General features: G+C 42.3%; 1 protein-coding gene across 1 annotated transcript; it reads right to left on the minus strand.

Annotated features, from left to right (window-relative positions):
• Positions 1 to 21,281: 21,281 nt before the first annotated feature.
• LOC124798429 (cuticle protein 19.8-like) lies at positions 21,282 to 55,052 on the minus strand. The gene is made up of 3 exons (XM_047261837.1): positions 54,946 to 55,052; positions 45,128 to 45,463; positions 21,282 to 22,191 (listed from the first exon to the last, which is right to left on the minus strand). The coding sequence occupies exons 1-3, from the start codon at positions 54,958 to 54,960 to the stop codon at positions 21,520 to 21,522; spliced, it is 1,023 nt and encodes a 340-aa protein (XP_047117793.1). The 5' UTR covers positions 54,961 to 55,052; the 3' UTR covers positions 21,282 to 21,519.
• Positions 55,053 to 72,089: the final 17,037 nt, after the last annotated feature.

The following is a 72,089-nucleotide window of genomic DNA, read 5'->3' on the forward strand; positions in this document are numbered from 1 at the left end:
TTTAAATCTATACTCGCTGTTAACAAATTTCTCTTCTTCAGAAACGCTTTCCTTGCCATTGCCAGTCTACATTTTATATCCTCTCTACTTCGACCATCATCACTTATTTTGCTCCCCAAATAGCAAAACTCCTTTACTACTTTAAGTGCCTCATTTCCTAATCTAATTCCCTCAGCATCACCCGACTTAATTCGACTACATTCTATTATCTTTGTTTTGCTTTTGTTGATGTTCATCTCATACCCTCCTTTCAAGACACTGTCCATTCCGTTCAACTGCTCTTCCAAGTCCTTTGCTGTCTCTGACAGAATTACAATACCAAAGGCGAACCTCAAAGTTTTTATTTCTTCTCCATGGATTTTAATACCTACTACGAACTTTTCTTTTGTTTCCTTTATTGCTTGCTCAATACACAGATTGAATAATATCTGGGATAGGCTACAACCCTGCCTCACTCCCTTCCCAACCACTGCTTCCCTTTCATACCCCTCGACTCTTATAACTGCCATCTGATTTCTGTACAAATTGTAAATAGCCTTTCGCTCCCCGTATTTTATTGCTGCCACCTTCAGAATTTGCAAGAGAGTATTCCAATCAACATTGTCAAAAGGTTTCTCTAAGTCTACAAGTGCTAAAACGTAAGTTTACCTTTCCTTAATCTTTCTTTTAAGACAAGTCGTAGGGTCAGTGTTGCCTCACGATTTCCAACATTTCTACGGAATCCAAACTGATCTTCCCCGAGGTCGGCTTCTACCAGTTTTTCCATTCGTATTTAAAGAATTCGTGTTAGTATTTTGCAGCCGTTGCTTTTTAAACTGATTGTTCGGTAATTTTCACATCTGTCAACACCTGCTTTCTTTGGGATTGGAATTATTATATTCTTCTTGAAGTCTGAAGATATTTCGCCTGTCTCATACATCTTGCTCACCAGATGGTAGAGTTTTCTCAGGACTGGCTCTCCCAAGGCTGTCAGTAGTTCTAATGAAATGTTGTCTACTCCGGGGGCCTTGTTTCGACTCAGGTCTTTCAGTGCTCTGTCAAACTCTTCACGCAGTATCATATTCCCATTTCATCTTCATCTACATCCTCTTTCCATAATATCGTTCTCAAGTACATCGCCCTTGTATAGACCCTCTAGGTGATTCTTACCCCCACAGAAATTATTGCCTGACAGTAAGAAATATGTGTTTGGCTGAAATCGATTAAGGGCTTAGGAGGAGATGTGGAACACACACACGCTTTTACGCGCATACATCCATCCGCTTTTGTAACCTGTATTGATTGTGTTGACTATTTATTTGCTGCATTCATAGAAGCCAATGGTCACGTTGGTTTTAACCATCCGCGAAAGTGCACATATACCAAGAGTTTCCGGGGTAGTACAAACACGGGAACTTATTGCGTCTGGACGTTTCACGTAGGAGAAAGTGAACTGTGTCTGACCTTGTCGAGACACGGAAAAGGGGGAGATTGTGACGAAGCGGAATGAATGCGCATTGTAAGCCGGTAATGAGCTGTCCACGCACGGTCAACCAGTTCCGTAGCATCACTCTGCGTCTACAATAGTATCACGTCTTCTCTCCGAAGCCCATCCAACTGCAAACATCTCTGTGAGCAGCGATTACGCATTCAGAATTCCGGCGCAGCTCCTCCTTTTACATACAGGCGGAAATGTGGAGCGCCGGCCCCGTGTCTCGACCCCGCCTTCTTCTCCGGTCCTCCCCCAGCCAAGGTCGCTTTATGTAAGAAGTGAGAGGGCTGCCGCGGAACACAATACGCCCGTTCCGGAGTGTGAAGACGCTCCGTGGCCGCGAAAGTGAAAGGCTAATAAGGCACAGCGCGAGGGAAGCGAAGCGCTCCATTACGGGATGGAGCGGTGGACGCGCGCTCAAAAATTTTAATGGAATGCGGCGCCATTGTGTGCCTGGGAGCGCCGGGCGATAACCTTGGGACGATTAACCTTAATTGGTGGCCAGAAGAATGCTCTTTGATTACGATGATACAGCCAAAATGCTTTCCTATTCCGCCCGAGAAATGCTCGGCCCGCAACGCGCTGGAATCGAAGGGATTGTCGAAAGCCGTGACGATGGAGAAACTCGTACCTGAGGAAGTACTTTCTTACATTCAGGGCCTATTCAGATTCCTCCCGGCACACCATCCACGGCACTGATATTGAAGGACAGCAACTTTGTAATTTCTAGGCTGCCGCTTAAAATAGACCTTCGGTGCAGCTACATTTCATTATGTTGTTTAGCAAAGCGACGATCAGACTGTATTACTTTTCCATGAGTGCAAACGGTGTATTAGCTGGATAGTTGTAATCTGCCAGCATTATGGCACCGGCTAATCGGATTTAAATTCCAGTATATTTGTAAAATATCAATCTTTTGACCTACAACGATCGTATGGCATTATTTGATAGCTCCATCAAGAGACGTGCAGCCGCCGAAATTCTACATCTAAACTACCTCTATTTTCAGCGAGCCACCTTGCGGCGCGTGGCGGAAGGTACTTTGTGTACCACTGCCATTTCCCCTCTTTCCTGCTCGAATCACATAGAGTTCGGGAGAACAACGATTGCCGATGAGCCTCGGTGTGGCCTCGGAATTCTTTAATTTTATCTTCATGCTTTTTTCGCGAGTTATACATAGGAAGCAGCTATATATGATTCACTCTTTAAGAATGTACACTCCCTGAACTTTAACAGTAAACCGCACCATGATGCGGAACTCACCTCTTGGAACTGAAACGTCTGCTAGTGGACTTGACTGAGCATCGCCAGTAAGCTTTCGCGCGGTTACTAAATGAACTTGTAATAAAACGCGCTGCTCTTCTTTGGATCCCCTCTATTTCTTCTACCTATCCTATCTCCTACGGATTCCATACTCCCGAGCAATGTTAAAGTATTGACCGAACGACGGCTTTGTAAGCTACCTCCTTTGTTGATGGACTACATTTCCTAAAGATTTTTCCGATGAATCTGTCTGACATCTGCCTTACCCGTGATTAGTTTCATGAGATCGTTCTGCTTTAAATAGCTTCGTATGCATACTCACAGATGTTTTATGGAAGGAATTGTTTGCAGTGATTGTTCTGAAGTCGTGTAATCATAAAATAATGGGTCTTCCTGTCTGTGTATACGGAATACGATACATTTGTTTATGTTGAGGGTAAGTTGCCACTTCCTGCGTCAAGTTTCGATCCTGTACAGGTCTTCCTGCATTTTGCTGCAATTTTCTAGCGTTGTGGCGCCTCAGAATGAAATAACATTATCCGCGAACAGCCTCATGGAACTTCTCATGTTTTCTACTATGTCACTCATACATATTCTGAAAAATAATGGACCTGTAACATTATCTTGGGGTACGTCCGATGTCACTTTTATATCTGAAAACTTGTCTCCGTTGAAAATGACATGCTGTGTTCTGTTTGCTTAACTCTTTAGTCCAGTCACACTGCTGGGCTGATATTCCGTACGCTCGTATTTTGTTCACTAGGTGGTAGTGCTGCTGTGTAACGAGAGCCTTATGGAATTGATGGGAACACCGCCTTTTCTGTCTCGTGGACCAACGGAACGACCTGGATTTCAGACGATCGTTGATTTCGGAGCCCGTGCTGATTCCAACAGGGGAGACTCTATTCTGTTGCGACCACAAACAGAGTGTCTGAATAGCTTCACAAGCTAATTGCTACAACAGCAGAGGAGCGCAGAGGGCACCGAGGAGCTTCAGGCGTACAGGGAACAACACTAGCTTACGTTTGATGCACTAGGGCGGATGTGGGACCGCTTCACCTGATGGTGGGACAACGGTTTGTGGTTCCGTTACCTTATTTCTGTTTAATCAACTTCCACACATGCTATGTCTGTGAAGTTCTTTCAGAAGGATCTTCTCAGTGCCACAGAAAAGGTGTGTAAGGTGAACTAGAATTCGACCGACAAAGTTCCAGAGGTTGTTCAATGGTACGTTGTGAGTATTTTCGTACAAGGGACCCAAGGTCTCCAGCGACTCGTTATACAGATATTCCATATTGGTTAGCTCCTTACCCTAACTACATTCGTATCTGAACTGCACTAAAAGTAATGTTCAGCATTACGAATACCGATGGTGTTATTATAGATAGGTTTACTGATGAAAAGTAAGCAGCTTTGCATTTTGTGTATGGTTCCACTCAATACAGTGGAATAGCGGTACAACGGCGCTATGTTGAACCGTTCTCGCATCGACGACTGTGACATCACCATAGCTTTGCATGTGTCTCATGACTGTTGCATTGTTATGTGTTGTACGTCTTGGTTATTGCGTATTACAGGCTTCCTCGCTGTTGTAAAGATATTTTCACAAAAACAATGGTGATTGCGGTAACTTACCGAATAAAGCAGAATTACATTTTTACTTAAGAGCGTGCCGGCAACGCGCTAAGATAGCTGTGCGAGTTAAAGCGCAGCTATCCGGACGGGGAACTGTGTAAAGAGTCAGATAAAAAATACCAATAGAATTTCTTTTTCTATGTAAAAATACGTTTTGTAATTAAAATCATAATAAAATCTTTTGGTCAGCGACTTTGTAAAAGAGGTCAAAAGCAAACTAAATCTACCATCTTCTGCTGTGTACAAATGACATGGCATTTCATTTCGTCTCGCCATTCTGTGGCGTCTTTTCTTTTCTTGCTGTAACAGAGTAATCACACGTTTCTATGTACCTTTTCTTTGGATAAAATACAAGATTTTTTTGAAATTTGTAGGTGGAATTTAATTATAACATACAACCTGATAACATCTCAGCATAATAACCACAACACTGTATGAATATTTGCATCTTTCTTTTCAGAGGTGTGAGGAAAGAATTGGCGACAAATTGCTCGAGGGTAGAACGGCCGAAAGCATTGCGCGCTCTTTCGTTACCTATTCAGTATCACTAATCAAAGACACCCCGTGATCTAGTTGCTGATAATTTCTTTCCATTCCTCTCGTATATTTCGAACGTAAGAATCATGTTAGGCTGATCGCTCAATTACCTTCGAACTATGACGTCGGCAGTTGCTTCAGTGAATTGGTGTAGTATAGTGCCTCACGATATTAATAGACTGTAAATTCATAATTAAGTGAATACGCATCATTAATTTCATTTATCTATGTTTTTTGCTCAGGTTTACCGTCTCTGAGCGTTTCTCTCGCCCGTCACAGGATTGCACATTAATCAGTATGTTTTATTTCCGTGACGTACTGAGAAAAGTTCTCCAACACTGATATCCCAGACCTTTCTCTTTTACTATAAATTCCAGAGGGAAACATTTCGTACCCCACTCCGGCCTCATTTACACGATTCGCAATCATTTAGAAATTTTCACTCACTTTCACATGAACAACACCACAAACAGACAGTTGGAATACACTTATAACGTCCAGAGGGCAAACGGGGTGGCATCAACAAAGTATACTGCCAACTCCTTAAATTAACCACGACAAATTCGTTAAAAATCATACCGAACCTCAGCCGACGCAACGCAAAAAAGAAATAAGAGGAAGACGAGCTGTCGGACACCGTGCGTCCCTTATACCAAAATGTTAAACAGATATCCCTGAACAACCTCTGAAAGTTTGTCGGTAGCGTTCTCTTTCACCTTGTATAACTTCATTAAAAAAGTGTCGACGTTATTATTCGGCAGCTATAAACGTTCTGTATGTCGGGGGAAAAAATGGTTCAAATGGCTCTGAGCACTATGCGTCCTAACTTCTGGGGTCATCAGTCCCCTAGAACTTAGAACTGCTTAAACCTAAGTAACCTACGGACATCACACACATCCATGCCCGAGGCAGGATTCGAACCTGCGACCGTAGCGGTCGCGCGGTTCCAGACTGTAGTGCCTAGAACCGCATGGCCACATCGGCCGGCACGTCTGGGAAATTCACCCCATTGTTCGCTGTAACATGACAAAAACAGCAGCTCGATATCTTCACTCTTTCTAGTTATATTTGAAATGATCGGTCATAACTACCTCAGCGTGTGCGGCGGAAAACGCGAACCGACTGCTTTCCGCAAAAGAGTGCAGCTGTAGTTCTGGAATTAAGGAAACAGATCCATTTACCGCATCTCTTGATAAAAACACTATAAATAAGGAAACGTTTACCGCAGGAAATCCGAACGTGCAGAAACTGGAAGTAGCCTATCTGAAATGTTGTTCTACCGAAGAAATTCAAAAATGGATAGGGTGCGAAACGAAGAAATGTCCAAAAGGATACGTAAGGAAAGAAGTCTAAGAAAGTAAGGAATAGGTCAGTGGGGCATCTGCTGTAACATCCTGTGTTAGTTACCTTGGCGCAGGAAGGAGCAGTAGGTGCAGACAAAGACTGAATGTTGCGCGTAGTAGCTATGTAGACTGGGTGACATACTTCGCGAGACCCCTCTCCTTTTCGTTATGCTGAACTGCCAAGATTTACTACCTGCTACTCAGCACAATAGGCAAGCAGATGCATTGCTACCAATATATTACCAATTCTCATGTGTCCCTACTGTACCTTACACAAAACAAAAATTGGGATACTAACTGGACTGAAGTTTGGAGTTACCAAAAGTTGAATTTCAAGCAAAACTGGTTTAACAAAAAGGTCCATTTTTTTCTGCCACACAACAAGGGAGGAAAATAGTCATCTAAGAGCGTTACAGCTAGTAATAACAACGTTCTGTGTGACGCGCACGTTTTTATATGACATGATGTGGAGTTCGAGTAAAGTTAGTAACCGATCTACAATTTTATTTCTTCCATAGCGTTTATAGATCTTCACGGCTGGCTAATGCTTTACTACATTCTTCTCATCGCAGGGTCAGTAAATGGAGACACCAATTAGACTTGAGAGCTACAGTTCGAATGTATGAGTCAGACGTTTGTGATGGACGTTCGGTGGATCAAAGGAGCCGATAATCACAATTTCAGAGAAGAATCACATAAAAGCGGTGAACATATTTTTTTATCAGTATTAACATGATTTGATGTCTAAGGCGAATCATCTTATGTGTTAATGTAGTTCTCGTAGTTATACTAAGATCCACATAAATTTTTCCTGTTGTTACTGGCTGAAAAACGAAAACTGCTAACAATCTGGAATAGTATTGCATCGGAGGGACAGGCTACAGAAATCCTTCTATACACCGTCTGTTACGAAGCACTATAGCAGTGCATTCCCTCGCTTTTTTGAGCTAATACCTCTCGAAGTATTGCTATATAAACTAAAACTCCCAACAGATTTTAGTGACTAACTGAAATTTACGTTGGAAAAAAGCTGTTGCGAAAAATACTTGAATGATCTTATTTTTTAAATAACAGAAAAATATGTAATAATTTATTAAGGTTCAACAAATATAGCTCACATGTTTATTGCGTTATATTAAATCAAGAAATAATGAAAGTCAATGAGATGATTGTTACTGCTTATTTATAATAATCATTTTTTATATTCGGTTTGGTCTCGGCGAATGCACATCATAAATTGTATTCCAAGTACAATCGGTTTCTCGCTTTTGTTTCAACTCCACCATAGCCGTAAATCCACTTTCACATCCGTAAGTTGTGTAAAATGAAATTAGTGTTCTTAAGCCTTTTTCTTATAAACATGGATATATGACAGTAATCTTCCTCCAAAGCGTTGCTAATTCTATTTTGGGGAAATCTGTTTCCAGTTTATTGTCTTCGCATAGTCCAAGAAATTCTGCTTTCGCTTGAAATTAAGAATCTTAAACATTCCCTCATGCTCTGAAAAGTTCTTAAAAGCAAGGCATTTGCTTGTCGATTCTCCAGTTCAATAAGACAGTTACTGACAGGCTTTATTACTGATGGCTTATTTTGTGTCTGAAGCAGCATTATCACACTACTGTTTCAGTTCTGGGAACATCGAAATGTCCTGAACTTCAACCCTGCCTTTATAAAGCTCCCACCTGCGAAGAAATCTGGCAACTTTATTTTGTGCTCTCACAAGCCTCACCAATTTCCTTGTAAGACAAGCATTTCCTGAGGACATTTTTGTTCCGTTGTTAAACCAACAAAAAATGCATGTTTTTCTCACCAGACGCATTTCTCCTTATTGAAGTAAGAAAGATATTCACAATGTGATTTATTTTCTAGCTAGAAAAACAGTTCATGAACAAGTTGTTGGTTTTTGCTTACGGCTGTATCTGCTTGGTTTTTCGCCTGCATCAGAAAATGCCATCTGCTACCACGTCTTTTGTTTCTTTCTTCGTTAGACACTGATACTCGTGGTCTAATTTTACGCTACATTGCAGAACTATGTGTTTTCTTACATTTAATACAGCTCATTTTTCGTACACCACTGTTTACTATTCATTTGTATACTTCTAAGCATGTACTGTGTTTTGCAGTGTCACCAACGTTGCCACTAGTTTTCTTTGATTTTTTTCCTTCATTGTACGTGTGTCGTTCCATTTAATTATGTTGCTGTGCATTTACATCTATGTAAGCGTAATGAAGGAATAGTGATGGAGTTTTTTGATGAATCGCTGGGTGAGCGAGGAGGAAAGATGAGTGGAAATCAGTGTACGGTAGTGTGATGGACAGTGAGCTGGAGCAGAAAGGTGAGGGGCAAGAAATGAAATGAAATTGGGGAGGAGGGGGTGCGGAAGAGGTTGAGTGGGAGGGGATGAAGAATGGAAAAGGCCCTTTTCTTTTTCACCTGATTTCTTCAATTATTTTACATAGTGTATGGTTTCCAGAATTTATTTGATGATTGAGCAACTGTTTATTTTGTTTTAACGCTTGGTGTAAACGGGAATGTTCTTGAAAACGGATGAGGTGTCTGGCTTTAGTATTCCTTTCAGTGATGGTCGGTCTATGGTATTCCGGATTTAGATGGTCTGAAAACGTTGAACTGTTTGTACCGTATTTTAGTGTTCTGATGTGTTCTTTATGTCTTTTGTCAAATGTCCTGCCAGTCAGCCAAATGTACATTTTTTTCATAGTCTCTGCAGCTGAACTAACAGATGCCAGATTGTTGTTATCATCCTGGTCTTGATTTTAGTCTTGGGATGCGGTTTGTACTGAGTTGTTTGTTATGTTAGCAACGTTTATGCCTTGTTTTTTTTAAATATGTTACCTATTTTATGTGTAACTTTATGGTAGGACATTGCATGACTTCGTTTGTGTAGCTGTATGTGCCGATGTGGTTTGATTAATTTTTTCATAATTTGTCTCTTTACTTTTCCGTTTAGTTTGTCTACCAGTGTTTCTTTGTGTCCATTTTAATACTGTCTTTTTTTATAATGACTAACTCTTTTTGGTCATCAGGAGTGTTTTGGGGGAACCTGTTCATTTTGTTTAATATGTATCTTATTGCAGCCTGTTTCTGACTGTGCAGGTGGTTTGAAGTTGCAACTAAGACAGTGCCAATTGTTGGGGGTTTTCTATATGTGTCAAATGTGTGTCTGTGGCTTTCATTTCTTATGGCTATGTGTAGAAAGTTGTGTGCGTTTTCTTATTCTTCGTCTACTCTGAACTTTATGTTCTTGGTTGTAGTATTTGTGACTACGTATATTTGTTGTATTATACATCTAGGTTCATCTAACGTGCATATTACGTCATCCATCGACATGTACCAGCAGATGATGTTGTAACTATTCCTTGTTATTATGTCCTCAAACATTAATTTTCTATATGATTCTTGAAAATGTTGCCTAGTGTTTCTGAAATAGGTGAATCAATGGGTCAACCTTCTCCTTGTTTGTAGTAATCTGGATTCAATTCAAAATAATTTTTCTGTGTTATTAAATGCAACAAATTTTATAGTTTCATCTGTGTGCTGATGAAGTACCTGGTTGCGTATTTTCGGGTTTTCTTCAGTTAATCCTATGGATTCATTAACAGGGATGCAACTGTACATACTTTCTACATCATTCTGCCTAGAACTGTCGGCTGCGACACACACAGTTGTGCAGCTGTGATCAAATAGCATCTCTGAGGTGCAGTTCGCCTCTCTTTTAAATCCCGGTGTTCTCACCATAAACGTTTACAACAAAAGCGGTGTAACTGGTTAAAAATAATATCTCAACAATCTTCCTTCTTTCGTCTATAACATCAGCTATGCTCCTGTGCCTGAGAACAATGGAGAGACGAAGCGGAAGGTGGGGGGGGGGGATGCTATATCATCTGCAGCAGTGCGTTTTTTAACGCTGCACTGGTATGTACATACCGCAGTGGCAAGAGTGTACTTAATGTGCTATGTAGTGTATTTGATATGCTACTATTGGTTTGTGTATACTCTGTGCGGTATTTGAATTCCAGTCGTTTTTACAATGGATCCATGTCCACTGTGACGATAACCCAACAATAATTGTTTTATGTCACGTAGAGATCGTGTGTAGGTGGATGTAGGTGGTGTGGTATTGGAATTCCAGTCGTTTTTACACTGGATTCTTGTGTCTGACAGCTTTTGTGGCCACTTTATTTAAAACCCGTGGGCTATCTTACAAGTTTTTCAATGCCATTTTAATCTAGGAATAACTATTTATGGATTGAGTAAGCGTAATTTGGGATAATACAGGTTATATGTCTGATGATGACAATTGTAGATGCAACAAACAAATTAGTCCTTCCAACTGAGGAATAGAGGATGATCTTTTCTGCTGACGCTTCATGTTGTTCTCTATGGTGTAAAAAAGCTGAGTGGTTGTTAGCATGCCCAGATAAGTGGAGGAGAGAGAAAATGGAGGAGATCAGGCAACGATGCATTCGAGGTACCTTCCTGCCATTTTTCTGGTAACTATTCAGTGTGAGGAACTTTTCCCACAATTTTCACTTATTGAATTGGCCTAAGGTAAGTGGGTGGGGGGCAGAGGGGGAGAAGAGATGGAGAGGGTGGAAACCTGCAACAATGTGGAGTGGGTACTATGCAGTAAAGATCTGCCAGCAAGGTGGGGTTAATCTCCACAGCTGCAACATTTTCCTACAGTAGTCTGTCTTCTTCTGGAGTATTGCTGGACGGTTGGGATCCTTAATAGATAGAATTGACGGAGGACATGGAAAAAGTTCAATGAAGCGGAACTTGTTAAGTATTATAGCGAAATAAAGGAGGATGTCCTGGATTTGATACGCAAGTTGAGACGCCAGTCATTAAAACAAAGGCGATTATCGTTGCGGCAGGATCTTTTCAATCACCGACTTTCTCCTCCAAATGAAATGTTTTCTTGAGGTCCACTTACATAGGCAGAAATTATTGTAGTAATAAAATAAGAGAAATCAGAGCTCACCCGGGAAGACTTAGGTGTTCGTTTTTCCCGCACGTTGTTCGAGAGACGAATGGTAGAGAATGACGATAGTTCGATGAACCCTCTGCCAGGCATTTAAGTGTCAATTGCAGAATACTCATGTATGAGGTCTGTTCGGGTTGTAAGGTCCGATCGTGCGCGTAATGGAAACCACAGTGAAAAGCAGATGAAGCTATGCAGAAATGTCAGGAAGTGTCTCTAGTATACCCGTCAACGCGTCACGTCTCTCTTTTCAGATCTGAGCGCTCAGAGAGCTGTAAATATGCGTAGATAAATAGTGTCTCCCCGGAAATCTGAGGGCCGGATCAGATATTTCGCCTGATGTCATGCAGCCCACACAACGTAACAGTCATGCCCTTCCTTCTCCATGACTTTTCTCGGCTGCACTCTGCAGGGGCAATAAAGTTGAGCCTACAGCGTTTTCCATGGGAAGTGTTTGATCACCCACAATACAGCCCGTAATTGGCTCCCCCTGCGTTTCACCTCTGCTCACATGAACCGCTGGCTATGAAGAAAACATTTTGGCACAGACAGCGAGCTGTAGACCAGCGAAGAGAATTGGCGCAGAACACAGGCAGCTGCCTTCTATGGCGAGGATACTACTACAAATGTCTAAATCGGAGCGGCGACGATGTAGAAAAATAGCTGGAAGGGGTAGCTAGCTTTTGCAAATAAAACATTTTTGATTTAAACAATGGTTTCCATTTCGCGACCGTCTGGACCTTAATTTCGAAATAGCCCTCGTAGATGTAGATGTAGGTGTAGAAGTGTCTATCATAATAGTTCAGTCAGACTTGATGCCTAGCTGCTGATAGAAGTAGCAGCTATGCTTTTCAAATTTCATATTTAGCATTTTATTCGTACATTCTCCTTATGTATGTGTAAAATACGTGGAATTTCTTATTTGTATCCTTTCTGCTGTTGCCATTTTAATCGCTAGGGGATATTATAGTATGAACACTTGTGTTTTGGTCTGCGAGGACCTGTAATTACATTGTGGACAAACAGATTCCAGGAACTTGGACAAGTTTTCCAAGCCAATTAAACTGTCACTGAGGAACTCTTGAGCGTGTGTTTCAATGCGCTACAGAAAGCCGACGAAGAACGCTGAATATTTAGCACTTAAGGGATTTAATTTTAAGCCCCGAGAACATAGGGCTTAGAAAACGTCGCTGAAAGAAACCTCAGAGGTATTGTAGTATTGTGTCTCACTGTTTAGAGGCACAAAAAGCGTGGGTGTTTTCAGCTCGTTACTAAATGCAAATAAGTAGGAGGCCGAGTTGATAGCAGCTGAAGGAGTCCAGGTTGCAATAATATGAGGTACGGCACACTGTTAGAGAGAAGGATTATTATTCCAGAAACACGTAGTACAATGAAATTACTTATCTTCAGTAGTTTGTATGAGTGCGGCTGCATCTATGAACTGTTGTTGTTGTGGTCTTCAGTCCTGAAACTGGTTTGGTGCAGCAGTCCATGCTACTCTATCCTGTGCAAGCTTCTTCATTTCCCAGTACTTACTGCAACCTACATCCTTCTGAATCTGCTTACTATATTCATCTCTTGGTCTCCCTCTACGATTTTTACCCTCCACGCTGCCCTCCAGTGCTAAATTTGTGATCCCTTGATGCCTCAGAACATGTTCTACCAACCGGTCCCTTCTTCTTGTCAAGTTGTGCCACAAACTCCTCTTCTCCCCAATTCTATTCAATACCTCCTCATTGGTTATGTGATCTACCCATCTAATCTTCAGCATTCTTCTGTAGGACCACATTTCTAAACCTTCTATTCTCTTCTTGTCTAAACTATTTATCGTCCATGTTTCACTTCCGTACATGGCTACACTCCATACAAATACTTTCAGAAACGACTTCCTGACACTTAAATCAATACTCGATGTTAACAAATTTCTCTTCTTCAGAAACGATTTCCTTGCCATTGCCAGTCTACATTTCATACCCTCTCTACTTCGACCATCATCAGTTATTTTGATTCCCAAATAGCAAAACTCCTTTACTACTTTTAGTGTCTCATTTCCTAATCTAATTCCCTCAGCATCACCCGATTTAATTCGACTACATTCCGTTATCCTCATTTTGCTTTAGTTGATGTTCATCTTACACCCTCCTTTCAAGACACTATCCAATCCGTTCAACTGCTCTTCCAAGTCCTTTGCTGTCTCTGACAGAATTACAATGTCATCGGCGAACCTCAAAATTTTTATTTCTTCTCCATGGATTTTAATTCCTACTCCGAACTTTTCTCTTGTTTCCTTTACTGCTTGCTCAATATACAGATTGAATAACATCGGGGAGAGGCTACAACCCTGTCTCACTCCCTTCCCAACCACTGCTTCCCTTTCATGACCCTCGACTCTTATAACTGCCATCTGGTTTCTGTACAAATTGTAAATAGCCTTTCGCTCCCTGTATTTTATTCCTGCCATCTTTAGAATTTCAAAGAGAGTATTCTAATCAACATTGACAAAAGCTTTCTCTAAGTCTACAAATACTAGAAACGTAGGTTTGCCTTTTCTTAATCTTTCTTCTAAGATAAGTCGTAGGGTCAGTATTGCCTCACATGTTCCAACATTTCTACGGAATTCAAACTGATCTTCCCCGAGGTCGTCTTCTACCGGTTTTTCCATTCGTCTGTAAAGAATTCGGGTTAGTATTTTGCAGCTGTGACTTCCAAACTTTACCGGGCGTGAGTCGTGCTTCGGTAGCTCAGATGGTAGAGCACTTGCTCGCGAAAGACAAAGGTCCCGAGTTCGAGTCTCGGTCGGGCACACAGTTTTCATCTGCCAGGTAGTTTCATATCAGCGCACACTCCGCTGCAGAGTGAAAATCTCATTCTGGAATTTATTGATTACTTAAATTATTTAATGAAGCAACATGTTCCCTGTTACAATCTTCATCTTCAGGCTACAATGGCAATACAAAAACATTTAACAAAAGTACACGTAGTGGGCGGATGACGGGGACCGTGTAGCGAGGATAAGCACAAGATGGCGTCGCACTAGTTTCAGAAATAGGTCTTTGGTTTGGCTCATATAACGTTTGTTGAATTCCAGTTTTGTACCACGAAGAATTCAAGAAAATAACTGACAGAACCCAGGTACGTAGTTTTTTGTTACTGGTGGACGAAATTTCGGCTAATGGTGCGTAACTATGAGGCCTTGTCAGGTGGGAAAAGTTCCACTCTATAAAATTTATTTCAGTTAATTCTCAAATGAATTGTTGAATTGCTACACCGGTTTTGACTCGCCAGTCAGTATCTGCGAGGTACGATCGAAAAATATGGTGAATAATTCTATTAGAAACAGAGTATTAAGCTTACATAAAATTTGATTTAATTGGTTTCAAAGTACTGTCATTGGCTATCAGTGCACTCATCACAGCATTGAATCCATGACTGAAAGCATTCCCGGAAGCCTTGTTGTAGAATGGCGTTCAGCTGCCCTGTCGTGGTCCTCTCTGTATCAGGAATGGTGCCAAAAGTTTTCCTTCAAGTACGGTTATAATTTTTGAGGAAAGCCAGAAGTAAGGCGGATGTCGGCAGACAGGAATATTTTACCCAACCAGAAACCCTCGATTAAAAGCGAGTTGAGGCATAGCGTATTGTCGTGATGAAGGAGGAAGCCAGTGCACATTTTTCTGGTCTCTTTCTTCGTACATTGTTTTTCACACGTTGCAGTACACCCTTGTGAGATTTAGCATTTGTAGTTGTTCCTCTTGCAACGAACTTTGGTCGCACTTGCCCTCAATATCGAAAAAACAATGAGCATGACTTTGATACTCGACGTGACTTTTTAGGACGATTCACTGATTTTCCATTGGAAACAGTGAATTTTCGTCTCAGGGTCCAAGTTTCATCTACAGTTACAAATCTGGACCCAAATTCCGGATCTGAATAAAGTCGATCTTTCAGGTCCGTCAAACTGACACATGATTTTCCTTCTGTTCATCACTCAAATGTCTGCTAACAAATTTTGTACTCACCCGTCTCATTTACAAAATATCGGTTGAAATAATTTTCATTGACTCGTACAAGTTGCTAAGTTCTTCAATACGCACTCGAATAGATGTTTAACTGTTTGAACAAACAATTTTTGCCACTTTTTTGCACGATTTCTTCTGTTTTTAAGGGCAATGGACGTCCAGAATGTTGATTGTCACCTACCGACTCATTTCTGCTTGCTCATACCACCTGTAAATAGTCTTCTATGTTACATCATTGTCACCATAAGCCTATTCCAACGTTTCAAGAGTTTATTTAGCACTTTTTTGCAACCTGAAGCGTAACGTAATGTTCACCCGTTGCTCTACACCCCTGATGCTAGACAGACATGACACAACACTCTAAGGTCTCTGGATACTGGCTGACATGTCAGAACATGTTCCATCTTGACGCCGCCTGTCTCAGCGGATCAGGCTATCGGACAAATTACAACAAATGTGTGTAGCGACAGAAGTTATTGGTAAAAGACCCAGTCATCGTATTTTTTGATCACACCTCGTATATGCCATAAATATTTTTTGGCCGATGGTTGCATCATAGCATGCTCCGAGTCAACATGATCATGAGGATTCTACTAGAGGACTCACAGAAAGGTTTGACACAGTCGTTGTCTAAGAAATGTTAGTGCGTAGTAGGTAATAAGTGGTCATTCGAAACCCGTATAGCAGTTATACCGTTTATACGAGGTATGTAGTTCACGGGTCCACCGCCAGATCACGTTTCCTAAATCCCACAATATTTCCTCGAGGCTGCTGCATGATATCGTCAAATGGTGACTGTTTGTTACTGCTGAGAATCAGCAATTGATAGTGTCCACCTGCGATGATCTGTTATGGAGCGCTCATTTTAAAGTTGCACATCCGCGATCCAGTTGCTCGCAGACAGATGACTAGCGTGTTCAGAGCCCACTTAAGCTGTCGCTTTCCGCTCATAGCCTAGTTATCGTGCTGCTGTCGATTGTCGCTTTGGCCGGGAACCAAACCAGAATTGGTGGCCATGTTTGCCCCGCTACGTTACGTTGTAACTGTCATCGGAAATCCTTCTTTGGTTTTTTATCTAATGGCGACAAGCGCAGCGTTCCAGGCCGTACATAGTTGGAATCTTGACTTCCTATTTATTTCGCCATCCGCCGTGCGAATATGTATTTCCTCCGTTACCACCAGCCGCAGAAAGATGAAGTTGAGCATATAATCTTCGTTTTCGCGTCCATCATGCGGTATTCTGTACTAGTGTAATTTTCAGTTTCTACAGATTTTATCCACCAGTTGTCTGAGACGTGTATTATCGTGCACGTGCAACCTAATCGCACTTCTAAAGTTTATGATGACGAGCATTATTTAGAGCAGACCAGATCGGCTATAGCCACGGGTGATGTCCGTCTCAGTCTTGTCTGTGTATTTCATAACATTGCCGAATGTAAGTGGCAGTTAGTTTCTTGTTAGCTTCGGTCGCGGATCAACTGAAAGAATAACGTAGGTGTTTTTATGCATTCTTCGTTTAAATTCTTAACACAGACATAGGTCAGCTAAATGAGCTCAAGTGCAATGATTGTTTCATATATTAAAAATTGTTATATCAAACCTACTTTTTCTCTTGAAGCAGCTTCAGGATCTCCTCAGTTTCCAGTCGAGTTCCTATCATCTCAAAATTCTAGCTTTAGCCATGTGTATTAGCTCCTGCTACACGATGTCAACTCTGCATGTTGACGTCTTGAAACCGCTCGCAGGACGCAAGCAGAAGTAAGTGTCATGTTGTTTGATCGAGGGTGGCTCAGCGATGCGATAGTATGAAGCTGGAAGTAATATCGAGTACACCTCCCTTCCTGAAACCGAAATCGTTTTAACTGGACCTGACCGATTGCTCAGTTTCACTAGGAGAAGAAAGATACCTTTAATGTTGTGTCTGTTGATGAATATTCAGATACTGACAAAATACCGCAAAAGTATGACAAGAAATCTGTGACCGTGTCTGCTTCCTTTCATTTATTTTGTTCCCTCAAACGGGCTTGTTTTGTTTCGAATTCTAAATAAATTTGTCTTTCAGAAGAACTATTCTGCTGGAAAACCGTCGCAAGGTGTTGAAGATTGTGTGATTTACAAAGCATGATCCGACGGCAGACCCGATAGCTATATATCGAACATATCCGCCGGAAAAATGGTACGTAAGCGTTGACTGAAATAAACTTTATAGTTAAAAGTAAGAAACCGATTCTCTCCGACAATGACACGATGAGAAGTAACAAGTTGCAGTCTGATTGAAAGAAATGTAGCTCATTAATGGTATGCGGCATTTTCCATGAGGTAACAGCCATCATCTTTTGTGTCCAGTTGCAGATCACCACGACATCCCGCCACAAGGAGCGCTGCATGACTGTCTTAGAGATTAATAGCGACCACGGAGTCGAGTTCGGGCCCAACTGACGGGTCTCCTACCTTCCAAACTTTTCATAAGCTCTCCTGTGAACCTTGCAGAACCTGGAAAGGTAGGAGACGAGGTACTGGCAGAAGTAAGGCTGTGAGGACGGGGCGTGAGTCGTGTTTGGGTAGCTTGCGTGCTGGATACGGACGACCATCGGTTGGTCTGCGGCGAGGCATTGGCTGTCTGGACTCCCGCAAGAAAGATAATAGCGTTCATGCGGCGCACTATCTATACCGCAGTCTGTTCTGACATAGTATTTTTTCCAGAGGAAACGTATTTTCCACGTCATAAGACGAACGCAGTGGCGTGGATCACAGGTATGACGGTCCATTACATCTATAGAGACACACGTACGAACTTACTGAACGTCCTGGATTACTGGCAATACTTGCAAGATGGACACACAAAACTATTACGGCTACAAAAGTACAAGGATTGGTATGCCAGTTTCCTGGTAACGGTTTTTGCGGACCCGCCATATACTTGGGGTGTGTCGGGTGCGCAAAGATGAGGGGCGGTGCTTTCGTTGTGAAACCGACCAAGTAATGTGATCGACTAAGAACACTATGCGAGTATGCGACCTACGAAAAACACAGACTTGAACAGTTAGCAAATGGATGTACTTCAAATTTTGTTCTTATATCCAAAATACTTTTCTTTAGGGTGCCGGAGGTGGCCCCACTTCGATTTTGTTGTTCTTTCATGCTGCATGGCAGGACGGCAGCGAGGTTCCTTCCAGAACAGTTATCATGTGTCAGGACGTACCATGTTTATTCTGTGAATAATAAAGGTTTCTGTTTCTCCTAAAAAAGAAAAAAGAAAAAAAAGAAAAGAAAAAGGTGGTAGAGCACTTGCCCGCGAAAGGCAAAAGTCCCGAGTTCGAGTCTCGGTCCGGCGCACAGTTTTAATCTGCCAGGAAGTTTCATATCAGCGCACACTCCGCTACAGAGTGAAAATTTTCGGACTTTGGAATCCCGGAAGATTGTGTGTGGAATTATGTCATTCTAAACCCGTTACCGATCGCATTTCGTACACTTTGAGCTTCCTGCGCTGGATATCAGTACAACAGCATGCCATTTCGAAGCCTGTATATCAGCCTGAAATGTGAACAGCTGTACTGCAAATGCGTGCTTACTATGTGAGACAACGCTGCAAGATTACTTAAATAAAAGTAAGGTTCATGTGTAAACTGAGGTGAGTAGTTCTTCGTAGTTGCTTTTATTCATACTAATATTAATTTTGATAAAATATAAATAAAGTACACTTGTAATATTCTTCTACAATGCAAAATATGATTGGTATTTAGCAGTCCCGTCAGGTGCAGGGCAATGACTTCACAAAAGTTCAGGCCACATTGATTTTTGGCTGCTTCCCTTTGACGTTTACAGCTTTTTCTGCTTTCAAGACCTTTTACATATAAAAACATATACATAATAAGGCATTGCATTTTATAAAAAAACAATAGAAATAATCCATGACTTGTAATACATTAATGAACTTAGAAACATTTTGTTTTGTTTCAAGCCCCGGCTGCCTAGTACAGAAGAGGTCTTACAGACGAAGAAATTCATACTCAAATAGAAAATTCTCAAGATGATATGACACACCATCTAATATAGTGATGTAGCGAAGATGAAATTCTGATATTACTCTGCGGGATAATAATGCAAAAACTTTTCAGGCGTGTGCTAGTACTTCACAAAATATTACAGAACCTGAACTAAGTACTAATAACGAAGAGGCAGACAATGAAGAAAATTTTCAAACTGTATCTCATGAGGTACGTGCAAGAATTACTCAGAACGCGGATGGGCCACTGTGCAACTCACTATCTTTAAAACAATTTTGGAAATTAAATATGCAGTGTACCCAAAACCCAGAAATATAGAACAAAGATTGAAGTGGTGGGACAGTTGTGCAAGATTATAATGTACACATGAGTGGCGTGGATAAAGCTGACATGCTGACATAGTTAGGTCCCCTTAGGAAACGGATAGAGAGTCAAAAAGTATTAAAACAGACTGATTTTTGCAATGGTTGGAATGACCCCTGTGAATTCCTATATTTCATACTGTGACTTAAAAGGGATATTTCGATTGATTGATTTCAAACCTGGGACTACACTTGGTCTACCCACACTTGGAAAGCAAATCTTCAGAAAACTGCGATCAAAATTCTCCTTTCTCCACTCCAGGGAGAACAAAGACAGCATTTTCGGTACCAAACGACATACGTTTCCAGAATACAGGATCTTACTGGCTAACTTCTCTCTATTCAAAAGGTAGATGCGAACTTTTCTCAACTACAAAGCTGTAATCAAGAACAAATTCGAATTGTTCGTATAGCAATGTTAATGAAAAAAAGAACTGTTTTTAAATGTATCACGGGAAGCAGTAATAGTAGCTGTATGGTTCTTTCCGGACTTCACATTCTCTTAATGTAGTTGACTTGTATAATCCTAAAGGGACTTACAAATTCTCTGAACATTTTACGTATTTTAATGTCTCTGTATCATGTTTTAAATAATTTGCTATTAATTCAACAAGCGGTCATAAAGCATTAAAGCAAGCATTTTGAACCCTGATTTTATATTTTTACAATCACAGTAAATAACGGTTAAGTTTGTCAGTCACATGTGAATGATAAGAAACAATAATTGTCATATACAGTGTTTCGGCCAAATTTTGACGATTTTCGGGGGCAACAATCTAGAATGGCGCTAACCGTAGTGAAAATGGTATTGTACCAGTACTGGAGAGTGCAGCTGGGAGCAGCGACTGACAGGGGTTAAATGCTTGTGAAATGAACTGTGAAATTTTTTATGTATTTTGCTCGTTATGACTGACCGAATATAGACCATTCTCCGACTATTGACTAATTAAATTAAAATTAATAATGATCTAATAATAATCAAATTGTGTTCAAATCGAAATAGGAACAAAGAAGGGGTACTGAAACTTCCTGGCAGATTAAAACTGTGCGGCGGACCGAGACTCGAACTCGGGACTTTGCCTTTCGCGGGCAAGTGCTCTACCAACTGAGCTACCCAAGCACGACTCACGGCCTGTCCTCACAGCTTTACTTCCGCCAGTACCTCGTCTCCTACCTTCCAAGCGGGCAAGTGCTCTACCAACTGAGCTACCCAAGCACGACTCACGCCCTGTCCTCACAGCTTTACTTCCGCCAGTACCTCGTCTCCTACCTTCCAAGCTGTGAGGACGGGGCGTGAGTCGTGCTTGGGTAGCTCAGGTGGTAGAGCACTTGCCCGCGAAAGGCAAAGGTCCCGAGTTCGAGTCTCAGTCCGGCACACAGTTTTAATCTGCCAGGAAGTTTCATATCAGCGCACACTCCGCTGCAGAGTGAAAATCTCATTCATTCAAAGAAAGGGTACTAGTCACATGATCACCTTCATGTTCTTACTTGCATCTTAGTTCTATCCCTAACTAAATAAATTCCACTTGCATGAGTTAAACTTGCGATCCATAATATTATCGAAATATGAACCAGAGTGGCATTGTAAGCTAACACATAATAATGGAATATGAGAGGAGAATCAAATGCTGAACAAACTAAAAGTAGAATTGTAGTGAAAAATTTATTAAAAGTGAAATTTATTTTCGTGAAAACAAAGTCCTTTCATCGAGTTTACACTCACGTTTGTACATTCTCTGTATGTATGTAAAACAACGAATGAAGATTCTCTTATTTAAAAATCTTTTGCTAGCGCTTCAGATACGAAGCAATAAGCTTTCAGCGTCTCTCACAGTGAAAAAATTCCGAACAGTTTTGTACTGGCTGCTGCAGACAGAACGCGCTACCCCCTGAAGTTCACCCGACGCCCTCCAACGGCGACAGTGGGCGCAGGCGCTCCGAAAGAGCCGAATGCCGGACCTCCCGGGATGGAGAGGTCGCCGCCGGTAGGGCCGAACGAAGGAGCCTCCAGGGTGTTCCCGAAGGCCGGGCCCGGAGCGCCTCCTCTGCCCGTGGCATCGAAGCCTCCAGCGCCGAACCCTCCGGCCGAGGCGTCGAACTGTTGCCCGCCGCCGCCGAAGGCGCCACCTGCGGTCTGTCCCGGCAGAGCTCCCACCCTGGGGGCAGCCAGGTTGCCGTCTGGACGGACCGAGCCAGATGCGAAAGCGTTACCGGGCGGCGCCAGAGCGAGTCCAGAGGCGGTGGGGGCGGGTGCGGGGGCGGGCCTCGGTGCCAGCGACCGCGGCTGCTGGCTGCCCACCACGCGCCCTCCGCCCCCGCCGCCGCCGCCCCCGGGCGCGGGTGCGGGTGGGAAAACTGGCTCGCCCTCGTAGATGACCTCGGCGTGGAAGCCCGACTCTTCGGTGGCGGAGTACTTGACTATCTGGTTGCGGCCGTCGGGCAGCTGCACGGCGTACTGGCCCTCGATGCCCTTGCCGTCGCTGTTCTCCTGCTGGCGGAAAGCGGCGCCGCTCTCCGCGTCGCTCACCGAGTACTGGAACTGGTACGGCTCCGGCTGCAACAGTGGCGTCGTCTTTTGAGGTTAAACAAGCACACTGCATCACTGTTCGAACATCATTTGGACGGCTCTTGTTTACTGGAAATGGGTGGATAAACGGGCAGGGGAAGAATACACGAATCACCACAGAGAGTTACGGTGTAGGACGCTAAAAGGAAAGAGGAACGATACAAATTTTGTATATTCACATACACCTTTACCTTTAACCCAAATAAATAGAGATTCATTTTGATTAATTTTTCTTTTGCTACGAGTATACAAGACGAGAGGCGATGTTCAGTCATAAGCGTATTTGCCAAAATCTTTACTACCAATTTCAAACATATGATAAGTACGACAGGCAATTACATCTCTATCATTAAAACTTTCAAGACCAGGTACACTCGAAACTCCGCTACCACCTCTTATCTTACTATGGCAACGGTGAACCATCCATTTCCACGTGAGAAAGTGTCGTTAATATCCAAACTAAAATTAAGAGAACATCCAAGAAATACACAAGGTCCATCGACGAGGGCGTGTGCTGCAACACTCTTCACTGGAATGCGATTTTTCTTGTCTCCTGATGTTGTTGTAAGTTCAATGTTTTCTATAGTTTTGTAGAATGTTGTGCGGGTACGACGATGCCTCCTGTAGGGCATGTTGGCGGCGTTCAATGCAGTTGCCTGTAGTTAGTTGGCAATTGCATCCTTGCCTGTAGCGTCAGCCACTAACCGGACAAGGGTACATCTAGAACCGGAGGCTCAAGGATGCAACAGTTTTGTTATGTAAACACTCTTATCGCTTGAAGTTGGCGGCGCGCCAGCGGGGACGCGCACACGATGTGAGTAAATGGCAAAGAAATAAATTGCATTAAAAGGGACGGATGAGGAAGAAAAGTCCAATTAACGAGAGGTTTACAATCTTTTGACTCAAAAAATCGATTTTTTAAACTGTATATATATATATATATATATATACATATATATATATATATATATATATATATATATATATATATATATATATACTCCTGGAAATGTTAAAAAGAACACATTGACACTGGTGTGTCAGACCCACCATACTTGCTCCGGACACTGCGAGAGGGCTGTACAAGCAATGATCACACGCACGGCACAGCGGACACACCAGGAACCGCGGTGTTGGCCGTCGAATGGCGCTAGCTGCGCAGCATTTGTGCACCGCCGCCGTCAGTGTCAGCCAGTTTGCCGTGGCATACGGAGCTCCATCGCAGTCTTTAACACTGGTAGCATGCCGCGACAGCGTGGACGTGAACCGTATGTGCAGTTGACGGACTTTGAGCGAGGGCGTATAGTGGGCATGCGGGAGGCCGGGTGGACGTACCGCCGAATTGCTCAACACGTGGGGCGTGAGGTCTCCACAGTACATCGATGTTGTCGCCAGTGGTCGGCGGAAGGTGCACGTGCCCGTCTACCTGGGACCGGACCGCAGCGACGCACGGATGCACGCCAAGACCGTAGGATCCTACGCAGTGCCGTAGGGGACCGCACCGCCACTTCCCAGCAAATTAGGGACACTGTTGCTCCTGGGGTATCGGTGAGGACCATTCGCAACCGTCTCCATGAAGCTGGGCTACAGTCCCGCACACCGTTAGGCCGTCTTCCGCTCACGCCCCAACATCGTGCAGCCCGCCTCCAGTGGTGTCGCGACAGGCGTGAATGGAGGGACGAATGGAGACGTGTCGTCTTCAGCGATGAGAGTCACTTCTGCCTTGGTGCCAATGATGGTCGTATGCGTGTTTGGCGCCGTGCAGGTGAGCGCCACAATCAGGACTGCATACGACCGAGGCACACAGGGCCAACACCCGGCATCATGGTGTGGGGAGCGATCTCCTACACTGGCCGTACACCACTGGTGATCGTCGAGGGGACACTGAATAGTGCACGGTACATCCAAACCGTCATCGAACCCATCGTTCTACCATTCCTAGACCGGCAAGGGAACTTGCTGTTCCAACAGGACAATGCACGTCCGCATGTATCCCGTGCCACCCAACGTGCTCTAGAAGGTGTAAGTCAACTACCCTGGCCAGCAAGATCTCCGGATCTGTCCCCCATTGAGCATGTTTGGGACTGGATGAAGCGTCGTCTCACGCGGTCTGCACGTCCAGCACGAACGCTGGTCCAACTGAGGCGCCAGGTGGAAATGGCATGGGAAGCCGTTCCACAGGACTACATCCAGCATCTCTACGATCGTCTCCATGGGAGAATAGCAGCCTGCATTGCTGCGAAAGGTGGATATACACTGTACTAGTGCCGACAATTGCCGACATTGTGCATGCTCTGTTGCCTGTGTCTATGTGCCTGTGGTTCTGTCAGTGTGATCATGTGATGTATCTGACCCCAGGAATGTGTCAATAAAGTTTCCCCTTCCTGGGACAATGAATTCACGGTGTTCTTATTTCAATTTCCAGGAGTGTATATCCACCCTGAAACGGTTTTTCCCAATACGGAACGGAAATGTTTGTTACTAGCGGTTGAACAAAAAACGCTCCTGCCTGAAATCGGCCTTTTTCAAACATAAGTTTCTTTCTGTAGGAGAACGAGTTAATGTAGCGGTGCTTGGGAAGAAGCACACAAAATTCAAATGAAAGTTGAACGCGTGTGTTTGGAAGTTAGCCCCCAGGCATTTGCATTCTGGTGCGAAGACAGTGGAGATTGCGACTTTCCTGGCAGTGAGCACCTTCAACGAAGGGTATTCAGCAATTCTGAAGACCATGACAATGATGGACGTCACCCTGGGATTCTATTCGACGCAGTTCGCCAAGCATTCGGACGACCACCGGATTCAAGCGGCCGAACACCGCTTGTCACCGGCCGTACGAGCTGCTCTGGAGCAGCGCAGGATGGCCCAGATCGAGCAGAACGCCCTCTATGGGGAAGAGGAAAGACTAGTTTATGGACCCGCAATAGCAGATTGAACGAAAGTTGCATAATGTTGCATTTATATGTAGTCAAAACTTCAAACGCCTTTTTCTCGAAATGACGTATTCTTATCGCGCGGTATGGTAACTTCAAATCTACAGAACCGATTGGCATGATTCTTTGTTTCCGACGAAGCTAACTAAATTGTCTAGGAGTTGTACCACTGTTATTCCGACCCATCAATTATAAATATTTTTACTTGGCCGACGAAGTCGAAAAATCGATGAAAAAACCCCTATTTTACTTCAAATGTCCGCCATTTTGTTTCCTATGGTCCAAGTAACTTAAGCGAAGTACAACTCCTAAAGAATCTTATACACTTCACTAAAGTCAACTTTGATTTCAGACGAGCCGACTAACCTGTGACATTCCGCGCGTGGTGGTCTACATCGAAATTTTGTTTCGTTCCGACGGCACTTCCGCCTTTGCTCTTCGACATTTCCGGTAAAAAAATTTCCAGTTTGTAAAGGAAATATCAAAACACATTTTGACCAAATTTGACATTGATATCTAAAGCCAAAGATAGTAAACACTTAAGTTTTATGAGGTCCTTTCGGGTGCGCAGACTTGTGTAAGGTCTTGCTTTGTCGTGCAGGAGTAGATCCTTTGCATTTTTGTGACGACGAATACATCGCAGGAGTTACAGCTGTGTGCGGCCGGCCGGCCCATGAAAGATCTGGCAGGTCTGCGCCACATTGTTACGATGATGACAGACGCCTCGCCCAACGACTCACCATGCTTTTGTTCACTCCAGGTCTCCGTTGACATTCTCCAAGCGCATATGAATATCTTCGATATTCTGGTTTTCCGCCGAAAGAAACTCAATAACAGATCTCTGCTTGGAGCGCACCTCCGTTACAGATGCCATATTGAAGGCTACGTAAAGTGCCGCCACCAATCGGAACTTCATGACAGTATAGTGGCTGATGCGGGAATATTTCAGAATGCCCCACGACAAATTTCACGTTCTTTTAACCGCAATTTGCCGAGAAAAAGAATGTATTTCATTACTTATCGAACGCCCTTCATAAAATAATCAAGGAAAAGAAACGAAAAAGAATTTGTTCTGCGCAGCCGGCCGGAGTGGCCGTGCGGTTCTAGGCGCTACAGTCTGGAGCCGAGCGACCGCTACGGTCGCAGGTTCGAATCCTGCCTCGGGCATGGATGTGTGTGATGTCCTTAGATTAGTTAGGTTTAATTAGTTCTAAGTTCTAGGCGACTGATGACCTCAGAAGTCGCATAGTGCTCAGAGCCATTTGAACCATTTGTTCTGCGTAAAAGTAGAACCAACTCTGCGCAGTACCAAGGGTGAAGATGAGGTCTGAGTATAAGACCAGCTGGAGTTATGCGGAAGCAGGAGTTATACCGTGTAATGAAGTTTGTATAGCCGTAAAAGACAATACGAGTAGACTGGAATTGGCTCTTTTTTCAAAGAAGGTTCAAAAAATGGTTCAAACAGTTCTAAGCACTATGGGACTTAATATCTGAGGTCATCAGTCCCCTCGACTTAGAACTATTTATACCTAACTAACATAAGGACATCACACACATCCATGCCCGAGGCAGCATTCGAACCTGCTACCGTAGCAGCCGCGTGGTTCTGGACTCAGCGCCTAGAACCGCTTGACCACAACGGCCGGCCCAAAAAAGGTAACAAGAGAGAATTTAAGAACTATAAAGACGTGATAAGATGTGCCACTGTGAAATGGGAGATAATTCTTGAGAAAAGATTAAGGGACAAAATTGAGATGAAAATGAAGAAACCACATTACGGCTTCAATCTGACGAGATCAACGACTGATTTTATATTTAAAGTAAGGCAGCTCTACAAGAAAACGTTATAAGTATGGGGTTTGACAATATGTGCTACAATAATGTATGGGAAACCCTGGAGAGCATATGCGTGTAAACATGCGCAGTTGACAGGGTGACGAAACTTGCTGATGAGGTTACAGAATAGATAAAGCAGAGGAAGCGGTTTAAAATATTGAAGTGTACTTCCATAAAATGTTGAAGTGTTCTTCCACTTTTTATGGCTTGCATGTTGACAAAATGGTTCAGATAATTGGAAGGATATTTATATGTTGATAGTGTAGCTTTTGATGATGACCGAGCGAGGTGGCGCAGTGGTTAGCACACTGGACTCGCATTCGGGAGGACGACGGTTCAATCCCGTCTCCGGCCATCCTGATTTAGGTTTTCCGTTATTTCCCTAAATCGCTTCAGGCAAATGCCGGGATGGTTCCTTTGAAAGGGCACGGCCGGTTTCCTTCCCCATCCTTCCCTCACCCGAGCTTGCGCTCCGTCTCTAATGACCTCGTTGTCGACGGGACGTTAAACACTAATCTCCTCCTCCTCCTTTTGATGATGAATTAATGAACTGGTAAAATAAGGAAAATGTTCAACAAGAATTAGTTGTATGGACTGACGTGGGTAGGTACATGGTATATAACATGTGGAATAGTGAGTTTGTGACTGTGACCAGGAAGAGAATGGCAGGAAAGAATTTAGAGGTCAACAGCTGCAAATATCTTGAAAGTGCAGTGGAAAAAGTTGGGAAAAAATGTATGAGGAAGTCAATGTGAGATGGAGACAAAAAGTAGCATTTCTTACAAGTCTCAGGACACTGGCGTGGAATAAAGATGTCCTAAGGAAGACCAACTGAGAAATGTATCGACCCTACTACATGAGGTTACACCTATCGCGACATATAGTTCCGAAACCTCGACGAAGCAGTACAGAGGTTTAAGCAAGATATAGGTTTCTGAAATGAAGTTTCACTGAAGCAGAGTGAGAGTACCAAAAATGTTCAGAATGAAAGTGAAGAGATCTGGGAAACATTAAAGTAGATATACCTACAGGAGCGAATATAATCGACAAGGGATAAATGGTACGGAAATAAAGGATGATGTTTGATTTCGAGGTTCCAGTGTAAAAGATCGAGGGATAGTTGGATGAAAGGAGTAAAGAAGGCATTCCGAGGAAAGGCGAGGGCAGTGACGGAGGATAAGGGGATAGAGGAAAATAAATAGGTAAATGTGTAAAACAGCCCCAACTAGCGTGTGGGAGCTGTTCTTGATGAAGATGGTTATGCTGATGATGATGACAACCATTTAGTAGGAAGAAAAGTCGCGAACTGCAGATTGCACTCGCAACAAATTTATAAAATATTCTGTAATACTATTCAGATTTGTGAAGTCTATCTACACTGACGGAAAAAACTCTCACCACCAAGAAATAATTAATACAAAGTAATGAAATTCGGGAATACATTTATCTAGGTAAAATATTTCAGTGATAGGCATTGCAAGATGTTAATGTAAGTTCGAGATAAGTCACTGCAAAAGTGAAATGCTGGTACTTATTAACTTGTGTAAGCGCGCGAATGTTTTGTGCAAGCATGAACACGTGCGTGCATTTTGATGTACATGTATCAGATGTCTGCATACAGGGCCACTTAAAGCTGGTTGTGAATGAGGCTGGAGCTATCATCCGATGATGTCCCATTATTTGCTTGATTGGAGACATATTTGTTGATCGAGCAGGCTAGCCAACATGTCGATACTCTGTAGGGCATGCTGGGTTACAACAGAGGTACGTGGACGAGCTAATGTCCTATTGGAAAATACCCCCTGGAAAGCTGCTCATAAATGACAGCACAATAGATCGAATCATTAGACTAACGTACAATTTTTTTTTTTTTTTTTTTGCATTCAGAGTGTGTGGATAACCACGATAGTGCTCATACTGTCATGCAAAATCCCATCCCGGACCATAACTCCAGGTGTAGGTCCAGAGTGTCCTAGCACGCAGACACGTTAGTTGCAGGCCCACAACTGGCTTCCTAACCAACACACGGCCATCACTGGCACCGAGGCAGAACCGGCTCTCCCAGAAAACGCATCAGACCTTCATCCTGCGCTCCAATGAGCTCTCGCTTGACACCACTGAAGTCGCAAATGACTGTGGCTCGGGGTCCGTGGAAAGCACGCTGCAGGGCGTCTGGCGGCTCGGGACTGTCATTGAAGCAACCGATTTGTAACAGTTCGTTGTGTCACTATGGTGGCAAGTCAGATTGCTGCTGCAGATGCAGTACGACGTCTCAGGGCCATGATGGTCTTCCCTCTCGGTAATGCCATTTTACCGTCCGGACCCCGATCTTCTTGCGACCGTTCATTCTTGTGACCACGGTTGCCAGCAGTCATGTACAGTGACTACATTCCTGCCAAGTCTTTCTGCAGTAACGCAGAAGGAACATCCAGCTTCTCGTAGCCTTATTACACGATCTCGTTCAAATTCAGTAAAGTTTGGATAACGGCTTCATTGTCGGCTTAAAGGCATTCTTGACTAATATCAACTCACCATATCCAATCTCATACGTAACTAACGCTTGTTACTATTATAAAGTGTAGTTAAGGCAAACCTGATATGCAATCTCATATTGGCGCTACTAGCGTCACTCTTATGCGACATCCGTGATGGAATAGACATCATCTTTCAGATGCAGTAACACTTCTGTTTATGTCGCACAACTCCTCAGTGTTGCGATTTTTTTCTGTCAGTTTATAGAAGATCAAAAAGGTAGGAAAAAATAAAAAAGGAGCAAATAAGAGAATACCGTCATTACACTAACATTTATTCAAAAAATGGTTCAAATGGCTCTGAGCACTATGGGACTTAACTTCTGAGGTCATCAGACCCCTAGAACTTAGAACTCCTTAAACTTAAGTAACCTAAGGACATCACACACACCCATGCCCGAGGCAGGATTCGAACCTGCGACAGTAGCGGTTGCGTGGTTCCGGACTGTACCGCCTAGAACCGCTCGGCCACCTCGGCCGGCTTCCTGTGAGGCTTTTGAAGTGGTCCACATCTATACTTTAAACTTGTACGAAGCGGTTTGAACGCTGCACTACACTGCAGCAGGTTTTCAACCTGGATGAAATGGGCTTGTTTGGAAACGGATACCTAATCGCACATTCATTTCTAAATGGTTCAAATGGCTCTCAGCACTATGGGACTCAACATCTGAGGTCATCAGTCCCCTAGACTTGGAACTACTTAAACCTAACTAACCTAAAGACATCACACACATCCATGCCCGAGGCAAGATTCGTACCTGCGACCGTAGCGGTCGCGCGGTTCCAGACTGTAGCGCCTAGAATCGCTCAGCCACTTCGGCCGGCTAACATTTATTTATTTTATTTTATCATTGCTGTACGCCTATTAATGTTTCAATACGGCGGCGTACCAGCGAAACCAGCAGCCGCTCCTAACAATACGAGTCATTTTTATACTATCAATGCTGGCTGCACTGTTCGCGTGCCACAGCGGATCGAGGAGGATTGAGGCTGCGACGTAATTTGGCTCGCTCTGCTCTAATGGTAGAATTTCATATTGTATATTAGCGAAACTATTCAGGTATAGTATTGCATACAGTATTTTTATTTGTTGTTGAAAATAATTTAGATCTTTTAATAAATCGACTTCACCAAGATAGTTTTGCGTTCGCCGTTTCAGGTAGCAAACTTTGACAGCCACAACAAAGGTCCTAGAGCTTCAGTTAATATCGATGGACACAAAAATTTTGCTATAAGATTTACGCTAACCGCAATTATTAGAACATGTAAGTAAATCAGTTAGGTGATTGGGAGCGCCACTTGCTGTGTAATGTATTGTTTTGTTCATTATATGCATTTCCAGTTTAGTACATTAGTCACCATATTAGGTATCCTCCAGGGGCACGTTGCTCAACCTCCTCACAGTAGCAGCTGTTAGGTTGCATAGCTTATGAGGACACCAAACACAACCAGAAGACACCGCCCGCAAACTTCGAAATCACCCTGGATAGGGGTCTCCACTTTAAATATGACCAGTTTTTTGTTGTGCATAGTTTATTGAGCGCGGTCGATATTTTTTTCTACTTGTCATGGATTAGACTTTTACTAAGCACATTTGAAGTTTCTCAATTGTTGTTAGCTTTTTTTATGTCGGTCTGAGTTTGAGTAATATATAATAACACAAAGTATGCTGAACTAGACATGTAGTACGGCTAGGCATTGATATATAAGATGAATTTTTTTTGCATTTACATTATATTAAAACTGTTGATTCTCTTTATTGTTTGGATTAAAATCGAAGAACTAAAACATAAAGATAAGAATAGAACTGTATTTAAAATGCGTTGTAGAAACGGCGATGTCATTTTAGAAAAGAGCATTGAACTTGTACTAAAACGCTGGAGGACCTCGATGGGGGGGGGGGGGGGGGGGGGGGGGAAGTTTTGAAGAGGAAAAAATGTGCTCTGTATAGTTGAAGGTTGTGATAAATATCAGGTCCACTACCATGGAAATGGATAGTTGGTAGAAAGTGGGAAAAAGCCTTGTGGGTAAGCACGACCACAGTGTAACCAGTTGTTGCTGTTTTTGGGGTAGGAGACCAAACAGCGAGGTCATCGGTCTCATCGGATTAGGGAAGGACGGAGAAGGAAGTCGGCCGTGCCCTTTCAAAGGAACCGTCCCGGCATTAGCCTGGGAAAATTTAGGGAAATCACGGAAAACCTAAATCAGGACGGCCGGACGCGGGACTGAACCGTCGTCCTCCCGAATGCGAGTCCAGTGTGCTAACCACTGCGCCACCTCGCTCGCTCGTAGTGTAACCAGGAGGACGGGTGGGGAAGATATAGAAGGAAGACGGAGAGGGAACATTAATTCGAAATCGAACAGGTGAGGAGAAGTTATAGATGATAGGATGATTAAGTATAGAGGCTAATTTCATTGTCTGGAAGAGAGAGCCGTTGAAGTTGCGCTGGGACAGGATATAAAGTGCGTGTAACTGTAAGAACAGTGAGATGTGCTGTTATAGGAGCAGCAACATACCAGGATCAGTGATCAGAGTGGAAACAATGGGGTTAATGGAATCTAGGTTGCGGATAGTGTAGGGCATACGAAAGTTAATGAAAAGGGATGTCAATTTTATGAGACAGTAGAGGATCCATGTGGGGGGAAGGTAAATGGATGTGGAAAGCATGATGGAGTGCAGGGTCTTTGACAGAGATGAAAGAATTTGGAGGAGTGGATTTTCAGGCAACATTGGTGTGCGAGAGGATGGAACAGAAGGAGATTTTGCGGTTGTTGACTACAGTGGAGCGCGATGGTCCTAATTTTCGGCCAGTCAGTAGTTTTATTCCAACGTAGACATTCTGTTGGGTGGTTAGGAGGCGAATTTTCGCTCTTAGTTGTCGCTTGAGGCTTGGTCCAACATATTTTAGTGTATTAGTTAACTGGATAGAAGGTAGTAAATTCAGAGGTAAAAATCATTAATGAAGAAGCTAAAGGTGGTTCGTTCTACAGTTATTGCCCATATTAGAGGAATTTGTCTTCAGGAGCCACTAATTATATCAGGAGGTTCAAATGGCTCTGAGCACTATGGGACTTGACATCTGAGGTCATCAGTCCCCTAGAACTTAGAACTACTTAAACCTAACTAACCTATGGACACCACACATATCCATGCCCGAGGCAGGATTCGAACCTGCGACCGTAGCGGTCGCACGGTTCCAGAGTGAAGCGCCTAGAACCGCTCGGCCACACCGGCCGGCACATCAGGAGCAAACCTGATTGAGATGGAGGGATCGTTGTGATTTCTGGAGTGTTGGATAGAAGGCTAGGAATGCAGGAGCATCGGCATACTGAAGGAGATAGATTGGAAGGATGCTTTTGGCAGATCATCAGTGTAGAGGATATAAAGTAGAGAAGACAGGAATGAGCCTCTGGACACACCTGCAGGATAGAAAGTGCGGGAATTGGTATTACTCGTATTAACTATAAGATGGAGGGTCAGATGGAAAGGAACCAATTAAGCAGACATAGTTAATCTGGAACACGTATGTCTGGAGTTTGAAGAGGAGATTGGAATGTTATTCACAATCATAATCTATATCGAGGGCGAGAGATGCGAAAATTCTAAATACCGAGGTGGGACTAATGGGTAGATATGAGGTATAATGCTCCAGAATGTCTGTCAGTAATGCAGTTGCGACTTGCAGCAGTGTTGTGTGTTTTGCCTAGCACTTGTTTTATATCACATACTGTAACGGATGTGATCAGTTCTCTCTGTGGTACGCCGTCCAAATAACAGAAATTGGGAGAAAGTGGTGTGACAATGATGTCCATACGTTCATAGACTGTGGGGATTAGGGTTTAATCGAGATTAGGGTTTAATCGAGATTAGGGTGATTAGGAACTGTGAAGATGTCGGAGAGACAGGATGTCAGGTGGTTAGCTTTGCCTAGGGAGTCAGTTAGAAAGCTTTGCAGTAACTGGAGAAGCTAATGTAGAGAGTATCAAGCCTGGAGCTCGTTTGCTCCCACTCCCAGGCTATTTTGTCATTGAGCAAGTTTCTGATGTGTCTCAATGACTGCCGGTGGTGTCAGAATGTATACCGGTTCTGAGTCTGCAGGAACGAAAGGCATAAGCGACGGAACTCAGTACAAACAGTTGAATGTGTGGAGGGAAGGGTGGGTGATTGAGATACACTGGTTTACTAGTGATGTGGGTGGATATGACGTTTAACATGGTCTGCTGCTGGAAGAAGGTGACATGAGGTATACCATGACGGTTTTGAAAGGTCTGTGGCTTATTCCTGTTATGGGTGTCTGGATTTCCAGTAGACATTGCAGCTGGATTACGAAGACTCTTGGATAAATTTTGAGCGAATATTGGGATGGGGTACAAGGATGTGAATAAGATGTGTACGTGGTCATTTATTATTGGATCCAGGACGCACGTGGTGAGCCGGCCGGGGTGGACGAGCGGTTCTAGGCGCTACGGTCGCAGGTTCGAATCCTGCCTCGGGCAGGGGTGTGTGTGATGTCCTTAGGTTAGTTAGGTTTAAGTAGTTCTAAGTTCTAGGGTACTGACGACCTCAGAAGTTAAGTCCCATAGTGCTCAGAGCCATTTGAACCATTTTGCACTCACGTGGTGATACGTATATGGCGGTTGAGAGATACTAGAATAAAGTCTGGGACGGCTGTGTTGTGGGACGGGAACTACGACACCTTGGAGGTTGGGAATAAACTGATGCCACGCAGGAGTTCTACCAGAAATTGGCTAGGAATGGTCAGAAGCAGTATTAGAAGTGGAAAAGTTACGGTCTGTGTGGTGAGGACGTCATAGAGGATGTCGGTGTGAGGACGGATTTGGCACTGGTACTGTGGAGGTTTTTCAGGAGAGGATTTGAATAAGGTATTCATTGGGAAAGTCATAAAATGCCTGTGGTCGAACAGAAGTGTTCTCTTGGTGCCCCACTGCAACTCGGCCTTCGGCCAGGTGAATGGGTCGTTTACACTATGTTATAGTGAAACGTTCGGATGGACGAGCGGTCTAAGGCGCTGGAATCATGGACTGTGCGGCAGGTCCCGGCGGAGCTTCGAGTCCTCCCTCGGGTATGGGTGTGTGTGTTTGTCCTTAGGATGATTTAGGTTAAGTAGTGTGTAAGCTTAGGGACTGATGACCTTAGCAGTTAAGTCCCATAAGATTTCACACACATTTGAACATTTTTTTGGTTCGGATGGAGTGCTAGAGTTGGGGGAGGTTCTTGTTTAAAATAAAGGTATGGACATTGTATTGCGACATGGTTTGCGTAAATAACAGTTTATTTGTTGTGTGTGATGGGATGTTGCGGAAGAGGATACCGTATTGCTGTCGTGCCATTGTAAGCTTTTGGAAGTGGTTTATGTGAGTGAGAGCTAGAGAGGGTTTACCCTGGGGTATCGATGCGGTTGAAGACGAAGTGGACTGGACTAAGAGGGTAGGTGGCCTGGGTGTTTGGATGGACACAGAGCAGGCAGCGAAGGAGAATTTCTCGAGGGTGTGTGGTCACTGGACTGCGTGAATGTTTTGATGTACGATCGCCATGAACTTTATAACGTTTATAGCAGTGAGAGGTGGACGGAGATGATTGGATGAATAGGGTTATCGATGGAATGGATTGGCACTGTCAGTTTTTTAACAATCTCCTGTCTCTTTTAATCGCAAAAAAATGGAGGTATGGAATAAGAACTGCTGATGAAGTTCAGTTACATAATATGTTGCACACAATCACACATTTAACTGTGCATGGTACTCACTCTCAGTTGGGCAATTTTTTATTGAAGCTCCATGCCTGCACCGGCTGCTGTGACAGAGTGGTTCTAGGCGCTTCAGTCCGGAACCGCGCTGATGCTACGGTCACAGGTTCGAATCCTGCCTCGGGCATGGATGTGTGTGATGTCCTTAGGTTAGTTAGGTTTACGTAGCTCTACGTCTAGGGGACTGATGACCTCAGATGTTAAGTCCCATAGTGCTCAGAGCCGTTTTAACCATAATGTCCCTATTTCAAACAGATAACAGGTTTCAGAAACAGACACACAATACACTTAGAATTGTAAACGTATTACGGTTTCCGCGCTGGAACAGTGGCACTGCTTTCCGGTGGAACGACTTTTGCACTCAGGAGGCGACCGTTTTTAAGATACCAAAGGAGAAAATACACAGACGGAAAAAAAATCGCAGAGCAATGAAATTTCGGGAGTACATTTTTCTAGGTAACAAAAAAGTCATCAGTATTGCAAGACACGTGTTAATGTAAGGAATTGGAAATTTGAAATGGTGGTACATTAACAACTGGAGTAAATGCCAGAATGTTGAACGCAACCATGCAAACGTGCATGTAGTGTGTTGCACCGGATGTCATTCTGTGGGATGAAGTTACATGCCAGTTGCACTTGGTTGGCCAATACAGGGACGGTTAACGCTGGCTGCGTATGACGCTGGAGTTTTCGTCTGATGGTGTCCCATATGTGATCGATTAGAGACAGACGTAGTTGATCGTGCAGGCCAAGGCAACATGTCGACACTCTGTAGAGCTCGCTGGGTTACAATAGCAGCATTTGGGCGAGCATTGCTCCTTGCAAAACACACCCTGAAATGCTGTTGCTTAATGGCAGCACAACGGGACGAAACACCAGATTGAGGTACAGATTTTCAGTCAGGGTACGTGGGATAGCCATACGAGTACTCTTGATGTCATACGATATCACACCTGGAACCATAACTCCAGGTATAGGTCCAGAATGTCTAGCACCCAGACAGGTTGGCTGTAGGCCCTTGAGTGGCCTCTTTCTAACCAACACGTGGCCATCATTGGCGCCGAGGAAGAACCAGATTTCATCAGGAAACACAACAGACCTGCAACGTGGAATGGTGGCGACTTTTTTCCATCACAACAGACCTGCAATGTGGAATGATGGCGACTTTTTTCCGTCACAACAGACCTGCGATGTGGAATGGTGGTGACTTTTTTCCATCACAACAGACCACCCTGCCCTCCAATGAGCTCTCGCTTGACACCACTGAATTCGCAAATGGCGGTGGTTTGGGGTCAATTGAATGCAAGCTGCAGGGCGTCTGGCTCGGGGCTGTCACTGAAGTAACCGGTTAGTAACTTGTCACTCTGGTTCTGACTGCTGCTCAAATTTCTGATGCAGTACGATGCCCCAGAGCCAAAAGCCGAACGCGATGGGCTCCCCCCCCCCCCCCCTGTAGTGGTCAAGGACTACCGTCAATGGGGTGTATTTAAAGTAAACATAATTTTCATCCTTCTAGTGACGCCACTAATATCACTCTTAGGCGGCTGGCACGAAATTTGAATAGACGTCGTCTTTCAGGTGTAGAAACGTACCTACCAATTTTGTTTATTTCGCACAACTCCTTCTGCGGGTGTCGACTTCTTTCCGTCAGTGTATGTCATATCCGCAAATTGCATTCTGTCCGGGCAGAGCTACTAACGGCTCACTGCGGCAGTGTGGAACGGTTGCGACTGAACGATCGGAAGGAACGAATGCGCTACAGGGAGGCCAATAACACATCACCTTGCCGAGCTACCTCCGCCTAATAATTTGCGAGAGGCAACTCGGGGGCTGACCATTATGGTGACAAGGCACGAGTGGTATTGGGCTATTTAAAAAATTATTGAAATTGTAACAGTGAGAAGAGATACGTAATAAAAACTGAATAGATTTGTCTTTGCTATTCAAAACCGAAGTGCTTGATGGAAAGAAGCTTTTCCATTGGTAAATAGTACACTATTAAAAATGTAATAGGGTCCAGCGAGGAATACTTTTTCTTCATAGATACTACTGATGATATTGTTTCAATACTTAGTTATCTATAATTCCAAAAAAATGCAAGTGACAATTAAGAATATTACCAAAGCACCAGTTTAATCAGTCAAGGTTACAAAATACTGACAGGAATTATTTACAGAAGAATGGAAAGACTGGTAGAAGCTGACCTAGAAGAGTATTTTGTGTTTTGGGGAATAGTAGGATCACAAGAGGCAGTACTGATCCTACGATTTATCTTAGAAGATAGGTTGAAGAAAGGTATATCTATATTTATAGCATTTTTAGATCGAGGGTAAGCTTTTTACAATGCTGACTGGACTAAATTTGAAATTCTGAGGTAACAGGGATATAGCATTATGAGTGCAAGGTCATGTGCAACTTGTATAGAAATCAGTCTGCAGTTTGTAAGAGTGAAATGGCATCAAAGGAAAGCACTAGCTGAGAAGAGAGTGACACAGGGTTGTAGCCTATCCCGATATTATTCACTTCCCACAATGAGCTAGCTATGAAGGAAAAGCAAGGATACATTTGGAAAAAGTTCGGGGAGTAGATAAAAGAATTTGAAGTTGGCTGATGACACTGTAATTCTGTCAGAGACATAAAATAACTTAGAAGAACAGTTGAATGAAATGAATACGACCTTGAAAACATGTTACGAAATGAATGTCAACAAAACTAAGAGAAGGATAATGGAATGAATTCGAATTAAATAAGGCGATGCTGTGGTACTAAGATTAGGATAGGAGGCACTAAATGTAGATATGTTTTGTTACAGGTCATCAAAAGAACTGACGAAGGCTGGAACAGAGAGAAAATAAAATGCAGATTGGCAAGAGGCGGAAGAGCGTTTCTGAGAAAGAGATTTGTTAACATCTAATCCTGGGTGGTTATAATTAAAGTGCAGATACTCACAGACGTTCATTGTGGACTGTTATCATCGTATGACAGCGGAAATTGGTAGAGATTCTAATGCGTTAATGCGGAACCGATGTACACGGAAAAAAATTAGTTCCAACTTTGGCCTCCAGATACAAATCTTGAGCTGTGAATGCAAGAAAGATTTAATAGATATGTTTCCATATGTGTTGGAATAGGAACGGGATGGGGCTCAAGAGGCAAACAGGTGAGAAAGCCATAAAGTTGATTTTATTATTAACCGCCACTAATAGAATTTCTTCAGTCTGATCTACAGAGGCGTCGGCGAGATGTTGTACAGTGTCAAATTGGCACCTGATGGGCAAAATTGGAACTAATTTTTTTCAGCGTAAATCGGCTTCACATTAACGCATTAGCATATCTGCCAATTTTTACTACCATACTAGTTGCAGTCCACACTGGACCTCCGTGAGTAGCTACAATTTAATTATAACCACATGGTATAGGGAGTCTTTTCTGAAGACATTTGTCAGGAGTGTAGCGTTATACGGAAGGGAATGTGGAAATGTAGCGTTGTATGGAAGTGAAACGTGGACAGTAGGTCGGACAAGAACAGAACAGGAGCTTTTGAAATGTAGTGTTACAGAAGAATGCTAAGGTTAGAAGGGTAGATCAAAAAACTATGGAGGGAAAAAAAATTTATGACATAATTTGATTAGAAGAAAGGTTGACGTATCCTGAGCGGACAAGGAACCGCCAGTTTGGTAATGACGGGAAGTGTGGTAGGGGGAGGTGGACGTGAAGAGGGAGACCACGGCTCGAATAGAGGAAACAAGTTCGAATGGATGAAGGTTATAGTGGTTACGCAGAGATTTTATAGGACAGAGTAGCACAGAAAGCTGCATCAGATCAGTCCTTGCACTGAAGAACACAACAACAGTATCACTCATCCCTACTAAGTAATGGGGATGGTAGGTTAATAATTGGCTCCTTTTACCGACCTCCCGACTCAGCAGCATTAGTGGCAGAACAACTGAGAGAAAATTTGGAATACATTTCACATAAATTTTCTCAGCATGTTATAGTCTTAGGTGGAGATTTCAATTTACCAGATATAGACTGGGACACTCAGATGTTTAGGACGGGTGGTAGGGACAGAGCATCGAGTGACATTATACTGAGTGCACTATCCGAAAATTACCTCGAGCAATTAAACAGAGAACCGACTCGTGGAGATAACATATTGGACCTACTGATAACAAACAGACCCGAACTTTTCGACTCTGTATGTACAGAACAGGGAATCAGTGATCATAAGGCCGTTGCAGCATCCCTGAATATGGAAGTTAATAGGAATATAAAAAAAGGGAGGAAGGTTTATCTGTTTAGCAAGAGTAATAGAAGGCAGATTTCAGACTACCTAACAGATCAAAACGAAAATTTCTGTTCCGACACTGACAATGTTGAGTGTTTATGGAAAAAGTTCAAGGCAATCGTAAAATGCGTTTTAGACAGGTACGTGCCGAGTAAAACTGTGAGGGACGGGAAAAACCCACCGTGGTACAACAACAAAGTTAGGAAACTACTGCGAAAGCAAAGAGAGCTCCACTCCAAGTTTAAACGCAGCCAAAACCTCTCAGACAAACAGAAGCTAAACGATGTCAAAGTTAGCGTAAGGAGGGCTATGCGTGAAGCGTTCATTGAATTCGAAAGTAAAATTCTATGTACCGACTTGACAGAAAATCCTAGGAAGTTCTGGTCTTACGTTAAATCAGTAAGTGGCTCGAAACAGCATATCCAGACACTACGGGATGATGATGGCATTGAAACAGAGGATGACACGCGTAAAGCTGAAATACTAAACACCTTTTTCCAAAGCTGTTTCACAGAGGAAGACCGCACTGCAGTTCCTTCTCTAAATCCTCGCACAAACGAAAAAATGGCTGATATTGAAATAAGTGTCCAAGGAATAGAAAAGCAACTGGAATCACTCAATAGAGGAAAGTCCACTGGACCTGACGGGATACCAATTCGATTCTACACAGAGTACGCGAAAGAACTTGCCCCCCTTCTAACAGCCGTGTACCGCAAGTCTCTAAAGGAACGGAGGGTTCCAAATGATTGGAAAAGAGCACAGATAGTCCCAGTCTTCAAGAAGGGTCGTCGAGCAGATGCGCAAAACTATAGACCTATATCTCTTACGTCGATCTCTTGTAGAATTTTAGAACATGTTTTTTGCTCGCGTATCATGTCATTCCTGGAAACCCAGAATCTACTATGTAGGAATCAACATGGATTCCGGAAACAGCGATCGTGTGAGACCCAACTCGCCTTATTTGTTCATGAGACCCAGAAAATATTAGATACAGGCTCCCAGGTAGATGCTATTTTTCTTGACTTCCGGAAGGCGTTCGATACAGTTCCGCACTGTCGCCTGATAAACAAAGTAAGAGCCTACGGAATATCAGACCAGCTGTGTGGCTGGATTGAAGAGTTTTTAGCAAACAGAACACAGCATGTTGTTATCAATGGAGAGACGTCTACAGACGCTAAAGTAACCTCTGGCGTGCCACAGGGGAGTGTTATGGGACCATTGCTTTTCACAATATATATAAATGACTTAGTAGATAGTGTCGGAAGTTCCATGCGGCTTTTCGCGGATGATGCTGTAGTATACAGAGAAGTTGCTGCATTAGAAAATTGTAGCGAAATACAGGAAGATCTGCAGCGGATAGGCACTTGGTGCAGGGAGTGGCAACTGACCCTTAACATAGACAAATGTAATGTATTGCGAATACATAGAAAGAAGGATCCTTTATTGTATGATTATATGATAGCGGAACAAACACTGGTAGCAGTTACTTCTGTAAAATATCTGGGAGTATGCGTACGGAACGATTTGAAGTGGAATGATCATATAAAATTGATTGTTGGTAGGGCGGGTACCAGGTTGAGATTCATTGGGAGAGTGCTTAGAAAATGTAGTCCATCAACAAAGGAGGTGGCTTACAAAACACTCGTTCGACCTATACTTGAGTATTGCTCATCAGTGTGGGATCCGTACCAGGTCGGGTTGACGGAGGAGATAGAAAAGATCCAAAGAAGAGCGGCGCGTTTCGTCACCGGGTTATTTGGTAACCGTGATAGCGTTACGGAGATGTTTAATAAACTCAAGTGGCAGACTCTGCAAGAGAGGCGCTCTGCATCGCGGTGTAGCTTGCTGTCCAGGTTTCGAGAGGGTGCGTTTCTGGATGAGGTATCGAATATATTGCTTCCCCCTACTTATACCTCCCGAGGAGATCACGAATGTAAAATTAGAGAGATTAGAGCGCGCACGGAGGCTTTCAGACAGTCGTTCTTCCCGCGAACCATACGCGACTGGAACAGGAAAGGGAGGTAATGACAGTGGCACGTAAAGTGCCCTCCGCCACACACCGTTGGGTGGCTTGCGGAGTATCAATGTAGATGTAGATGTAGATGTAGATGTAGATGGGGCAAATGGTGCAAATGGCTCAGAGCACTATGAGACTTAACTTCTAAGGTCATCAGTCCCCTAGTACTTAGAACTACTTAAACTTAACTAACCTAAGGACATCACACACATCCATGCCCGAGGCAAGATTCGAACCTGCGACCGTAGCGGTCACGCGGTTCCAGCCTGTAGCGCCTAGAACCGCACGGCCACCCCGGCCGGCGGGATGTCGGATATCGTTGAAACAACTGGTTTTCCGTTGCATCGGTTTTTTCCACGCCAGTTTAACGTGCCTGTTAAAACCGCCGAAAATAACCGGTTTCTGAAATAACCGATTTTCGGTTTTTTATTCCTATTATTTCCTGTAGTATAGGTAGCAATCGAAGTTTCATGATACATAGAATCAAAATATTAAATTGAGAAGACAAATAAAAGAAAACTTAGTCTGTACACCGTTCGCTGCTTTTCTCTGAGTGTGATAATTGGTTGAACACTGTAAAAACTCACCAGTATTCTCCTACTGATTGTAATTTTTTGAAACGCTGCTCAAAAATTATGTTGTAATGGAGAATCATACCACTATTTGGACGTTACGAGTAGTCAGTACTAAATGGTGAAACTACCGTTGAGTAACTTCGTTTTTCATGTTAATTTGTCCGTTTTCAAAGGCTACGGTAAAGGCACATTATGTTGACACAGGCAACAAAAAATGGATCAAATAACTCTGAACACTATGGGACTTAACATCTGAGGTCATCAGTCCCCTAGAACTTAGAACTACTTAAACCTAACTAACCTAAGGACATCACACACATCCATGCCCAAGGCAGGATTGGAACCTGCGACCGTAGGGGTCGCGCGGTTCCAGATTGAAGCGCCTAGAACCGTTCGGCCACACCGGCTGGCTGACACAGGCAGCAGATCAGCTACTTTCAATTTTTATTGTTGTTCAGCTATTAATTTGTTACTTACTGTTAGCACCCTCTTTTCTTACTTCATAGAAATGGTAGACAAATCTTTAATTTTTCAAAGCAAATGAAACTTTGTACTTCATTACTACTTGACTTTGTAAAGATATTTCCAGACTGGTTAGAGCCATAATGCAGTACAACGGATGTCTGGCGACGACAGCGAGAATCTAACGTACAGACCAGGAGTGTCCAACCTTTTAGGTTGGGCCACACATAATATACTTGTCTAACAATAACCACTGACCAAAAAAACAAACAAACAAAAAACAAAAGGGACAACTGAGAGAACAGCATCGCGTGCCTGGAATTTAAAACTGGCTTTTTTTTTCTTTTTTTTTTTCACTGATCGTGTGATAGATGCTCACTTCTCGGGCTGAGACTGAGAAAGAGTCACCAAACGTATCATATCTACCTTATGCTGGCCAAGTATCCAGAAAGATTGATAGTCTTGTATGAAAGCATAGCATCTAAATAAAAAGTATTCTTTGTAAAAGACGATCTAGGTCTCTGTAATCTGGGTGTGTACTGCATTCTATGCAACTGTGACATCCTCTTGTTTATAGCAGACCACAGAAACAATCAAGGAAAGATGTGAGATATATCAGCGACCCACACAACTAAAATATTCAAGCAAATCAAATCAGCTGTCACGCGAGCACTGCCATGAATATAATCATGAAATGTAATACAATGAGACCAATGTTGTGGTGTAAATGTCTAGTTTCTGTGACTGCATGATTAAAAAATCTATCAAAATAAAGTTGTCAGAAAACCTAACAAACAGGGATATAGGTTTCAATTTAAATAACCCTTGGGAATGGCACTCAATTTATTAATAGCCATCGCATCCACTAGAGTAGGGAAATGCTGTGCAAATTTGAGTTTCAAGGAATACATGAGAGATCTGGAAACAAAAGCATGAAAGGGTGTAGGGAATATTGGGAATTGAACTTGGCTATAAATAGCAGCACAAGAGACAACAGTAGTTCAGTCTGGTTGAAGTCCAGCCAGAGAATATACACACTTAACAGCGAAACTCGTAGAACCTGAAGAAGATGACTGGCTCAGTCATCAAAATATTGTGCGTAAAATGGAAACAATAATTTGGCAGAACACCTGGAAGCACACAATTAACCGCAGAAATTATTTTCACCTACCAACAGAATTTACACAGTTGGAATTAAATACCTCATGTCAAAAAGGATTTTTGTTAAACAGAATATTTGCTGAAGCAGTTATATGTAAGAAGTTGAAACTGTGTGCCTAATGAGGATTTGATCCTGGCTCCCAGACTTTTTCTGGCTCTACCCCATTTATAATTACAGAAGGGGTACGCCCTGTGACAAAATTTAACACGGAACTACTTTGTGAGGCTTGCTTGAATGGTGGTAATTGGTAGTGAACTGCCCAGAACAAAGAGTTAGTGAAGGTGTCCTGGAGTCTCCAATACCTGCTTTTTAAATTCAGGGAAAATATTTTCTTTCATTAGAAAGAATTCTTTTGTTTTGGAGGTTTGGAATGTTGAACACCGATTAATTTCAGTACATTGGCGGTTGTTGTTCAGAGAAAATTGTCTCATAGCTGGAAGAAAAAAATTGTTTGACAAGCTTTGGTTGGTGTAAATCTTAGGTGTTTGAAACATTCTGAAAAGGGTATGAATAAATGTGTAAACTGGTATGCCATACAAACCCACAATGATTTAGGTATTTGTTAACAGTAAACAAGAAAAAGTTCCTTATAATTTATAAGATAGCATCCATATTTTCATGGAATGGAGTTTCAACTGTTAATTTCCTTTTTTAGTCCTGGACCATTAGAAGAATATTCTCAGTCACCAGACACTTCACGACCTAATCATATTTTAGAAAATTTTCTTCTTTCCTTAGCTTGCCTCTCTGAATCCCCTTTTTTGCTCTCTGAATACCTCTTTCACTAACCGATGTAGAATGATAATTACGTATTTTTCTTGATAATTTGATTAACTGCAGCACATCATGCTTACTAATACATGCTTATTATGTTTTACTACACAGTGGCCATTCTTCTATAGAACCTGAAATTTTCAGGGAGCTAGGGAGCATTTGTCTGGTATAAACCACACCTGCACACCTACACACGTACCTTAAGCCATGACACACGGGAAACCCGACATTATTGTCTCAGCACTGCTGTACCAGTTCTTATGCCATGTGCTCGATTCTGTCAATATTATCTAAATAGTACAGAGTGCTTTTCCCATTTTCTATAATATTGCAATATTTTAATCCGTTGCAAAGTTGACGAAAAAAGTACTTCTTTCCTAAAAAAAGGTTTATTTAAAAACGAGAAATTTTACTCTGCCGCTATGGCTAATTGGTTTTTCGGCTCTTTTACTCGGTTATTAGCAAAAAATAAAAAAAGAACCTTTTTTTAACCGAGGCCAAATTTAATACCGGAAAATACCGATTAGTCAGAAACGAAATATCGGTATCCACTATAACTGGTAGGTTTTTCCCAGGCTCACCGGTCCGAAGACGTCGTCAGCTAACCGGCCAGAGACGTCGGGCCGGAGTCCGACGGCCGGCGACCGTCGAGGAGGAGGCGGCGGCTGCGGGGGCGGCGGCGCCGGCGCCGCGGCGAGTGGGAGGGTGCCCGGGGGCACGCCGGCCGAGCGCCCGAACGCGTCCAGAGCTCTGCCGGTCGCCTGCGGCTGTCCGAAGCCGGCCAGCGGCCTGCCCTGGGCCTGGGAGAACGCGTCCTGCGGCCTGCCGCCCTGCAGGGGCCCGGAGAAGCCTCCAAACGCCAGCTGCTGCTGCTGCTGCGCCACCGCGCCCCACAGAGCGGACACGCTCACCAACACCTGTTCACAGTAGTTGCAGTTTTCACATTCGATTCGGTGAACTAATGTCAGACAATAAGTCAAGAAGGGTATGGGAAGGTGCGTATTAAATGCGTAAGGCTGCTCACCACTTCCCGTTTGGGCCGTGGAAGGCGCTCAGCCTTCACTGCCACAGCACCAGGATTCTACATCTACATCAACATGTGTTCTCTGCAGAACACAGTGCAGCGCCTGCCAGAGGGAATTTTTCCTTATACCACGCTTTGCAGCTGTTCCTCGTTCCATTCGCGTACAGATCAGTGGTAGAATAATTGCGTAAACGTCTCTACACGCGCTTTAATTAGGCTTATCATTATGATCTCTACGAGAGCGATACATAGCGAGTAGTAGCGTACGCCTAGATTCCTCACCTAAAGATGATTATTGAAATTTTTCAAATAGATTTTCGCGGAATAGTTAGCGTCATTATTCAATCGCTTCTTCAGCATAACCGTGACACTCACCTATGTGTCTTACAAACCTGTGACCATTCGTGCTGCCCTTCTTTGAAGACTACATATATCCCTATATGTCCTACTTATCGCGGATCCCAAATACAGGGTGATTCACGAAGAAATGCAAAGATTATTACACAAGTAAATTTATTTATTTTGTAGGTCTTATAATTATATTTTTCCCTGAGACATTTAAGCCTCTTCTTTATCTACGACATTGATTGAAGCAGAAGAAATGAAATAAAATTTGAGCTGCGGCCGGACCTCGAGGACCGGCGGCACCACAAATTTTATTTCATTTCTTCTGCTTCAAGCATTATCGTACATTTGTTTACTTTCCGTTAAGAACGTAGAAACGTTTATGTCATTCTTGGCAACCGTTAGTGAGTTGTATCAGTCCTTTCCTAACCTTGAAATGGGTTAGTTTTCTGTATTTTTCAGTGAAAGAGCATAATAATACTAGTGTATTTAAGTTCAACATGGATTCACATGTGTTATGGTATTAATAAGCGCCTATTATTTGACACATGCAGTTTTACTTAACGTTATTAGCATCATTTTTCCAAAATTAAATTCTCTACAATTTCTATTGAAAACTTTGTCTGCAATTTAAAAAACAAATTGGGCCAATAGTTAATAAGCTAAAAATTTTACGAAATTGCTTCTTTTCTTCTCTGGATGTTCTGGAAGACTACTGCCGGTACACACTTGGGACATGTTTTATTAGATTCACCAGATCAATAATAACAAAATAAGTGGAAATCGTGCTTTACTTTAACCTCGTACAGTTTTGCAATGGCTTCATATTAGCGAAGCTGCTAAATTTCAGGCAAAATCTTTTATTAGCCGTAACTAAACATTTGCGGACCTATGTTTATATCAACTTTTTCTTTAGTTTTACTTGTAGAATAACATATTAAAATATTTGCATTCCTTCGTGAATCACCCAGTATATGAACAACCTTTTATGGACAGACTTTCAATTTTCCCGTATTCTGCTAATGAACCAAAATCTGCTTTACCTGTTAGTAGAGTTCCGCTCCTACATTTCGGTAATTTTGAGTCAGTACGTAAATGACATAGTACATGGTAGGATTACCGGTAGTATTGGCAGCACTGGTAAGGAAAGAAACATAAATGATTGTATGAGAAAGAAACGGGAAGCTAACGACTTCTCTTTAATTTTTGTTTGCATATTTTCAGCGTAATTATAACTGTTCGTCGTCTAGTGTTAGTCCATTGTACATTTTATATCCTTATAAAACATAAATTTCATTTTATATATACGGAAAATTAGTTGATACAAACAAATCAGTTACATTTGAAGCAAGTACAGTTTATATGCACAAACATAAAAAATTATATACTTACTTGAATAGTACCTAAATTAAACATTCAAATTTTTTCCATGTTCTTATAATACTCGTTATTTTTAAGTAACAGATAGGAGGACATCTACGTAGAGCAAAACTGTTTCGTAGGCTCTGTGACCAAAACGTAATTTAAAATATAAGTAAACCCACTGCATAGCGTGCCCTCCTCCAATGCAAGCGAACCCGGGTTCGATTCCCGGCTGGGTCGAGGATATTCCATGAAGTGGAGATTTTCCCGTCCGACCATTTCACGAGTGTACCGTGAATATCAGGAATTCGGTAAAACATCAAATCTCAGACATCGCTGCGGCCGAAAAAAGATAATGCAAGAACAGGACTAACGACTACTCAAGAGAATCGTTCAGCGTGATAGAATTGCAACCCTTCCGCAAATTCCTGCAGATTTCAGGCTGGGCCATCAACAAGTGTCAGCGTGCGAACCATTCAACGAAGCACATCGACTTGGGCTTTCGGAGTCGAAGGTCCATTGTTGTACCCTTGAAGACTGCATGACAGAGCTTTTCGCCTCGCCCGGGCCCGTCAACACCGATATTGGACTGTTAATGACTTGAAACATGTTGCCTGGTCGGACGAACCTCGTTTCAATTTGTATCGTGTGGATGGAAGTGTACCGGTTTGGAGACAACCTCGTCAATCCATGGACCCTGCACGTCAGCAGGGGACTGTTCAAGCTGGTGGAGGCCCTGTTATGGTATGGGGCGTGAGCTGTTGGCGTGATATGGGATTCCTGATTCGTCTAGATACGATTGTGACAGGTGACATGTACGTAAACATCCTGTCTGATCACCTTCATCCATTCATGTCCATTGTGCACTTTGACGGACTTCGGCAATTCCAGCAGGACAATGCGACACCCCACATATCCAGAATTGCTACAGAGTCGCTCCAGGAATACTCTTCTGAGTATAAACACTTCCCCCGGCCAGCAAATTCCCCAGACATGAACAGTATTGGGCATATCTGGGATGTCTTGCAACGAGCTCTTCAGAAGAAATCTCCACCTCCTCGTACTCTTACTGATTTATGGTGCCAATTTACTCCACCACAACTTCAGTTATTAGTCGGGTGTGGGAGCCCTACACGATATTAGGCAGGTGTACCAGTTTCATTGGCTCTTCAATGTAGTAAGACACTGATCACATATGTAAAGCAAGCTATCTAAATTAAGTAACGCCTGATAGTTATGCCTCAAGGCTAATGTGGAGGAACCGCAGTCATGATCTGAACTGACCAAGGCAACCAGGAAAACTATTCTAGTCTCTGTTAACTTATTACAGTTTATGGTAGCCTACACTTGTTTAACAATTCTACCTATCACTTATGCTATGTGGTCATTCCATTTAATATCCCCATTAAATATTACAACGAGACATTTGTATGAGTTGACTGGTTGCATTTCTGACTCACATTGTAGTCATACGGCACTGCTTTCCTCCGTTTTGTAAAGCTCACAGTTTTATATTACTGAAAATTTAAAGCAGTTCCTCAGACTTGGCATAATTTCAAAACCTTATCAGAATCTAAGAATGTTTTGCAGTTTTTTTCAGATAGTACTTCACTATAGATAACTGCATCTGTAAATAGCCTGAGGATACTACCGATACTGTCTGCCTGACAACGTGGAAAAACGAGGGTTCGCACACACTACCTGTTGCTCTCTTGAAATTACAGTGATGCGCAAAACTTAAAGATAAAAGTAACTTTCACATGTTGCGTCACTGCTCAATAACATAGCTCAATGAAACTTGGACCGTAAATAGAAAGAAGTGCTACAGCATAGTACGGAAGGTAAGCTAAAGGAATAGGTAATGAGATGAATAGAGATCACACTTTTATTCGACGATAGTAATTATAGTGAAGTCAGTGTGATTTATGGTGGTACCATGGTCATCACAAAATAACGGGTCATGGTTCTTGGTACAGTGTGTGATCACCATGGATAGCAAAGCATTCTCTGCAACGTGTTTCCACACTGTCCATAAGGATGGTAAGGAGCTCCTGTTATAGGGTTTTCCACTCCTCCACTAGCGCAGTTGATAATTGCTAATTAATCGTTGGTTTCTGATGTGCTGCCATACGTCTCTGGATCGCACCTCACACGTTCTCGGTAGGACTTAAGCCGAAGAACGTGCAGGCCAGTCCATTGGCCGAATAGCCTCTCATTCTAAGGGCTGCTCTACCTGCACTGTTCGATGCGGTGGCGCATTGACATCTATAAAAATGAAGTCGAGGCCGAATGCACTCATAAAAAGATGCACATGGGGAAGTAGTACAGTGGTTTAACAACGTTTACATGTGAAGTAACGTGTTCAAAGATTTGGAGATCAGTTGTCGCATGCAACATTATTCCCTTCCACACCATAACAAGTGAACCACCAAAGCGATCATGTTCGACACTGTTGCTGGATATATTACGAGCTCAAATATGGGGAGAGTGGTAGCATGGATGCATTGGGGAGGCGTACTGCATCACGCCTACATTCAGTTGTTAACCGCGCTTGTGGAGGAATGAAACTCCGGACCACAAGAACGCGTTATCAACTTTGTGGCCATGTGGCATGTTGCAGAGCATGCATTGCCGTCCGATGTGCCACGGACCCTATTAAGAACCATTTCCCGCCATTTGTAATGTCCAGGGGTCCACCATGAATCGCGGTGACTTCAGAATAATTTTTGTTTTTGAATAAAAGTGTCATTTCTGGCCGACCGGAGTGGCCGAGCGGTTCTAGGCGCTTCAGTCGGGAACCGCGCGACCGCTACGGTCGCAGGTTCGAATCCTGCCTGGGTCATGGATGTGTGTGATGTCCTTAGGTTAGTTACGTTTAAGTAGCTCTTAGTTCTAGGGGACTGATGACCTCCGCTGTTAAGTCCCATAGTGCTCAGAGCCATTTGAACCATTTGTCATTTCTGTTCGTCTCATTGTGTATCTCTCCGAGTTACATTTTGTAGTATAGTGTAGCAGTTCTTTGAATGTATAGTCCAAATTTGTTCGGGCTATTTTATCTGGTAGTGACACAGCATAAGAAGATTACTTTCATCCTCAAGTTCTGCATACCAGTCCGAGTTACATTTTGAACTATAGTGTAGCAGTTCTTTGTGTGTGTGGTCCAAATTTATTCAGGCTATTTTATTTGGTAGTGACACATCATGAGAAAGTTACTTTTATTATTAAGTTCTGCATACCAGCGTACTCTTACATTTACACTTGGCTCTCCATCCAAGATACGCTACGTCTTCCTTACCAAGAACCGAGCTACAAATTTCGTTTGTTACTCCATATGATTGTACTTTCATTAATAAACATTGATTTGGTACTGAGACGAACGCTTTTCGTAGATCGAGGAATGTTGCATCTACCTGACTGCCTTGATTCAGGACTCTCAGGGTGTCGTACGAGAAAACACAAGTTGTATTTCGCATATTGATTTTTTCGGAATTGGCATGGTCGAGGTCATTTTGTTCGAGATACTTAATTACTTTTAATATGAAGCAGAGTAGCCGCGCAGGGAGAAAGGACATGTATGGCTGATGCAAGTGAAAGGCGTTTCGACTACCAGCGTGCACAGTGAAAAATGTTCGCTGCAAATGTTGAGGTGATTTAAACCCTAGAACATTGACAAAACACTCGTGATATGTAGTCGTGAGGGATCGTTACTTTTGATCGATGGCAGTTGTTTATGAAAACGTTTTAAACATTTAGACTAGGTAATCGGACATTTTCTGTATCAGCAAGAGAAAGTCTTGGTGCATAAAGGACGGACCGCTGTACACTACCCAGAGATTAAGTGCTGGAAGTTAGAAGCCATGCATGGAAAGCATCTTGGAACGATCATCAGATTATTATACCGCGATTCAAGCGAAAAAATTTCTGCAAAGGACAATGGGACCAAATGGCTGAGGCCAGGGTTCCCTAGGCTTACGCACTAATTAACCTAACTTAAACTAACTTACGCGAAGGACAACACACACACCCATGCCCGAGGGAGGACTCAAACCTCCGACGAGAGGAGCCGTGCGAACCGCGATTAGGTGCCTCAGACAGCGCGGCTACCCCGCACGGCTGATTCAAGAGACATGGTGACAAATTCGCTGAGTGGCAACTATTTTATTTGTTCGGCACGTAATTCCGCTTTCGGCTGCCGCGAAAGAGGTCGCCGCAAACTCATGACATGGCTATGGTCATTGACCCACCCCACGGTTGGATCGACATTTCGTATCTAGCCATTGAAACATTCGGAACAACTGTCATCTCGATTTCTGGACCTAGAATTTGTCATGGAACTCTGTGATTGTGTGTTGCTTAAGATGATCCTGGCTTTCTGATTTGAGCTCACGGCAGTCTCAACGTTCCCTCTCTACTGGCCATTGACTTAGCATTGATCTTGGTTTACAGACGATAGGTAGTCCACGGAATTTTCCTATCTAGTCTACGTCTAGCTACGACTCCAAACCATGTTAAACAATGTTGCATCGTTGCTGACAACCGTGACAGATTTCGAAGACTTCCGTCATGCGAAGTGGAGCTCGTCTGTTTTTCATATTAAAAAATGGTTCAAATGGCTCTGAGCACTATGGGACTTAACAGCGGAGGTCATCAGTCCCCTAGAACTTAGAAATACTTAAACCTAACCAACCTACGGACATCACACACATCCATGCCCGAGGCAGGATTCGAACCTGCGACCGTAGTGGTCGCGCGGTTCCGCACTGCAGCGCCTAGAACAGCTTGGCCACTCCGGCCGGCTTTCTTCATATTATGTACATATTTTGAATATCTTGAATCAACCTACTAAAGAGATATTGTGGCATGGAAAAATTAGGACTTGGCAAGACGTAAACATCTACTGGAAAAAATTTATTTGTACCATATGGCCGGCAGAACTTTTAACTAAAGTGATACTTCCCCAACAGGCACGTCACTTCTATTAATCCCGGAACCGACACATAGGCACACGCACGAATTTAGGTATTCCCTCAGAAAACCGAACACGGTCCCGGTGTTCATTAAACGTCTTAATGCCAGTGGAATGAAGTGTATGTGACCTCAGATAACGCGTTAACTTGTATAACATTAACGTAGTTAAACCTGCTTAAGCTTATTATGAGATTCTGAGGAAATTTTAAGCTTCATCTATATCTACGTCTACATCGATACTCCGCAAACCTCCTGGCAGTGTGCTATGGAGGGTATTTTGTGTGCCACTACCGCTTACCCCCCTTTTCAGTTCCAGTCACGAATTGATGAACGGGAAGAGCGACTGTTGCCAAGCCTCCGCACGAAATCGAAACCAACTGACTTTACCCTCACACTCTTTTCGCGAAATCTACACAGGAGGAAGCAATATTTTCATTGACTCTTCCAGAAACATATGAACTCGAAATTTTAAGAGCAAGATCTACATCCGTACAACCCGCTCGATTTGAAGCTAGCAATGCTAGAAATATGCAATGTCTTGTATTTTACTGGAGTAACAGTTAAAAATGGAGTGTCGTATAGTACAATTAAAAGGAAGTAGCAATACGTGGATACACGTATTCATTAACTGGTTAACTGAAAATTCTGAAGTTTTTACAGGTAAAAAAAAGAGATTAATAATGTCTTTGTAGGACTGCGCAGGACGCATACGCAGCTGGATAAATACGGATATCCTGTGTAGACAAAGAACAGCATTGTGAATGGTTACCGGTTTGTTTGTCTCAAGGTAGAATTTCACAGAACTATTTAAAAAACTGAATTGGTTACCGGTCAAGGAAAGGCACTGAACAACTCACAATACTCGCCAACTAAATTTGCTTTCATTGTGTAATCAAGAAATAAATTTATTAATATTTTCACGTGTCTATGCTACTTATTAAATGCAGTAGATTAAATTCTTCTTCTGCTAAATTGTGCTTTATCAGTAATGCTACCACTTTCGGGGGATTGTTCCTTTATCTTGACACATTTTGTCCCGAACAGTCACAACTACAGCGAAAAATCTTAACTGCTTCCAATTCTATTTCAGACATGGAACCAGCATCAAGGACGCATAATACAGTATGCCGTGTCCCACTTTCAAAACTTACAAGAGTTGTTAGTTTTGGAAAGGCGATACAACATGTCTAAAACGGGTAGTATTACTAACAAAGGACGTTTTTGCTGAAGCGGTAATTTATTAGCTACTTCCAGAAATATTGTAAAAACCGTGGGGAGAGATTTGTTGCTGTCATCTGACACAAGATCACATAAAACAGCTGTTTCCTCATACCTCCATTCATGAATCTGACTTAGGTAAGACACAGTCTTTCTTACTACACAGCTCGATATTAAAACTACAATAACATCTGCGGTATGCAACAAACGTGGAATCCATATGAGTTGCACTACGCGCTTGGATATGCAAGTGATTGGCATTGCAGTGCAACCCTGTGAAGTGAGTAATTGTGACGCCATGTCCTCTGTATGCAAAGAAATATTACGCAGCAGATTTCCAACTCAGAAATCGAATTTCAGTATGTTTTGTGAGGAGATCGTGTTATGCCTCGTGTGAGAAGCCGATAAAGAAGTAGATAATACGGATATAGGAACTGTTATAGAAATTTGTTGCCTGTCATCAACATGTTTCAATAATTGTGTTGAGAATCTAACAGAAAAAGTTTTTTGAAATGCAGGAGGCGTAGGAGGAGAAAGGATAAAGACAATTCAGCGTGGAAATGATCAAGCAATCTTGATAGAATCATAGGAAGAGGGTTGATAAGTGGGAAAATATTATGGAATGAGGTTAAATGTAGAGACCATCTAAGTGATAAAAATCAGCAAACTTGTAAAATCCGCCAAAATATCATAGGAAGGAAAGATCCAGGAATAAGCAATGTGTTTTAGGTACTTTGGAAGTTTCTTAGAATAAATGCGTATGGTAAAAAGACATTTGAAATGAGAAATATTTTTGGGCCGGCCGTAGTGGCCGAACGGTTCTAGGCACTACAGTCTGGAACCGCGCGACCGCTACGGTCGTAGGTTCGATCCTGCCTCGGGCATGGATGTTTGTGATGTCCTTAGGTTAGTTAGGTTTAAGTAGTTCTAAGTGATATATTTGTTGACATCAGAAATGATTTCAACAAAACTATGAAACAGATCTGAGAAATAGTTTGCCTAGGCTGTAGTGTTAAATGCTAGTGAACACGGGCAACTAAAAAGAAAGAGGAAAAATGGTTTAATAGATCTTAAATGTGATAATGAAAGAAAGTGCTTAATGTAAAATGTGCTGACAGAATGAGGAATAAAGAAGTATTTCTAGGAATAAGAAGGACAAGAAAGCTGATAGAAACGAGATGAATGAGGAAAACATCTTCGATGAGCATGTATTGCAAAAAAGTTGCCCTCAACGGGGTCTCATCGATCGTAAGTTGACAAAGAAGAAACGAAATAGAAGGAGAAGACTCGGAAAACCAGATGACCGTAAAAACTGGAGAAGTTAGAAGTAGGTTAAGGACGGTGCACAGGACAGAGGAAATTAAGGAGCGTCCAGTTGAGATCAGTAGCGACAGAGATGTACCAAAGAAGAGAGGAAAGTTTTAGTTTACCACGCCCCTTCTCGTGTGACTGCTGCCTGTCTCGCGACAGCAGGTACTCTACCTTCAGGCACAGCATCGCCGCTTCAGATGTGCCGCACTCAGCAAATACAGTCCGCAATTACGGAGCGTTTCATTTGGGAGGGCGGTCTGGCAACTGAGACGGAAGAGCGAATGTAGACCGCTTATATAGCGCCATTTCGGCCTGCTCGAGGCGTTACAAAACGGGCCTTTAAGTTAACGGCATAGTGGGCGTGAGTTGACAGGCGGCTGCGGGCAGGATGCGCCGTGAAGGGTCACCGCGAGGCCAGCCAGATGGTATCAGGGCCGCCAGGGAGCCCTGCCCTCTGGCGAAACAACTCCGTCTTCTGCTCCACTCTGCTGACTTACCTTATGAAACTCACTCGCTTTCTGCATATTCGTTGCATCTTTTCGGTTAGGCAGATCATCGTCTCCACTTCCAGAGCTACTCATAACATTTTAATTGTCGTTGGTGTTGTTCTTGTTGCAGTCTTCAGTCTGAAGACTGGTCTCATACAGTTCTCCATGCCACTCTATCCTAAGCAAACCTCTTAATCTCCGAAAAACTACTGCAGCCTGCATCCTTTCGAACCTGTTTACTTCATTCATCGCTTCATCTTTCTCTGTAACTTTAACCCCCCACACTTTTCTCCTGCACAAAATCGTCGAACCCTTGACGTCTCAGAACGTGTCCTATCAACCGATCCCTGTGTTTAGTCCAGCCCTGCCAGTTCTGTTTTACCTCCAAAAAAACTTGATAACACTTAAATCAATATTCGATATTAACAAATTTCTCTTTCCAGAAATGGTTTTTTTTGCCATTGTCAGTGTACATTTTATATCCTCTTTACTTCTGTCGTCATCGGTTATTTTACTGCCGAAATAGCAAAGCTCATCTACGATTCTTAGTATCTCGTTTCCTAATCTAATTTCCCCATCATCGCCTGATTTAATTCCACGAATTTCCATTACCCTCGTTTTGCCTTTGTCGATGTTCATCTTATATCCTTCTTGCAAGACATTGTCAATTCCACCCAACTAACTCCTCACAAATCCTTTTCTGCCTCCCACAGAATAGGAAAGAATAGCAATAATCACAAAGTTCAAAATTTTTATTTCTTCTCCTTGAACTTTAATTCCCTTTCTTTAACTTTTGTCTTTACCTTCCTTTACTGCTTGCTCGGTGTGTAGACTGAATAACATCGGCGATTGGCTAAAACTATGTCTCACTCTCTTCTCAACCACTGCTTTCCATCCACGCCCCTTGACTTTTATATGGATGTCTTAAAATGGAACTGCGACCAAGAAAGTAGATGATGGTTTTAGTCCTTTCCTACGTATTTATTCTGCAGTGCTATACATTCCTCCCAGTGCCAGATTTGGCTGGGACTTTTATCGTTCGAGACTGCGTTTTGGCTGTTCAGAAAACCGCTTCGTAATCATTCAGGAAATTCCGATCACGCAATGATTTCTTCATTCGAGGAAAGAGGAAGGAGTCACTGAGTGTCATGTCAGGATAATAGAGAAGCTGAGGCATAATTTGACAGCCCAAAAATACGCAATTTGTGAGGCTCTGTATAGATTTGTTCGTGGAGTGTCCTAATTAACTGCCTATCAAAATTAATAACAAATTACAAGGATCTTCTACAACAAAAGACCTCGCCCGTTCCCTTGGATTATTAAACTTCAGTGGACAGAACGCGCATAACTACGTGTCACTCATACACACTGCTACAATTCACAAACCAAAGTCCACTTATTTCGAAGCAATCCCAGTCCGTTCACGTTAGTTACTTACAAATGTGATTAAAATTCTAGTAACCTCACTTATAAACAACAGCTAATCAGACGAATCGCGTAAGTCGACACCTGGTCCTCCAAATTAACTTATGTCAACCCGAAACCCTCTCGAAGTCACGTCTTCTCTTTAACATTCATATATCAATTATATACACCCCTCGAAACAAGACTAAACACTTGCGATTCTGACTTCACGCTTTCAGTTCCCGCTACATTTTCATTAGCTGTTAACTCGACCGACTCAGAACCACTACTCACTCCGATCGCTCTCTAATGCTAGCGCACGCAGCTAGGCATATTGCTGGTAAGAATAGCGATAACACTACCGTTATTACACCTAGAGTAAGAACACACCCTTCGACAACTTCTCACGACGCTTCGTCTTGACTTACTACAAAACACGCGAATATGTTCCTTTTTAAAAGACTCGGATATTAAAGTGGGAAACCAGCATTCTTAATCTTCATTCCGCCTACCTTACTAAAAATTTTGTGACTCGACCATATTCGCGCCGTTTTAACGCAGAACGTTATACATCCAATTACCCAGTTTCTCTTTGCAGCTAAGCCTTCACACTCAGCATCTCCCTCTCACTGCCACTATCTATATACGTCTCCCCCCTTCCCTCGCTTTCTCCTTTTTCCTCCATTTGTTTACAGTATAACCCACTACCACTGCCTCCTCTCTCACTTACATTGCCTTCTTTTGTCTTTCTTTCCTACTGCTCATATCCCCACCATAATTCGACAGCTCAAAAATTCCCTCGGGTCTAATCTATGTTTCCCCTAAACTCAAGTGTTTAAAATTTCTGTCCGAAATGCGCCCTCTGCTGTGCTGGGAGGGTCCAGACCCTCTTCCACAAGCCTACATATGGGTTCCACTCATTTGTATGTTTCGTTTCCAGTGTCTTCTCTCTCTTTTATTCGCACTGCTACTATCTCCATCCTTCTTTCTTTCTTTTTTAGTGTCTCCCATTGACCATCAGTATCTCCTGCTTGGCTCCCACTGCTATTTTCAGTCATCTCTCTTTTTGTTTCACTGGTGCTTTTACTCTCACATCATCACTGCCTCTCCTTTATCTCTCTCCTACTGTTACTGTCTTCTTTCTCTTCCACCGTCACTGTCACTCTGCTCCTCTCTAACACTAAAAAGTGCAAATATGTTCGCATGCTAAAATTTTTGGCGAGTAAGGCGGAATGAGGACAGGCAGCTGGTTTCCCAATTTTCTGTCAGTCTTTTAAAGAGGAACAAATGCGTCTTTTTTTTAACTGCATCAGAGGCACTTTTTCGTTGGTTCCCTTCTTTTTCCTGCTACAGCAACGTGTGCTGCTTATGTAAAACGAATTCTACAGGTCAGTAAAGTTTTGACAGTTGTTTTTATATACTTCGACACGTTTGTATACCTTGACACATCTCTCTCTCTAGTCAGCAGCCGTGAGGCTGGTTAGCAGTAGCTCCCCCTTCTTTTATTCTTCTCACTTTCCCGCCTCCCTTTCCGGCTCGTGGTACTGTATGAAGGACAAACCATATCTCCGTTATTTGTTTAATGTACTCTAGACTGGGACTTCCTCTATAATTTCTGCCTTCTACTGCTCCCCCAATTATTCTTTTCAATAGACCATCATGTTGTAATTATGGCCTATCAGCTGAGCCCTTTTTCTTCTTAGGTGTTTCATGAAGTACCTTTTCTCTTTCCATCTATGAAAACTTTCTCGTCCGTGATAATTTCTCTGCAACTGATTTTCACCATTCTTCTGTAGCACCATGTCTCGAATGCAGCGAGTCTCCTCTCTCACTCCTATCACCCAAACTTCGCTGCCGTACGTTGCACTGCTCCAGACATAGGTCTTCAACATTTGTTTCCTCACGTCAAGGCTTATATTCTTTATAGGGAATATGTTTTCCATCTCGTTAAAAGCGTTCTTGGCCTGGGCAACTCTGCATACTATCTCCTTGTATCTTCTTCCATCATTCGTGGTTTTACTTCATAAGTAATTAAACTTGTTTACTTCCTCAATTGTTTCATTTTTCAAGTTTACCGATGTCTTGCTTTCTTTGATTCTACCGCAGACTACAACTTTTGTTTTATATGTGTTTATTGTCATATGGAATTTTATTGCCATATGGAATTCTCCTCCATTATTCTAACCATTGTGTTCAAGATATTTGTAGATCTCCTACACTTACTACAATTAGTGTTCTATCATCAGTAACACTCAGCATGTCTACCTTATCTCCATAAATTGTTACTCCTATGCCTTCAGTATGTACAGATTAAATAAGTATGGGTATAGGGAGCAACCTTGCCGTGCGCCCTTTTGAATTTTAGCTGATTTCACGTACGTAGGTGTTATGGTCTCCTCTTGCTACAGTTTATTTCTGATTGGCGAAGGGTCCTGATTAACACATTTCAGTTGACGTTGTCAAATGCTTTTCAAGATCTACAAATGCTATGAATATACTATAGGCCTTCTTCAGCTATTTCTCTAACCACCTGCCTCAGTGTCAATGTTGCTTCTCTTGCACACATCCCTTTTCTAAAACAGAACTGGTCTTCAGATAATGGTCCGTCTATTTGTTTTTCCTCTTTTCTGAGAATAATTTTGGTGACTACTTTCGATGTATGGCACATCAGGTTGTACGTCCTTGCATCTGGCTTCCTTAGGTAATTGTGCATTTAACAAAGTCTTCTGGTAATTCTGCAGACCTGTAAATACCACATATCAAGTCGTAAAGTGCCATCTTCGCTTTTTTACCAATGTTTTTAAGTATTTCTCATTGTATGACATCATCTCCCGAAGCCTTCCTTTCTCTAAGTTCAAGTAGTGCTTTCTCATACTTCAAAAATGGTTCAAATGGCTCTGAGCACTATGCGACTTAACTTATGAGGTCATCAGTCGCCTAGAACTTAGAACTAATTAAATCTAACTAACCTAAGGACATCATACACATCCATGCCCGAGGCAGGATTCGAACCTGCGACCGCTCGGCTCCAGATTGTAGCGCCTAGAACCGCACGTCCACTCCGGCTGGCATTTCTCATACTCTTCGTACATAAAAATCATGGCATTTCGGCGTTTTCTCAAGAACCGTCCATGAACAAATGGTGTTTTTATACACCGCTTAAGGTCCATTCTAGACCACACATATTGTGGAAGAACCTGCCAGTTTTCTCAGTTTGCCTGAGCTGGACGAAGTGTGTAGTGCTTAAATTTTGACCAAGTACTATAGGGTAGTTACAGTATTCCCGTTCTTCAGACAGATATACACATCCTTGATAGGCCAAGGTCTATAAAAAAAACCTTGACCCGTTTATCTCTTTGGTCAAGAGAATGCGAGATATGGTCCCATGAAAAATAGCATTTTCTCGCGTAGCACCACACCATTACAGTCATTAAAACACTCAGCATCGTCTTCCTCGATGATTGCAGCCTCTTCATCTTTTCCTGTGGTGGTGAATCCACATTTTTGCGTTACTTGCTTTGCTCCTCCGTTTCTGGGGTGATAGTGATATACCCAGCACTGGTCCATGCTGTTTAGGCGGCTAAAGAAGCCATCTGGAGTGAACTGACACAGCTGCGACATCACCGCTTCTGCGTCGATTCGACGAGCTTTTTGGATGACTGGAGCATATAACACTCCCCGTCTGCTAACTACTGTACCATAACCTCAATGCCAGAAGCAGGTTGTAACATAAAACAAATTTGTAAAAGTAACTATGGCACAAAGCAACAGAGCAGTGTTACCCTCTGAGAGGAATTTTGTTAAGTTGACCGTATTGTTCCTAATGGAAGTGGCTTATCGGAAATGAAAGTCAGAATTACGTTAATATTGGAATAGTGACAAAATTTTGCCTAGCTATACTGTTTATAGAATAAGGGAAACGGTCGCCAGCCTAATTAGGCAAGAGAAAGATTAACATTCTCGTTTATGAAAGTAGGTATAAGTAACTATAATGGACAACACAACAGACACAACCTAGACTTAGCAACACGCGAGTGCAATGAACTCTAACACACATATGTTTTAAGATTGAAGCTAACAGTTAGAGCAGCAGGAACTATTTTCAAAATTATAACAGGTACAGAAAAACACCATCACTTTCAGTGTTTACACAAACTGAGTGGTCTTTATACTGTTAATATGCACACAAGAGAGACAAACACTTGACATACATGAGAATGTAACGTCTCACAACTGCAGCTTTCTCACTTTTACTACAACGAAACACAATGTTGACAAAATTGCAAGGAACTGACTCTCCTTTTTAGAATTTACTACAGACAACAACGTGATCATTTACTTTATAAGACTCAGCCTAAAGTTTGAAGTTGGTAACAGCACTTTAAATAACAGTTTCAATAGGAAAATTATTATTGAACAAATAACATTTGCTTTAACTCACTCTGTTACCACATTAGCTTTAACTATCTTTCTAATAAGTTCAAGAGGCATTATTTAACAAAGCTCTAGGCTTCAACGTACTTTCAGTAAGGGCACTCGGTAATCACTTTACTTCAAACGGAGAGGACCCTGAGAGGTGTTATGATGAGGAGTAAAATCAAGGTAGGTAAATAAATTCCGATATGAATTACCTTATATTTCAGCACACTAACACATCCATTAGGCTGATCCTTCACTGTACATCAATATAGTATTACGTTACAGTGATTGCGCAATGTGGTGGCAACTGCATGTTGGTAGGTGGAATTACAGGTAGAATTGCCGGACTTTATCGTATCTTCATGGCGATGATTCATACAAATTCCAGAATAGATCCAGCTATTTATCCACCCATCTGAGGCATTGGAAAGAAGCAGTAAAAGCCTCTCTCTAAATCAGCATGATATGCACCTTTACACTGACAGTGCACAGACTGGTAGCTCCTTTCCGACTGGTGGCTCGTCTCCGACTGACTATCAGTTCCACCTTTTCCACCTATGCCAACCACAATTTGCGCGTGCTACGCATTTCCGTTCCAGAGGGGAACCACTACACCATTTACATACAAACTAACTAAGAACCCTAAGTGAGGATCAGCAATTTACATAACAGCAAACAAATACATTAAATAAAACAGAACATTTTCACATATTGACACTTCTACAAAAAATTATTCACACAAAATTACAATTACATACAATAAGTTCTGTTCCCTCCAAATGGGACAAAGAATACAAATTGCAGATACACTACTTTGCATAGAATCAAATCACGACATCAAAGGTTTGACAAAGAAAAGAATACACAATTTTATGCTATCGATTTGAACACATTCACAGGCGATCAACAATGTAACAATTAATAAAGCAAAATGAATCCATACAGCATAAGAGCTATGGTGTTACACATGCCCCATGTTTCGTTGAAGTTTCCCATCAGGGATACGTCAAGGAAACATCCATAACACCTAAGTGGTGCTGGCTGCAAAAAATTATAACATCCAACATCAGTTGGGACAAAAAAAAATACACATATTACAAATATACAGTATATACACTAAGAAGATTCATACATTTCTTCCAAAACATTCTCAAAGTAAAGCATTTACAGTAATTTTCATTTTCAGACTGGTTTAAGGAAACTAATTTTGCACCATTACACAAGATATCTTTAAGCATGTTCTTTTCATACACACACAGTTCAATTAATAGGCAATCAGTACACAAACTCATCTACATATAAGTAGAATAGGAAAAGCCTTTAAATAATATGAAAAAAAAATTTAAACACATATACAATAATACAGGACATTCTAAGTTAGCAAAACAGAATTTTGTCTCTCAATAATTATAGAGGAATGTAAAATTTCACAGACACACAAGCATATTAATGATCACAGTATATTTTACAAGGTTCAGCAATTAATGAAATATTGAAAATTTCAGTTTGCATCCGGATATGCACAATTATTTATACAAACAACTATGAGAAACCTTTTCAACTGACTCCTTAAATACCAAAGTAACTTTGCAAGGTTGTTTCAAAATAATTAACTTTAAAGCTGCTCTTCATTAATAGCAGTCCAAAATATTTGTTACACATAAACACACTAACATATTCAGAGCCTATCTTTAATCATCACTGCTGTAATTTTAAAACAAGGCAGTCCAAAACAAACATCTACATCCATTTGAATAAGAACACATATATATTGTAAAACAACTTTTCACTGACTTCAATAAGAATAGCCAGTTCATAAGACACTGATCAAAAACCTAACTTACTTCACTGCTTGCCTCAGTGCTAGCAGTCCATGTTACACATTCTGACCATTATTGGTTTGGCAGTCTTTATCCTTAAACATTTATGCACAAAAACACAATTTAAATTAAGAATACTAAAACAAACATTTTTCAATTAGTACACTGCCCCATCCTGGGGGTTTGGCAGTTCATGCCCACTTATCAGCTCCTTGCCCTACAATGGCAAGTCCTTTGGCTACTGCTCAACACAGCATATTTGGTAGCCCTCAACTTCAGGACTACAGTATTTTTAGTGTTTTGTCTTGTTTTGCTGCCCAACAACATACTTTTGAGCAGTTTATTGTCATCATCTTTGTGTTTTTCATCATTATGTCACATCTTTGGTAACATTTGCATTAATGGTACAAAATTATGAAACCTGCAACTTTGAAACAGTAATTAGACACTGGCAACAAAACCATTTCTTTTCAAATGACAACATCAGAAAACATATACATTAATCAAGAAAGAATTAAATGTCATATTCAGGATCAAGTTAGGATAAAGTATTTCTTACTACTCCTTTATCATTGCTTTTCCACACACAGTTAGGTCATTACATACATCAAGATCAGGACAATAATTTCATATCCTATTGCAAGTGATTTCTGCCAACTCTTTTGCTGGCACTAGACACATACCTCACATCTACTTTACACATATCTTAGCCAGGTTCATCTCCTCAGTTTTAAACACATATACAGTTTTTCAACACCATATTTGCCCCTTTCTTTTTCAAAAACATTTACATTTAATTATATTATGGCATTCATTTACCTTTTCTTTTCAATATTCTTACCTTTTCTCACCCATATTTCTCTTTCCAATTACTTTTTAATTTCATTTTTCCTTTACAATACCCGCTATACTTTCATTATTCTTGGTCATTTTCTAGTGTACCCAATTTAATTATTCATTTACTTGTCCACAAACAAACACAGTATCTTACATTACTTCTACACTTTTCAGTTTACTCTGATAGAGAAGAAGGAAAGAAGATAGTAAAAGTTCTGAATGATAAAGAGGAAGGTTGACAGCACAAAAAGAAATGGAAGTAGTGCTGGCAACGACTCGGGTACCTAGTGTTCGTCAGACACTTGACAATGCAAAGAGTGCATGTCCCCTGAGGCTTAAACAACCCTTATCAGAGGACCTGTATCTTTAAGTAAACCACATATTGCAAACATAAGCCCATTCTGATTTTTAAGTATATTAGAAATAAGATATCATCTTGTAGAGTTCTTTGCACTTTCATTAAGTGGCCATAAGCATCATTATTCCTAAAGTTTTAAGGTTTGCCACACTACATGCCCATATCTTCATAATTAGGCTGGCAACAATAAGTATTCAATTAAAATTGAAACAGTTCCTAAGCAGAGTCAAACAGTACACTACAATAAATAAACAACCTGCCCCAGGCCTCAAGGTCAACAAAACAATAATTCACTTTCAGATTACACTCAGATACAATAATAATACTAAAGTCATGCATTATATTAACAAAATATATACATACATCCTGCCCCCAGTCTCTTAATTAACAAGGCAGTCTTTTATGGTTCACAAAACAGTCACTTAAGTCCGGTGGTTTTTTAGGCCTCCTATCTTCTACATCTTTCACTATGCTATTCAGATCTTGCCAACGTTTTGTTTCATCAGGTGGCTTTTTAGGTCTTGGGCTTTCAAAGTCTTTAGCAAGGTACAACATCTCTTGTTCTGCTATTATTTTATCAGGAGGCTCTTTTAGTTCCTGTAATTTAGACTCATTTAAAACATTTGTTAAGGCTTGTCCCAGTATAGTATCATCTGGAGGTTCCTGCAAATTATGCCCCTGTGTTACATTACTTAATAATTCATTCGGTTTTGGCCCAGTTTCACTTTCTGTATCTTGCTTCGGTAAAATGTCACTAATTTTTTCGTACCCTCTTTCAGTAAAAGTATATTCACTTTCGTTTACACCTGAAAATTCATCTTCACTAGAGTCGTCACTACTCTCTTCCTCAGCACCAGATTCACTTAAGTACGCTACTTTTGAACAATAGGGAAAGTTAGTATACTCATTCGTCTCTATATTCATATACCCTTCATCATCTGAACTATCACTGATTTCATTTTCGTCATCAGATTCTAGCAGGAAAGCAACTTTTAGACAGTGGAGCAGATTATCACTAGATGTTTCAGCCACTACGTTTTTCGACTCATTTTCTAAACAATGCACATCGTTTGGACACGCAGGCACTTCAGTAGTAGCACTTGGGACAGTTTCAGACTTAGTTTCGTACATAGTATAATCGTCACATACTTCAATAACTTTCATTTCATTTTCTTCCATGCTGTCATTTTCAGGTAATCGTGCGAAATTCTTACTAGACCCTTCTGCATCAAAACTATTAAACACCTTTCCATCAACAATAATTTCATCTGCACTGCTCATAATGTCATGATTACTAACGTCCTCCTCTATATCACTTTCACCTATCATTAATTGTGCACACGTCTTTTGCGTGGCGTATTCTACCTTCCTCTCTTCCTTATTCATCATAACCTCCCCCACATCTACGTCTTTTACCTCATATACATTATTAACAGTACCAATATTCTCTTTTTCACTCGCGTTTTCTATCTCCCTTTCATTCTTTAATGAAGTCTTTTCGCACGATTCCGATGCTGAGTTATCTTTATCATATGACATATTAACTTTATTTTCATTTCTACATTCATCTACTACTGAAACCGGCCATCGGAAGTGTCCGATCCCGCCTCTTCTGTTTCTCTCTATGGCAGCCATCTTGTTCTGACGTCTGCCATTTGTGTGTGCTGCCAAATGCAATGTACGCTGCTCCAGCAACCGCTGGCCCGAGCACGAACGGTCACGTGACGTAGCACTGGAAACGCCACTATGTATCACTCCGCGCCCGTCTGCTATAGGCGCGTCCTTAACCTTTCTGCCCCGTAGTTTACATTTTTCCTTCTCGAACCTAATATTTGACACCTTTTCTTTGGGCCAAAAACCAGTTTCCGCGTGAATCCGGCCCGTAACACACGCGGTTTTCAGTTTTCCATTTCTTCTCTATTTTGGAAATTCCGCGTCATGTATCCTCTACCGCGCGTAGTGTAATTGCCCCGCCCCTCGCACGACCTCTTTGAATCGTGTTTACACGAAATCTATCGTTTTCAGGTCGTTCGTTTTGGTCATTGCTTTCGCGCGAATTATTGTTGTTATGATGGGGACGGGACTCGCGATTTCTTCGCCAGTGATCTTCATCCTCTACCCTTTCCAAAAACACAGAAAAACTTCTGTGGTTACTCCCAACATATCGTTTAGAATCCTCAGGCAGTTTCTGCCAAAGAACCCAAACGATCTCGGCTTCAGTCCTTCTAGCCTTCAAATGTATCAGTTTTCTGTACCATGATTCGCAAAATTCTTTCATGGTTTGCCTACCTCTGATATCATACACCCTGGCCATTAAAAACTCACGCCACAACTGGTCTTGTTTTCGATCTGACCAGTACTCGTCAATAAATTTTTGTTTAAAGGTTTCAAAAGACATCTGGTTAGTATAAAGATTCAACCCCCACCTTTTTGCTTCTCCCGTTAGTGCACTAATTACAACATTAATTTTTTCCTGGTCAGACAAATATTCAGGAAAATTTCTTTCGCAATTCTTTACAAAATCAAGGGGGTGCCAACCGTTATGTCTCTTTGCAGGGTCGAATTTTTCCTCGCCCTCTAATATTTTACTGAAAGGAATTTTTTCAGTAAAATGTGTAGGTCCTGATTGTATTTTTCTTTCCAAGTCATACACTTTGCCTTGGATTTGTGAAGTGTTATGTTCACACTTCCTTTCGCAGGTAACAATCTGTTTGGTTAATTCTCTACTTGTTTCTGTTACAGATTGTTTGATTTGTGCAAATTCTGCGTTACATTCTGTTTGTATTTCGGATTTAATACCGAATACCTTTTCGTCTACTTTAGTGATGACTAAAGGTTCTAGTTGATCTTGAATTTTAATTACTTCAGTAGCAAATCTTTCGTTAATGTCATCAATTTGTCCCTGTATGTTGGCAATATTGCCATTGACGACAGCAATTTCGCTTTTAATACTTTTGATTTCATTACTCACTATTCCTACCCTTGAGTTAACTTCTTCAATTTGTTTACTAAGATTTTTGCCTTGCTCTTGCATTTGTTTGCTAATATCACTCCCCTCTATTGTAATTAGCTGCCCCTGTGCTGCAATTTGTGCATTAATATTGTCATTTTGTGCAGCAAATTGCTGTCTTTGTTCTACATTTTGTTGTCCCAGTGCTGTAATTTGTGCAGACGACACTTTTAACAAATCTATCATATCTGAATTCTTTTCACTTTTATGTTCTGCTGCATTTCCGTGTGCAGGTTCTACTTTCCTTTCAGTTTTTGGTGATTCAAACATATCCCTCGATTCATCAGCGTAGCCACTGTCTTCGACAACATCGCCTACATTGTCTTGCTTATTACGCTCTACACACATAGCTTCGATCTGTTTATTAACGTCTGCGTGATAACGTACGTAATTTAACTCGCGCGTCATGCCATCTGTTGGTGTGCTGCCTGAACTGCTCACGGTTGCATTCTGATCTCGCGTGTCTACATTTATTTCTAATTTCCTGTACATTTTAGCTATTATTAAGTACTAATACCTTTTATTCTTTATTTAATCTGAACTTTCACTACTAATTCTGTCAAATAATGTACAGGTTCGTGCCGCTGGACGTTTTATGTTCACTCTATATTTGTAAAATGCTTATAATTTTTTTCCGTCTGTATGTGCAGACTGAACAACGTCCTGTCACGCGGCGCCACGTATAACACTCCCCGTCTGCTAACTACTGTACCATAACCTCAATGCCAGAAGCAGGTTGTAACATAAAACAAATTTGTAAAAGTAACTATGGCACAAAGCAACAGAGCAGTGTTACGTTGACCGTATTGTTCCTAATGGAAGTGGCTTATCGGAAATGAAAGTCAGAATTACGTTAATATTGGAATAGTGACAAAATTTTGCCTAGCTATACTGTTTATAGAATAAGGGAAACGGTCGCCAGCCTAATTAGGCAAGAGAAAGATTAACATTCTCGTTTATGAAAGTAGGTATAAGTAACTATAATGGACAACACAACAGACACAACCTAGACTTAGCAACACGCGAGTGCAATGAACTCTAACACACATATGTTTTAAGATTGAAATCACTTTCAGTGTTTACACAAACTGAGTGGTCTTTATACTGTTAATATGCACACAAGAGAGACAAACACTTGACATACATGAGAATGTAACGTTTCACAACTGCAGCTTTCTCACTTTTACTACAACGAAACACAATGTTGACAAAATTGCAAGGAACTGACTCTCCTTTTTAGAATTTACTACAGACAACAACGTGATCATTTACTTTATAAGACTCAGCCTAAAGTTTGAAGTTGGTAACAGCACTTTAAATAACAGTTTCAATAGGAAAATTATTATTGAACAAATAACATTTGCTTTAACTCACTCTGTTACCACATTAGCTTTAACTATCTTTCTAATAAGTTCAAGAGGCATTATTTAACAAAGCTCTAGGCTTCAACGTACTTTCAGTAAGGGCACTCGGTAATCACTTTACTTCAAACGGAGAGGACCCTGAGAGGTGTTATGATGAGGAGTAAAATCAAGGTAGGTAAATAAATTCCGATATGAATTACCTTATATTTCAGCACACTAACACATCCATTAGGCTGATCCTTCACTGTACATCAATATAGTATTACGTTACAGTGATTGCGCAATGTGGTGGCAACTGCATGTTGGTAGGTGGAATTACAGGTAGAATTGCCGGACTTTATCGTATCTTCATGGCGATGATTCATACAAATTCCAGAATAGATCCAGCTATTTATCCACCCATCCGAGGCATTGGAAAGAAGCAGTAAAAGCCTCTCTCTAAATCAGCATGATATGCACCTTTACACTGACAGTGCACAGACTGGTAGCTCCTTTCCGACTGGTGGCTCGTCTCCGACTGACTATCAGTTCCACCTTTTCCACCTATGCCAACCACAATTTGCGCGTGCTACGCATTTCCGTTCCAGAGGGGAACCACTACACCATTTACATACAAACTAACTAAGAAACCTAAGTGAGGATCAGCAATTTACATAACAGCAAACAAATACATTAAATAAAACAGAACATTTTCACATATTGACACTTCTACCAAAAATTATTCACACAAAATTACAATTACATACAATAAGTTCTGTTCCCTCCAAATGGGACAAAGAATACAAATTGCAGATACACTACTTTGCATAGAATCAAATCACGACATCAAAGGTTTGACAAAGGAAAGAATACACAATTTTATGCTATCGATTTGAACACATTCACAGGCGATCAACAATGTAACAATTAATAAAGAAAAATGAATCCATACAGCATAAGAGCTATGGTGTTACAAGCAGTCACGCATCCCCGCGGGTGGCGACCTTTGTCGCGCAAGATGTTGAAAACTGATCCACGACTGATTGCCACAGTTTCCATTTCCACCAAGACTGTTATTCGCCGGTCGTCGAGCCCAGGGCCTGCTCTACTCTTTCAGTTCCTGGTTCTTCATATAGAAACATAGTCTGTTATTTCCTTCTTCGCCATGCAGACTTGTTTAACAATTCTGGAAGCATCTGCGCCTGCTAACCACTGTGTCATGTGATGGTGCAGTGCCCGGGGATGACAAGTCATGGGCCACCTCCTAATATCGTGTCGGACCTCCTTTTGATCGGCGTAGTGCAGCAGCTCGACATGGCACGGATTCAACAAGTCGTTGGAAATGCCCTGCAGAAATACAGAGCCATGGAGCCTGTATAGCCGTCAATAATTGCGAGAGAACTGCCGGTGCAGGCTTTGTGCTCGAATTGACCTCTCCATTATATCCCATAAATGGTCGACGGGATTCATGTCGGACCATCTGCTGGCCAAATCATTCGCTCGAAATGTCCAGAATGTTCTTAAAACAAAACATGAACAATTGTGGCCTGGTGACATGACGCCTTGTCGCCCACAACATGAATGACTGCAAATGGTCTACAAGTAAGCGAACAGAAGCATTTACAGTCAATGATCGGTCCAAAGGATCCAGTCGGTTCCATTTAAATGCAGCCGACACCATTATGGAGCCACCAACAGCTTGCACAGTGCCTTTTTGACAACTTAATTAAATGACTTTCTAGGGTCTGCGCCACACGCTAACCCTATCAACAGCTCTCACCAACTGAAATCGGAACTCATCTGACCAAGCCAGGGAATTCCAGGCTCCAGCCGATATTGTCACGAGCCGGGGAGAGGCGCTGTAGGCGGTGTTCTACACCTCGCAAATCTGTCCTATTTCCCGGGTACTGGCCAGCCGTACACAACTGTGACTCCTGCAGTATTGGAACATACGGACACGCTTATTCGAGGTGATAGACAGATCCCGATCACACTTCGATGCTCAACTAGATGGCTGTGTCCGTATTGCTAACATACTCGTCCACCAGTTGGGGTCCTCAAACATGGCAGCCTACTGAGTTTCTCGCCGTATAACACAGAACCATAAAGAGCAACGAAGGACCATCTGTGCGGAATTGCTTGCGCTTTACGAGCCTGATCGTAACAATTTTTTGACGAATATTATAACAAAGGCCTTGTTGCAGTGGTAACACCGGTTCCCGTCAGATCACCGAAGGTAAGCGCTGTCGGTCTGGGCTAACACTTGGATGGGTGACCTTCCGGTCTGACGATCGCAAGCGAAGTGCAGTCAGCCCTTGTGAGCCCACTCGGCTAGCCGCGCGGTCTGAAGCGCTGCTTTCCGAGCGGGGAAGCGTGACGATCCCCGGAACGAATCCACCCGGCGGATTAGTGCCGAAGTCCGGTGTGCCGGCCAGCCTGTCGATTGTTTTTAAGGCGGTTTTCCATCTACCTCGGCGAATGCTGGCTGGTTCCTCTTATTCCGCCTCAGTTACACTATGCCGGCGATTGCTGCGTTAACATTGTCTCCATTTACGCGTACACCATAATTACTCTACCACGCAAACATCTGGCGTTACATTCGTCTGGCATGAGACATTCCCGGAGAGGGGGAGGGGGAACCGCTGTGACCTGTTGTAGGGTTGTGAACCACTAAGGGCTACGACGGGATGAAGCCTCTCCGTCGTTTCTAGGTCCCCAGTTGAACACACACACAATACACACACAGCTCTTGTGAGGCAAACTGAGGAGCTACTTAATTGAGAAACAGCGGCTCCGGTCTCGGAAACTAAGATACGGCCGGGAGAGCGGTGTGCTGACCTCATGGCCCTCCATTTACGCATCCGGTGACGCCTGTGGGCCGACGATGACACGGCGGCCGGTCGGTATCATTGGGTCCGCCAGGGCCTGTGGACGGAATTAACGTTATGTTTACATTATCACAAACGATAAGACATGGCTTCACTCTTCGAATCGTAAGGAAAATAACAATCCATGGTGTGGCACCATACCACATCTTCTTTGAAGAAAAAGCACAAAGCCGCACCCTGACCTAGTAAAATCATGGCGACTGTGCAACGTCCCCTTGAAACAATTATACAAGACTGTGCTTAAACTGACACACAATATTTTTAGCGCAACGCAATCTGACTATCAAAGATCCCTGCAAAAGAATGGCCCTGAGTAACATTAAACTATACCTTTCACAAATCACTTACCTCACAAAAATCTTCATTACTCGAACGACTGCAATACAGCGAGCGCCACTACTGCCAGCTAAATAAAAGATTCAAACTACGGAAGGCACTAACTACTGATAGGCATAGTTAGCAAATGAAAGATTTTAATAGAGAACAAACACTGTGTTTACCTTAATAGTCATAATATATATAGCAGTTCATGACAAATTACAAAACTCCGCCATCTCTCTCCCCACATCCACCACTGTTGGCGGCTCACCTCCAACTGCGCAATGCTACGCTCAGTTCACATCCAGGTGCCGCTGCCCAACACTACAATGGCAGACAACAATGTAAACTAGACACAGACTGCACACAGCACAGCCAGTCATTTTTATACCGAGCGCTACGTAACGTTGCCAATAAGAAAACATAAACA

Source organism: Schistocerca piceifrons, chromosome 5, assembly GCF_021461385.2.
Source record: "Schistocerca piceifrons isolate TAMUIC-IGC-003096 chromosome 5, iqSchPice1.1, whole genome shotgun sequence".
Lineage (NCBI taxonomy): Eukaryota > Metazoa > Arthropoda > Insecta > Orthoptera > Acrididae > Schistocerca > Schistocerca piceifrons.

Coding starts and splice junctions, on each gene's coding strand:
- LOC124798429 (XM_047261837.1), bottom strand. Junction 22,192..45,127: donor CTGACGACGTCTTCGGACCG/GTGAGCCTGGGA, acceptor CCACTGTTGCAG/CCGGAGCCGTACCAGTTCCA.